Source organism: Macadamia integrifolia, chromosome 14 (assembly GCF_013358625.1).
Source record: "Macadamia integrifolia cultivar HAES 741 chromosome 14, SCU_Mint_v3, whole genome shotgun sequence".
Classification (NCBI taxonomy): Eukaryota; Viridiplantae; Streptophyta; class Magnoliopsida; order Proteales; family Proteaceae; genus Macadamia; species Macadamia integrifolia.
Window position 1 is genome coordinate 18,445,430 of NC_056570.1, and position 72,089 is coordinate 18,517,518.

Sequence of the window (72,089 nt, forward strand, 5' to 3'; positions counted from 1 at the left end):
CCGGCTTCTTCATTGGGCTAACATTCAGATGATGTTCTATCACCTCTCGATCTATCCCGGGCATGTCCGACGCCGACCAGGCGAATACATCAGCGTTGTTCCGTAGGAATGAGACGAGTCTTTCTCGCTGCAACCTTGGCATGGTAGCCCCAATCTGGAATTGTCGGGTGCCATCCCCTTCTTCAGCTTCAACTTGCACCAAATCTTCGGCCGGCTCCCCCCGTTGATAACTGACATCATCACGTAGATCCTCTATCGGGAGAGCCTCGCCCGCCTTTTCTTTTCCCCATAGAGTAGTGGCGTAACACCTCCGGGATGTCTCCTGATCGCCCCGACACTCCCTGACACCATTCTTGGTAGGGAACTTCATTTTGAGATGGGGGGTGGAGACGACGGCCTTTAACAGGTTCAACCCGACCCTTCCTAGTATGACATTATACGCCGATGTAATGCTCACCACCAGGAAGTTGATCATGATCGTCGCCTGGCGATCTCTGGTGCCAGCTCTAACCGGCAACTCAATCGACCCTTCCACCTTCACCGGGACGCTGGAGAATCCCTGCAGCAGGTGTTCGACCTTCTTTAATTTTCCCTCGTCGAGGCCCATCTTCCGGAAAGCTTCGAGGAACAGGATATTAGCTGAACTGCCGTTATCCACTAAGATCCTCTTCACTTTGCAATCCGCTATGGTCATGGTGATGACCAAGGCATCGTCATGCGTGGTTTGTACCCCTTCCAGATCATCATCTAAGAAGGAGATAACCGTCCCCGTCTTCGCCTTCTTGTTCGGCCATTCTACCATATGTACGCTCCTCGTGTAGGCCTTCGCCTTCCTGGCAGAGACCGAACTCTCTCCAGCGGCCGGGCCTCCACAGATGGTCGCTATAATTCTAGTCAGGCTCTTATTCTCCTCTCGAGGGCGACGGTCAGCTTCCTCGGGTGTCTGGTTCCTTCGCTGTTCTTGATTGCCTCTGCGGGCGAGCCCCCTTCTCTCATAACGACCTCCGCCATCTCTCCGACGGTTATCCCTCCGGCCGTTACCATCTGGGGCCGCCTCCTTCTCCTGGTCTACAAATCTTCCCAGGTATCCCCTTCTGATCATTCCTTCTATCTCCCCCTTGAGATGTCAACAGTCCTCGGTATCGTGGCCATGGTCTCTGTGGAAGTGGCAATATCTGTCCACATTGCGTCTTTCGGGGTGTCGCCCCATCTTTCCTGGCCACTTCATGGCTCTGGCATCTAGGGAATCTTTTATCTGCATTAATACCTCTGTTCGCCTTCGGTTCAGGGGTGCGTACCTCTCAAACTTCCTTGGTGGACTGGGGGCCCGACTGCGCTCGAACTTTCGTCTTTTTCCTTCTTCGACGGGTTTATCATCAACCCTTGAGGGCCTCTTCCTCGTCGCCTTCCTTTCGGCTTCTTCATCGGCCTGGAGGGTTTCTTCCATCTGGATGTACTTATCGCATCGTGCCCTCAGCTCGGTCAGGTCCCTAGGTGTATGCTTCGCTAGGGACCTCTTCAACTCCTTGTCCTTGACGCCTCCTAGCAGGGCCGTGAACTCCTCCTTTGGGTCTAGGCCCCTGATTGTGATCTTTTCTTATTGGAATCTCTTCATGTAGTTCCACAGCGATTCCCCTTCTTGCTGTTTGATGTTGGTTAGGTTCAACGTAGTCTGCTGGAGGGGCTGGCTACTAGAGAATCCCTTCATGAAGAAGTAACTCAGGTCGCTGAAGCTGTGGATCGACTTCGTCGGCAGTCGGTTGTACCACAACCTCGCCGCCCCCTTGAACGTAAATGGAAGGGCACGACACATAATATTTTTCGAGACTCGATGGAATTGCATGGCAACCTTAAAGCCTTCCAGGTGATCGACGGGGTCCCCTGACCCGTCATAAGTGTCATACTTGGGCAGACGAAAACCGACCGGGAGAGGGTCCCTCATGACTTCGTCAGCTAAGGCCGTGTCATTGGTGAGGTCGGGCTCTCGGTTTCCCATCTGGTTTTCTGCCACCTTTCTGATCTCGTCCTTCAGGTCTAGGATCATCCTCTTTAATCCCGAGTCCTCGGACCTCTATCTGTCTCCTTGGTGCGGATCCCCATGTGGGTCTCTGGCGGCGCGTCACGTCCTACTTCGGGGCGCGGGACTCTCCCTTGCTCGGCTTCGAGGGTCATGAACGGCCCTTGTCGATCCCGTACTGCTTCGGTCTTCATCTCGAGCTCTCTCAAACTGGACGTGGGGACCTGGGGGTGCTTCGTCGGTCCTGTGGGAGACAGCTTTGGAGACCTCCCTCATAGTCTCGGCCATCCGGTTATATTTGTCCTGGAGGTCTTCGAACTGCTGCCTCGTCACGTACACCTGGGCTGCAGGAGGCTGATGGTCACTGCCTTCACGTACTGAATATCCAGCCGAACGCTAGTATCTGACGGACACTTCCCGGTCGTCATGGCCCCTTTCTTGTCCTATCTCCACCGAGGGAGGAAGCTCCCCTGAAGGTTCTTCCCCCATGTCTATGTTGGACGTCGCTCTTGTCCTCTTTCAGTTGTAGGTTCTCCCCACCATTACCGTCGTTCCCACAGACGGCGCCAATCTGTTGCTGCCAAAAAACCCCGCTAGTCAAACCTACACAAACACAGACGACGGAGGCCCGGAGCTTTGTCCGGGGTTAGTCCTCCGACGGTCAAGTCAGGGTCGGCCGCACAGTTCAATAAGGGAGCAATGATGAGGGTATCAGAACTTACCTCTCCCTTTCTTCCGTGCCTTCTTATATAGCTCTTAGGGTTTAGGGTTTTTCTCTTTCTCCGGAGGAGTCCTCCTCGAGTCTACCTTCTTCCCTCTTAGAGTCCCACTCGAATACGTCCACCCTTCTGGGGGGAATATTCCCTTCATGTAGTCGACGTGATCCCGCGTGATTTTGCGAGTGTGCCTCAGTGATTGAGCGTGCTTAAGCGTGAGTGGTTTCTTGGAACCTTCGTCTGGCGGAGGACATGTGTCTCAGAGGCGACACGTGTCATTGCCCCCCACCGAGAGGTCAATTTGGCTATATCAAGAATCATCTCCATTTCTCTCCTAAAACCCCAAATCTGGAACTCCAATCCCAAAATCTACCTTTCCTCTCTCAAATCCCTAATGAAAACTGAGAAGAACCTCCCAAATCTCTCCCAAAAAGCTCCGAAAATGTTTTATCTCTTGTTGAAACTTCTTTTCCTCTTCCTGAAATCTCTTTTATATAGAAGCTAGGAGCTTCAAATCTATTGCAACAAACCAAGAGCCTTCTAGTTTTGATTCTCCCACTTGCAAGAGGTTGAAGAAGGATGGTTGCTGTTACACCTTTTTCTTCCTCCCTTCTCAGTCAAAATCCCAAAGATAAATGCCCTAAAAATGAAAAGTTCAAAATGTCCCTCCCTCTTTGGCTTTCTCTCTTTCTTGTGCTTTCTCTCTTTTTCACATTTTTTTTTTTTTTATCTTCTTTTTCTCTCCCCCATTCCAACGTTGAAAGTCCCTTTTTTTTTTATTATTATTATTATTTTTTTATATTTCTTGTTCTTCTCTTTTCTTTTGTTTTCTTTTCTGTTTTTCTTTTCTGTTCTCCTTCTCTCTTCAACGTGAAGCCCCTCTCTATTTTACTATTTCTTTTGGAGAGGGTTGGACATGCTAATAGGTTACTCAGGAATTAAGCATGTTATCAATTGTTGATCGTTAGATTTCGTCAAATTGATTTAAACCATTAGATTTTTCTTTATTTTAATCTAAAATACTTTCAACTAGTATGGTATTTTTGCAAAGAGGGATCTGACTCACGCCTTTCTTCTTCCAAATCTGGTCTGCAATTCTCGGTAACTCATCTCCTGCTCAGGCCTTTCTCTCCCTCTTACTCATTTCTTCTTTTCTGGATAGAGTCAAGGAAGTCTCATTAATTTATCCAAGCCATGGCTGCTTGTTCCTAAAAGCAACACCGGAGATATCAAGCAAACTAAAAATATCATGACAAGATAAGCCCCCGGTAGTTATCAGAGCGCAATCAGAAATGCTTGATTTAACCATCTGAAGAGGTCAACTAATCTTCTTCTCTTTCAGGGGGAAGACCACATGGCAACAACACTTTCTGCATAAAATTGTAACGTTCTTTTCCTATGGATTCATTTTCTGCAATGGCAAAGTATGCTAGTATGGGGTAGTGGCCAACATAGGAAGCATAGCTGTCACGCTGGATATTCACCGCCCATTCAAATTGATTAAAGTCAGCATGTCCAGTGCCAACATATTTAGCTTGGAGATGCTCAAGCTAGGAATTAATGTTAAACCAATCACTCTGACTGCATATCTACCAATCATATAATAATCTGCTACCTGTTTTCCGTGAAATTCCTAATTCATCGCTGCTGCTCTCCTACCAGAGTTCTTGCAAAAGAAGGATGTAGTGGGCAACCACTACCTCCCTCATTTCTTCTTTTTTCTTCTTCTTCTTCCCCCTTTTCCAAACCTGGTCTCCAACTCTGGGTGACCAATCCTCTGCTCACGCCTTTCTCTCCCTCTTCCTCATTTCTTCTTTCTTCTTCTTCTTCTTCTTCTTCTTCTTCTTCTTCTTCTTCTTCTTCTTCTTCTTCTTCTTCTTCTTCTTCAAACCTGGTATGCAATTACCTAATACCTTGGCTCAGTGAATTATCATCAAGCTAGAGACCAGCACACAAGCAAGCAGTAAACTCATTAATTCAAGGCAGAAATTCAAATACTGCATATTCTGCACATCATATGGCTCATAAGGCTGAAAACAAGTGACCGCATGCAATAGCAGTGGGAGAGACGAAAGAGAGAGAGAGAACCTAAAACGATCTCCAACGAAAATTAAAAAAGGGAGAGACGTTAGCAGTAGTAGAGAGAGACGTAGCTTCTCCCACCGGATCAATATATAGCAGCAGCAGAGAGAGATGTTAACTTTAGAAGCAGAAATAACAAAAAAGGGAAAGTGAAGGAGAGAGAGAGAGAGAGAAAATGAGTTTTATCAGGTAAAGTTGTATTTTGTCAAGTCAGATGTCAGGTATTTAGGTTGTATGTACTTCTTGAAAAAAATGGTTTTTCATATATGTTATAAAATGATGATTACATATTTATACCTATACACAATTGCTGACTGGACTCTTAACTCTCTATCCTAACCATGTGATAACAGGTAGTTGATTATGAATTTGTTACATGGGTCTTGATATAGTGTATCACAGTGTTAAGTAGTATGCTACGGTGGCTTGTCCCTAATAAATAGTATATTTTATCAATGGTGTAGATTTAAACCTTCTAATCTAATGGTCAATAAATGTTAGCACACCTTCTTCCTAGGTGACCCGCTAGCATTCCCAGCCGTTTCCCTATTTTTTTTTTTTTTTGTTTTGCTTAGTTTTCTCATTTTTCTTCTCTCTCTCTCTCACACACACACACATGTGAGGGATTGAGAGTGGGTCTCCCCTTTTTTTTGTTCACTATGGGTGGGCCTCCCTCTCTCTTTCTTATGTGAGATTGAGAGTGGGTCCCACTTTTTTATTTATATATTTTATTATTTTTATGTGAAGGGTTGAGATGTATTTTTTATCAATTAATTTTTGGTGCACAGTCGGGTCAAAATTTGGTGCCTACATCAAGCATTTAGAAACAACAAAGGGTTATCAAGGTCTCTTTTCTTGCAATCGATCTTTTATAAGAAAGGGATTGAAAAAAAAAAAAAAAATGGACAAAATGTTATCGTATCCATTAATGCTTCTTTGGTAGGAACTCTGTTCCTTGCATATGCAATGATCGGTATCCTACTCCTCTAGTGAGAAAAATTGTAAAATTGAAAAAAAAATAAAAAAAAAAAAAAAAAAAAAAAAAAAAAAGAAGCAACAAGAAGAAATTATGGAAATATATTTTCAATATGGAATGTACATTATTCAAGCAATAGAGAATTTGAATCCAAATATATATTACATTGGAATTAGAACTTATGGGAGTGTTTCCAAAGCAGTGCTACCTACCGGCCATATCATAGACTTGAAAAAGTTCCATCCATTGGAAGGCGAGGAAAAAGTTAATTAAGAAAGCTTTAGGAATGAGACATGCATACTAACATAAATAAGGCATTGAAACATTGTCAAACTGTACGAGTTCTGCTCCCATCCACAATGTATGTTTCTTGTTTATGAGTATATGGAAAAAGGAATCTTAGCATGTATCTTGACCAATCAAGTAAAGGCGGTAGAGTTGGATTGGCTGAAAGGAGTAAATGTCATCAAAAGTGTGGCCAATGCTTTGTCTTACTTGCGTCATGATTGTATTCCACCAATAACTCATCAGGATATTTCAAGCAAAAATATATTGCTAGATTTGGAACTTGAGGCTCGGGTATCCAATTTTGAATTACAAGACTATTAAAGCCAGACTCACTAATTGGACGTCACTTGAAGGAACTCATGGGTATATTGCTCCAGGTAAGTAAATTTTTTCCCTGCTATATACTGTTTTTTATTGTTGTTTAAGATTTCTTTATTTTCACTTCAATATTTAAGACCTAGGACTTTTTTTGCTCGATTGTGCTATTGAATTATTATATTTTGAAAGAAAAAAAAAAATCTTATCCGAACTTTAAGAGATTTAGCACACAATCATAAAAAATTTGATAAAAAAAAATGTTTTAGTTTCTTTTAATTTCAATCAGTTTAAGTAATAGGATGGATATTTACATGTCCTATTGTTATGATATTTATATGTTGCATAATAAATTCTTAAATTTTCCATCAGTAAATGCCCTTTAGATTATTTTTTTTTTTAATTTAAGCTAATGCATATATAAATTAGGATGTATATAAAAATATTTTATTTAAATTGAGTAATTCAATAATGAATTTAAATAATATTGTAAATTTCTTATATCCCCTTTGATTTCTTGGTTGCCATAAAGAATCTAGGCAAAACATTATTGTAAATAAACAAAAGGAATTTCAAAATCCCAAAGGCAACTGAATTGGAAAGGGACCTTCGCCTCAAGAAGCATATGGTTGTGAGTTTGACTCCTCTTACCTCCTTGGGGCCACTTACATGGGGGTGTTTAGTATTCTTTACTGCTTTCAGTGAAAGTTGAATGGTTCTCATTTAATCCCGGTATGGCCTGGTCCATGCGGTTGCGGGATCAATATGGGCCTACCAGACTAGTCAGGTTGAAGGCCTGGATATCCATCATCAGAAAAAAAAAATAATAATAATAAAATAAAATAAAGGAATATCAGAAGTATAAAAGGGGAAAAAATAAAAATAGGAGATTGAAATTACTCGTTTGGAGTGAAAAAATAAGCACAACTATATTCGTAAGTTACCCTTTTATGTTGTGGTAAATTATTTGCTTTTTCCAAATTCGTATATAGAAGTAAGAATCCCTAGCACTTCTGCGCTTTCCTATGGAATTAGAAACAAGTTACAATAGCTACAATTCTTTTTCAATGCCCAATGTTGTAGGACTCTAGGCCAACCCTACAGAATTTTATTAATTAAGTCAAGTACATATGGTTGTTGCACCACACCTTACCCTCCTTTCAATCCCAAAATAACCTTAGGCCACCCTTAATTTTGAATTTATTTAAACAAAGTGCAAAAATGAAAATATATTTGGTTAGTTGGTAGAGGGCACATGCAGCCTATCCACAGACCTAAAAACAGCCCCTCAGATTTTATTTTTTATTTTTATTTTGGGGGGTGAGGGGGTTTATGTAGAGTTCTTGATAATCTCTACTCAAAGGATCTCTACCATATTGGCCCAACATGAGTTTAATGTTTATTTTTTATTTTCTACCATTAAACCAAACTTGGCAAAATTGATATATCATTTTGATATGCTTTATAATTGACAAGTTTAACACATGTAAGCTAAAGTTATTATGAGTAGACAGTGATGTAGACAACATGTCCTCAAAATTGTTAGCACCGACTAAAAGGACCAGAACTAGGTGGCCCAATCTTGATGATTATTCAAGCAAACCCTATTTCTACCATATGGCATGTTAAATGGGGATGTAATATTTGTGGACAAGAGGAATAGGTTCCCCCTCCCCCCTTCCTATTTGGAATTGTATTTTGACACATGGCCAAATTTATCTACTAATATGAATAGTATATAAACAATTTTTACTTATACAAAATATGTATAGATAGGGTGCTAGTGTCAAAAGCCACAATACTCACTAGTAATGAAGAAATATTGGCCACAAGTTTCCTCTAAAACCATACAGAAATTTAATTATTCACATCAGCCACCATTTTTTATCCAAGTGTCCTATTGGATGGGACACAAATTTGTGGAGAGGTAGCCCAAGGTCTCATGTTCACATGTGAAGTTTAATCTCAAGGAGTCTGCCAGTGGATAAAGGGTAAATTATTGAATTTGAGCTTTAAAATTGACACCTGATGAGTCGAGTCCATACCTTTTTCTATAGTATCCATTGTTTGGAATATATTGTAGTTTCTTGTTTCTATTTTAAAACTATTTAATGTCTTATTTATACACTTTCACTAAGCCTTTTGTTTTCTTCCCTTGTAGAGCTTGCCTACACTATGGCTATAACTAGAAATGTGATGTATATAATTTTAGAGTACTAGCACTAGAAACAACAATGGGAAGGCATCCAAGGGAAGTCATCTCATCTTTAATGTCATTAGTTGGCCAAAAGATGCAATGCATCCTTCTTTTTCGAAAACATTTGTAATTATGATTTCTCTATTTTAAAATGTACACTTAGCAATGATAGTTATCTGATTTTAATTTTACCAAATGAGGTTTTTCTATTGTCAATTCAAGTCACATTGATCCCTTTCTTATTTTGGAACTTAAAAGTGGCTGTTGAAGTTGAACGAAGCCACAAAGGCTGCTCTTTTGTTTCACTCATCTTGCATTGACAATTGATTCCAAGGGGTTCCCTTATCACCTCCTCAATTATGTGGTAACATTCTACAACTTTTTTTTTGTAGTGACATAAAGACTCAAATTCTGGTTTATGTGATATTGTTACAAAGTGAGGAAATTTTCTGCTATCTGATATTCCCTTTGTATCCACAAAATGATGCATCAAATAACCCTGATCCAACATTTTGCATGAAACTAAATTACAATTAAAGACGATAAAATGCCAAATAAGTTGGGATCCATACTGGTTCTTTTACTTCTCAATATATGATTTTTGCAGTAGATATTTCTTGGACAAATGGTGTTCATCATTGTTGTTGCAGAGATTTCTGAGGTATCAGTACTTCCATTGCTACAAAATGTTTTAATTGTCCTTCTCTGTTACATTGATTTTTCTTGTTCATAATATGTTCAAAGTCTATAATTTAAAGGCTTAAAGGTAGTAGTGCTTAAGCGTTGCCAATATATAAACATCCTAGTTAATCTGAACTGTTAATCTTCTCCTACATAATCTAAGCCGTCCATTGCTTTGAACTGATTACTGATTGTTTCGATGGACAAGGTTTTCGCTTTTGACGGTGCAAGTGAAAAAAAAAAAAAGAAAAAAAGAAAAAAAGAAAATAAGGAAGAGGGAAATTGTAGTGTTTAACAATTTCAAGTCTCTCTAAAGCCATCATCCGCCATGAAAAAAGAGAGCTTAAAGAAGCTCTTTAGAGTTCTGGAGTATCTGTTGCTTTGTTCTGTGTTTTTCAAGGGTTTTTTACGTTTTAGGGAATGCCCTTCGTCTACATGTTTTTGGAGTGGAGGTCAAGAAGATATTCTATTAACTTCTGTTGGATTGAAGGAGCAAATATCAAGTTTTGATGGAGGAAATTTTTTTCTTAGCTCAAAGATGGGTCTTCATCTACTTGTTTTTGCACTTTAGGGTTTTTGTTTATTTGTTTTCTATTTGTGGTAGTTATGGATGTCAATTCAGCTGCTAGGGATTGAAATAAGTTGTGTTTAATCGCTTGGCAACGGCACAGTGCAGTCTGTGCCTACTTAACCCCAGGAAATCAGTTTACACTCGCAGGCTAGGAAGTATAACAAGAACCCGTGCCCCTTCCTTCATAGAAAATTTTCACCACCATCGAGCATCGACGGGATCGCTTCGAAGCTTTCTTACAGGCCTGCCAATGACTAGAGTTTCAGTGGTCCTTCTTCCATGCCACGTAGATCTAACCCTAACATGTAGGGGGCCGGGCGTTTAACTCCATGGGCTGGAATCATGGTACTGATGCACCTAGATTAGCTAGGGTTTCTACAAATGAAGGAGAAGAAGAAACCGACTGTGTCTATAACAACCACTAATGAAGGCATTAGATCAATTGAAGGTTTAGATTAATTATAAGATCAACAGTTCATGTTAAATGTGGTGTTCAGAAGTTAACAACAACTACCTAGCGCAGTTGGTGAGCTGTGATGTGCAAAAAAACCCATGCTCACTAGGAGGTCTCGAGTTCGAGTCTCCTAGCTGTTACCTACCTACTTCCCTCCATACCTATCAAAAAAAAAAAAAACCACCTAAGCTCTGTATCAACCGTGTCCTAGGCGTTAAAATTGCTGTTAAGTGACTATTTTGTCATCAAATTCTATTTCCGATTCCACTTTGACACGCATAAACATATTATTGTTGACGTTCATGGCTTAGAAAGAAAAATAATGCCCCTTGCGCTTAGATGGGATATGGGCCTTGGATAAACCTCATCACTCAGAGAGAGTTCCACCGTGAGTCACTTGAATATGTCTCTCTCTCTCTCCACTATCTAAACTCAAAATCCTACACCAATTATTACCCCAAAAAAATAAAAGTATCGCAATTTAAACTCAAAATATATATATAATATCATCCTTTATGCTAAAACTCAAACTCCAGTTCTGTTATTTGTGCTGTCTCTGGTCCTGTTCGTCATCATCTCGCTCTTCTTCAATTGGGTATGATCAACGTTCTTGGGAGGATGAAGCGTTTTGAACAATTGCAGCAAGTGCTCGACGAAATGTCTAAGAGAGATGGTTGAATCACCGAGAGAACGTTTGCCATTATGGTGCACATATGCAGGGGCTCACAAAGTGGGAGAAGAGATCGACAATTTTTGCAGGAGGAAGGAGATTGGCCTCGAACTTGATTTTTCCAGACCCTTCGGATGTCGCTTTGTGGATACAAACATGTGGAAGCTACAGAGTTCCTCTTTCACTCCAAGCAGAAAGAATCCCCCCTCGATAGAAAAACCCTCAAACATAATTCTAAATGGGTTGTGCGCAAAGATTAAAGTATCGGTACCGGTCGTCGTATCAATCGGCCAAGATTAAAATACGTATCGGAAGGTATCGTATCGTATTGGAGATACGCTAAGATACGCTAAAGATACGCACATAAATGGATATGAAACATTTTTTTATACACTTTTGCATAAAAAAATAGTTAAAAAAAGTTATATATAACATTTATTATGCATAAACAGTAAATTGAGAGTATCGCACTAAGAATCCAAGGTTTGTAGTTGTCCCATAAATGTAAATCCTTGTTCCAAACCTTGATCTCCACTTTAGTTAAAGAGAAAAATGGTTGGCAGTAACTTTGGAACAAAAACACCTCAAAAAATTGTGTTTTTCTAAAAAATTACCCATTTTGGCCATTTTATGACTGTATCGGTACGTATCGGTGTGTATCGGTCGATACATATCGATACGCACCGATACATACTGATACATATCGATACATACCGAAACGTACATTTCACTTCAATTTTGAATTTTTCATAGAGTATCGGTACGTATCGGTGAGTATCGGTGTGTATCGGTGGTGTATCGTAAGATACGTATCGATACAAAAGGGTTTTAAAAATTTCACGTATCGTATCGGTCAGTATCGTTTCAGTAAGGATCGATATGGATATGTATCGGCCGATACAGTACGATACGGACCTATACTTTAAACCATGGTTGTGCGTTTTGGGGAGGTTATGTGAAACCTAGAGCTGAACGGTGCCGCAGAGGCTAAGTTGAAGACGGATACAATAGTGAGAGGGAGCTTGGGTTGGAACGAGTGTGAGATGAGAGAGAACAAAAGGGGTTGTCTAAAGGGATGGGGGTATTTTGGAATTGAAAAAAAAAAGAGTCACTTAACAGCAATTTTAACGCCTAGGACACGGTTGATAGAATCTTGTGCTATGGGGGGAGGAGAGTGAATTATTTCAAAAACCATGGGAAAACTTGATATTTTCCCAAAGTTCAGGGAGGGGAGTGATAATTCCTAAAAACAAAAAAAAAACACTTAAGGGTTGCTACCACTCACCCATAATTTAATCTCATAGTCATTTTTCTTTTTCCTCTTTACACTTTGTCATCACAGTGTTTCCCTTGATTTCCTTCAGAGTGAAATTATAGCAAAGATTGAAGCCAAGGCATCTCTGTTGAGACACATAAATGAAAAACCGAATATAATAGTTTATTTGGTTCAAATTGCAACAAATTATGACTGTTGCTTATTCCGATATATGTTAAAATTTAGTATTATCCTGATGAATAGTCATTTGGTTCTTTGCAATGATGAAATTCATGCAATGTCATTCCTTGGCACTAGGGCAGTCCTTGGTATTTATTTCACTTGGTTGAACCATCTCATGCTCAAATAGTCCAGAAATTGGAATAGCATGCCATGGGTGGATTCATTAGCCATAGTTTTGCTTTGCTGTTTGGAGGGATTTTTGTTGGTTCAATGTATTTTATCGTGTTTTACTCGAAATTGATTTCTTGGAAGAATGATTTAGTACATTTTTGTGGTGTACCAGAAGTTTGTTGCTTCTATACACAGCAGGTCTATTCCATGGGATTTTCAGCAACTATGGAGTCATTTTTTCTCAGTTAGATGAGATCACGTGCAGGATAACTCAATGCGGAAGAGGAGGAATTCAGGTCATATTTCTCTGTTGATTAAATATGACATGCAGAATGCAAAACTGAATGACTGGTGTGGTGAGATTGGTTGGAGACCTGAATTGTTGTAGAAGTTTGGGGCTGGAAGCTAGACCGAGCATTTCGAGGTTCATTTTTGAGATTTTTTGGTGTAGGCTTTCTATGGGGTGGTGAAAACTTAACGTGGACGACTGTTCACTGAGGAATCCAGATCGAGAAGGTGTTGGTGATGTGTTGAGAAATTGTAGGGGTGAAAGTAGTTAGTTTCATTTTGGGTATATGTACTAATTATTTGGCTGAGTTTGCTGGCTGTTTGATGGGATTGATCAAGCCAAGACCAAGAGGTGGAGGCCCAGTGGATTGAAATTGATTCAACAGCAGTGGTGGTGGCGATCCAAACAAAAGCAGTTCCTTGGTGTGCCTTGCAACATTGGAATGCTGTCCAACCGTACCTTACAAGCATAAACTAGAAGATTTCTCATTGTTTTAGGGAAGCAAGCTTGATTGCTGACTATTTAGCAAAGAATGCAGCAAAGACAGGGACGTCAAGCCATAGTTGCAACTTTCCCAGCCATATATGGGAGGAGATTCGCCATGATGCGGGATCTCGACCCCATTATAGATTTTTCTGAAGGCTTTTCTTAGTATCCTACTGATGGCAATGCCGAAGGTGGGATCTCTTGATCTTGCCAATTTTTTGAGTTCTCTGTTTGTATATTCTTTTTCATTATTCTTTTAATAAAATTGGATATCTAGAAAAAAAAAAAAAAAAAGAATTGCACAGCGGAAGTTTTGGCTTAGAGGGGAGCAATGTCACTAGTGTCTGTTTTTCAACCTAACTCTCCATATTTTCTTTCTTTTGAAGTTAATTGGGATGCCCAATAGAGGACTAGATACAGGTTCATGTAGGCCAATTTTATTTATGTTGGTTTAGAGAGTCTACTGAAACTATGCTGAAGGTGAATTTCAATCCAAATTTAATTTCTCCTTCACCCTATTGATGGCTATGTTGAAAGTCAGGTGGTAGGAAGCTTATGTATCTTTGCTTAGTTTGGTTATGCATGGACTATAATCTGGTACATTTTCACTTTTATTTTTCTTTAATATACTTTGCTGAACTTTGCAGCTCACAGGTTCAAAACTTGGAAACAACCTCTTCTGTGAAGCAAGGGATAAGCCTGCATACACACTTGCCCCTCCCAGACCTTGCAGTAGCAGGAGCCTCGTGCATCGGGTTGCTCTAAATACTTTGCTAAACTTTAGCAAAAAAAAGTAAAGTCATGTGCTCATCTCAGTGTGTCAAGTTGATAAGAGCTATGGCCTGAAGGTAAACCAGATGTTATAGAAGCCTGCTTCTTTGCTCTAGAAAGCGGAAATGGTATTTTGTACTCTTTAATGTTTTTCTTTTTGGTCCTTCTTACTCATTTCAATTTACTTGGACAGAGAACTGTAAGAATTAGGATAGTCATTTGTCATATAGAGGCGATTACTATCACTCTCTTATACTCACCCTTGTCCATGTCCTCGTCCTCCCTACCCCACACCCTCTCCTCCCATTCAAACCCCTACCTGATAGAAATGAAAAAATTATAACTAGTAAAATTTTGTGACTATTTTCGGGATCGAGTGACTGAAGTGGTGGACCTCACTGTCTGAATTTGCAATAGAAGATCGCAAAGCTTGACAAAGTTCTATTAAAAAACAGTGCAGGAGGCATTGTTTGGTTTTGGGTTGGAGTGCACGACCACCTGTTCAAAACAAAGTAGAGGAGGGTTGTTAATCCTCTCTCTCTCTCTTTTTTTTGTAAATTTTTTTACTGTAAACACGATCTATATCTCAACCTAAAGAAACTAGGATGTTCTACGATTAGCTATATACAACGGCTAACATGCCAGAGCAAGGTGGGAAAAAGGCTTGCCTTCACCCTTGGCGAGAGTAAGCATGCGTCAGAATCAAGCTGAAAAATTACAGCACTCACGTTAGTGCAACGGTGCTCTATGATCTGCTTTACTCCGCCTAAGTGCTTGCTGTAGTTGCTAAAGGTGAGAAGCCATGTATTAAAGAATGCATCTTTAGGGCAAACTAATAATACAAAGCTTTCTCAAGATTATAAACCTAATTCTCTCTCTAACGCATTATTTACTCTTCCATATTGTCTCTAGTGTTTAACATTTGCGATTTCTGGCTGATCCATATCCTCCATGACTTGTGAGCTGTGCAGAGTAGTCTCTATTCATGTTTGAAACCAAAAAATGGGAAACCCCAATAAAGTACAATACAGAGAAGTGAGGCATGCCCTTTTAATGGACTAGGTAGGATTGCCGTTCCTCTGCTGATTCTAATCACTGCTTGTAAGAGTAGACATGGTCATTGTTGGCCAAAATGTGAAGTTTTTGTAAGCTTCATTGTTCAAAGCTTCTTTGAGGCCATTTGTTGGCATAATATTAACAACAAATGTAACCCTGAGTTGGGAAAAGAATTAGGGCTGGGCTGACCTTAGTCAAGTTTATGGACCTTATTTCTATTTAAAATGAGGGAGAATGATGCTACTCACTTTTGTTCTCATGCTCAAACACATGGGGAAGTGGAAGTGGAGGTGGGGCAGGTCATCATGACCATCTTTTGACAGCCGACTTCCACTTCCCTATGTGTTTGTGCGTGGGGTACACAAATAGTTAGCGTTTTTCTCTAGATTAAAATGAATAGAAAATATGAACTTAAAATAGTAAAAACACATTCCAATTCATAAAACAATTAAAAAAATTATTTTGGTATATAAAACACGTAAAACTTTCCTCTTCTCTTGGGAGAGAAAATAAGAAATCTTTGCAACTTCAATCATATCCATTCATTATACTTGTGCCTATTAAACAGGCTAAACAACAAGTTACAACCGTACACTGCACAATCCCACTCCACACTCCACACTCCACGTAATTCTAGCTCCTATAACTTCTATCCACTTCCCATAACCTTAGATATTTAGTTATATAACTACCAAACACTCCACCGTGGCAATAACTCCTACCCCCATACAAATGCAATAACAATAATAAACAATCCAATAATAATAATAATAATAATAATAATAATAAGGGTAATTTACAACACCACCCCTAGCGAATGCCACTATTAGAGAGACATCCCCTACATAATACCAAATTATGCTTGTACCCCCTACTGTCAGTCTCTTTTAAGTGAGGATATGAATTGATATTTTTAGCCTTTTGTCTAAAACACATAAAGGGTATTTCCAAAAAAAATCTGAGAGTTATCCTTCTAAGATCATTCTTCAAATCAGGAACCCTTGATGGAGATGAAGATTCTGTAGGGATTTGCTCGACCATTTCTTCTCGGCATTGGATGGTATGAATAAACCAGAAAATAAACAGGGTAAGAAATTTGGCTTATATGGTTTAAATGGTCCTTTTGTCTTCTCTTATCCATGGAAGGAGCAAAAAAGGGGGGGGGGGGGGAAGGTGAAAAGGCTTTAACAATGATGAAACCTTGGATTTTGGGACTCCCTCTTCACGCTGGATGAAAAATACTCGATCAGAGAGAGAGAGAGAGAGAGAGATGGATTTGTTGCTTTATACTCATTTCCTAATTCCCTCCACTCGACCGATTAACAGATGATTAGGCTTTTACTTCCGGTTTCAGTGGAAGAGCTCTATTATGAATTGCTGGAATTGGGTTTCTACCAAGCCGTATCAATGCCTGCAATATCAATCTGATCTTATGCTCACAAAACCATCTCTATAAAACCCAGTAATTTTCGTTATGGAGTCTCTTTTAACCACTTTAGTTGCAGAAACAGTGTTTGTTGTCGTATCAAGACAGAAACCAAACTTTCAGCTCAAAGATTTTCCAGACTTGAGTAAAAAACGCTTAAAAAGCCAAATCTTCACAACATCAATCTCCCAAGTCGGAAACCAAAATTTCTACATATCTTCTCCTTCTACGTTAGTAGGTAAGTTGCACTTCCCTCCTTCAACTGTTTTAGACCCTTCCAAATTCTTGAAGAAACCTGTTGTAGAAGACGCCGGCGATGGCATGTCCTTGGCCTTACAAATGTTCTTTGATTTGGGGAAGAAGAAGAAGAACGATAAGGGTATACTTGGTAGCTTACATATTATGAGGGTATTTTGGTATTTTAAAAAAAAAAGTAGTCCATATGATGTTAGCATTTAAGGTATATTCCCTAACAGATACTGTCGGTAGGGGGTACGAGCGTAATTTGGTATTATGCAGGGTGTGTCTCTCTAATAGTGGAATTCTCTAGGGAAGAAGAAGAAGAAGAAGGAAGTTAGGTACGTAACAGCAGGTAGAACAGTCCTGATTCAATCCTCCCTTTCTTCCATTCCTTCTTATTTAAAGTCTTATTTTGCTTTTCCAAAAGTGATTTGCAGGAAACTTGACTCCAACTATTTACGATTCTGGAATGGAGACACGGGTAAGACGAAGAAATTGCATCTTATTGGATGGCACAAGATTTGCTTGCCTAAACATTTGGGGGGCCTCGGCCTTAGAGATTTCGAATCTCAAAATAACGCCCTCCTTAAACTGGGGTGGAGGTTGCTCACTAATGATGAGAGCTTGTGAGCTAAAACTCTACAGGCAAAATATTTTAATAAGTGCTCTATTTTTCATGAAAAAACTTTAAAGAAGGGGTCAATGTGTTGGAATAGCATTGTAAGTATCCTACGAATTTTGAAGAATATGGTTGTGTGTAAAATTGGAAATGGTAAGAATACTTTCTTTTGGACTAATCCCTAGATTCATAATCTTCATGCCCCTATCTCTGATTTTAACTTAACAATTCCCCCACAACTAGCTCTTCAAAATTAGTGATTTTCTTGAAGACAATTGTTGGAATTTTAGACTCATAAATTTTCTATCTTCCTACTTTCATAGCTACTAGTATTTTCCAAATCCCCATATCCCTCGATGAAGATAGATGGTGGTGCCATCTCTCTAAGGAGGGGTCTCTCCTAACTAATATAGCTGCCAATTTCTTAAGGAATGTTTTGCTAACAAGTTTTAATGGATGCTCAAACAGGTGTGTTTGCTCATCTCCATGCTCTTAATGGTGGTGCTTTTTTTGGAAAATCAATATCCATCCCAAGTTTAAGCTCTTCCTATGGAGATTAATCCACGATGGGATTGCTACCAAAGATAACCTGTTAAAAATGGATGGTTTTAGACCCTCAGTGTGGTTTCTGCAAAAGTAGTCATGAATCTTTGTGGCATGTTCTCTTGGACTATGAGTTTACCAAAAGGATCTGGGATGCCAGCCGTTTGGGCCTTAGAACAGACCGATTATCTGTCTCATCTTTTAAGTCTTTACTTATGTACTTTTTTAATTCTAATAAATTCCTAGAAATAAACTTATTTTCTTCTTTTCCACTTTCATGATTGTTTGTTGCTGCATTTGGAATCATAGAAACAAGGTTATCTTTAACTCTGAAAAACCAAACCCAAATGTCATTCTTAAAGATTATTTTTTGGATGACTAATGGTTTGGTTGATAAAAGGGATTAACAACAGGTATGCAATTCTACATCACCCTCTTCTCTCTCCCTCTCCTATCAGCATAGAACACTTGTTGTCATAAGCTTTGCTGATAGAACTAGTAATGTCTCTGGTTGCGTGGTAGCTTTTTTTAATAGGAACAAATGTGTCTTATTCAAGGCTAATTATTTGATGACAGGAGAAAGTGGTAAGGCCACAGCAAAAATGTTGCTTTTCAGGTTAGCTACATCACAGGAGAAGCAATGGCGAGTGGGAGAAATTTAGAGTAATGAGGATCTGTCCCATTTTTTGAATCTCTCATCTATTGCTTCCCTTATTTGTTGGACTTGGATAACTATACCTCTTAGACTAGGGGTAAGGGTGTCAATCGGTTAGGTTCCAAATGATGATATGGTGGACCATAACCGAACCGAGAATTGGTTCCATATTTAGATACTCAAACCGAATCAATTCGGTTCTATTCGGTTTCGGTTCAATTCAGTTCTGATATTTGGTTTTAATTCGGTTCTATACCTCAGTTTTAATTCGGTTATGAAAAACGATGCCACTTTTGAACCATGACTGTGATGGACCAAAGGCCATAATGGGCTCAAGTTACCGACTCAGTTCTCCAATGTTTGTCTTACACATTCCATCAATCATAAAGTCTCTTCAGCTAATCATTCAAAATCACCAATTAAATATAATAAAACCCATCAAAATCTGACCATAGCATAGTCAAATCATGTATCAGTTTACAATCTACCGAATAAAATTGCAAATGTCATTCTCAAGTAAGATCTAAGCTAGAATAAAAAAAAAATGCATAATAACATGTCCAACGCGCCCAGCATCCTCTAAGGGTCAAAAAATCCCTCCTAAGTCTTAGCGATAGTAGGGTTTTTTTTTTTTTCTTTTCATTTTTTGGTTTTAACTTTTAAGAGAAATTTGATTCGGTTTCGATTCCGGTTCCGAACCAATGGTTTTAACATCCTAAACCAAAACTAAACTGAACCGAATAGCAATACTCACATACCCAAACCAAATATGAACCAAATTTATTCGATCCAGTTCGGTCCAGTAAATTGGGCTCGGTTTTGGTTTTGGTATTCGATTTCGGTTTGAAACTGACACCCTTAATTAGGGGTGGAATGATTAAGAGATTTCATTTTTTGTCTCAAAGCACAAAATACTATGGTTTTGACTACTAAAGGGTTATCTAGAGAGGGTATGTGTAGGAAATGCTCTCTCATTACTTTTGACTTTTTGTATCTCCTAAATCATTGTAATATTGTTTTGGCAAAAGTTTTTCTGGTCGGCACTACAGCAAACAATATAGTTGGTCGGGACTAATCTCATCATTTTAAATGGAATCCAAATATTTCAACTGTCTGTTATAATACTTATCCAAGACTCAGGACATTGTTAGCAACATCTTCAAGACTCAAGACACCCAACCCTAGGTCAAGCATACCGTCTCCCGGCTTTCCATCATCTCAGCCATTGAGCGAAGACCAACTCCGGCTGTTAGACAGCTCTAGTAAGGCCCTGCATTATCTCTCTCCTTCTCGCATGGTACTCTTGGTCTCGCTCTTTGGTCTCTCGAATATCACCCCCGTTCTCTCTCTATCGGCATGTACCTGTTCCCTCTCTCTTGGTCCACCCTTTCTGATTCTCAGATAGATACAAAAGATATATTTTCCTTTTCCCTTGGAACCCACTCGTTCACATACTCAATCGAGACTATCAGAGCTTAGGTTCTTCTCCTCATTTTCCACCTTTTTCTTTTCCCTATGATAGTTTGCCCAAGGGTCTTTGTTCAAATCATATCAAACCTTCAAGTTTTTTGACCAAAGGGATAGATTTTTTATTTTTTATTTTTTCTGTACAAACAGAAGGGATAGATTGAAGGTTGTTTCAGAGGACAATTAAATTCTTTTAACAGTTTTAGTCATGTGACTAACAATGCTGGTGCTTCGAATTTCAAATAATGATCATCGAAACCGGAACAGAGAGTACCTTACCCATCCGTCAATCCAAATTATTCTAAATTTTACGTCTTCCGAACAATTCCTGATATTGAATTTGTCAACTAAATTTCAGACAAGTCCACAGGGGGTAGACGAAGATTTACACGATGGAGTCGCTGAAGGTTTGGACTTTATCTTCCCACTCCATTAAGCACTTAATCAACTTTGCTTCTGCAACAACCAGAAGAACCATATCACCCATGGCGGTCATCAGGTGTTGCTCTTCTACCTCTTCATCCACTGCTCGTAATAGGAGAAGGTCATCCTCTTCTTTTTTCTTCTTATTCTTTGTAGAACCATATCACCCATGGTGGTCATCAGGTGTTGCTCTTCTACCTGTTTATCCTCTGCTCGTAATAGGAGAAGGTCATCCTCTTCTTTTTTCTTCTTATTCTTTGTAGAACCATATCACCCATGGTGGTCATCAAGTGTTGCTCTTCTACCTCTTCATCCTCTGCTTGTAATAGGAGAAGGTCATCCTCTTCTTTTTTCTTCTTATTCTTCTACCTCTTCATCCTCTGCTCGCATTAAGAGGGCAAACCCTTCTGACAGAGACTCCACTCCCGCTTCCTTCACTAACAAAAATGATGGTGAGCAGGTTGGGGAAGAGACGAGGGGACAGAAGATGAAAAACGGAAATGGCCGTCAATCAATGAAACATTCCAAGAAGAAAAGAGTATTCATGATCCTTGTTCATACATATACACCATATATATTTCTAATATAAATAATATTCCACATCAACGTACTAAAATCTTGTACTTCTAATCAACGACTCAAAAACGTACCCCTAACAAGATTACTAAATGGGTTGAGAGGCCAGAAAACCTCGACCTGTTTGTTTTTTTCTTAAAAAAAAACCTCCCTGAAAACCGAAATAGAAATGGGGTAAAAGCTTCTAAAAAATCAATTCTATCATTTTTTCAGTTTTTTGAAATAGAAATGGGGTAAAAGCTGTATGATAAGTGTAGTTCAATTTTTTATTTTATTGAAATGAATCGGCACTTTTTAGGTCTTAGAATCCATTTTTTGAAGCATGAAAAGCAAGGTTCTCACACTTAGAATCGGTTTTAAGAAAAAGGCGCAGAATGGAGGATCACTTAAGTACGAAAGGGTAAAACCGAAATTTGGGGTCAAAACATAAGAAAATGGTAAGCAGTAAATCCTATTTCTTCTTTCTTGGAAATCCTGAAGAGACAATCAGAGCCAAACCAAATCGGGAAGTGGATGCTCCAGCCGTCGACGAGAATCGAGAGAAAGGAGCTTCTTCGCCTGCCGTGGACGAGAAACTGTATTGTAAGATCTCTCTCTCTCTCTTTCTCGTTCTCTTTCTCTTTCTCTTTCTCTCACTCTCGTTCTCTTTCTTTCTTGATGTCTTCTCCCTCTGCCCCCTGAATTTGTTCTTGTTCTACGGTTTAGCAGGTCGAGGGTTTTGGACTCCTCTGTGCACGAAGACGCACAAGATCTGCGAGGTTTCTTCTGTCACTTCAGTGGGGTTTGAACTTTGCTCAGAGGTACGCCCCTTCCCTTCTCTAATCTCGGTTCATCCTTTTCTTGGTGGTATGAGAGAATTATGAGGACTAATGTTATATTTGATATGGCTATGAACATTGATTAAGAAGCTTTGATGTTGCACCTTTCATACATGAGAGGAGATTCTAATCTGATTCTCATTTTAGTGGTTGCTCCTCTTTGTCTAACTGATACATATGCAAAATGCTTGCTTTGAATTGTAAGTTGAAATTAGGTGATTTAAAAGGAGTATTGTTGGATACAGAATTTGCAATGCATGATGGGGAGAATAACGTGAAAGTTTGTTTCACCATGATCTGATTGTTAGCTTACATCAATAGTTTGCTTTCGAGTTGCATTTGGATGCCTTTATATTTAACATATCTTATAACTGAGATTGTGGTTGTCATCCTTACTAGTATTTTTTATATATACTGATGCACTGTATTTTTCTTGTTTTTAATTTGGAAAGATTTTGGCAATGGAGCCATATTGGAATCCTCCTTGGGATAGTCAGTGTAAGCTGTTACACTGGAACCCTTTGTATAAGGAATTATTTAGATTTTTTGAGTTTCTTCAGCTGAGATTGCTGTCCTTGTGCATTGAGATAATAGATTCAATTCAACCACTGTCATCTATTGCTGAACCTGCTCTATCTGAAGCTTTTGTCTATGGGATTGAATTTGGTAGTGATGCAACTTAGATATATTTTTTGCTAGGAATGGTGAAAACTGAATCACAAATGGCTTGATTAATCATTACTTTTGGGTTGTTAATTTGGAACATTGACAATGATTACCAATGTGCTTTGTAATTTGTGTTTGAGATTTTGGTCCTAGAAGTGATGTTCCTTAAAGCTAAGTAATCATATATGGTAGTATGCAAAAATTATGTAGAGCTCTAGCCTTGAGTTGCCTCAACAGATTTCCCATGTTAGTGATTAGTTTTATCTTTGTTACAATGAATGGCTAACATCCAGTACAGTAATAGGACTATAGTCAGCTCCTCTGAGCTTAATTATTGTGATGCAGTCCATAAAATTTTGTTAGAAAATCAACTCAAAAGAAGTTTTAGATAGAGGATTCAGGACTTTTAGGTTATTTCCTTTTTCCCCCTTTTTCTAGCCTCATGATTTTGTTTAATGTAAGAGGTAGCAGACTTGGATATGTGGCTTGCTTCAAATTCTTAGCATGCATAGTGTCCGGCTCTTGTGTAACTCAAATGCTGGAGTCACCCAAGGTTTCCACTTAGTTAATCTATTAGAGTGAGCCAGCATTTTTCTTACTAGAAATTCAGTCCCTCCTCACTCTTTTTATTATTGTCCTATGAACTTTGCAACTCTTTTTATTATTTTGTCATTTGTCATCTTGTTTGTAAGTTTTATCATATTCCCAATTCATCCAGTGCTTTTGGATTTTCAAATATGGAACAGATTTTGGAGTATGAAACTTCTACAGCTCAACTATTTATGTTCCAAACGACTTGGCTTGGTTGCACAAGATTTTCTTTATGATAATAAAATCCCCCGCCTGGGGGTTGAGGGTTTGGTTGTCAACAAAATGTTGTGCTTTTGCATTTTGTTAAATTTGTTGCTCTTTGTTTCTTTTCCCATATGAGAATTGACTCTCCCAATTGGTTTCCTTTTTTATATATAAGAATGACACCCCCTTGGTGATTAGATCACCTCCAAGGTGAAGGACCCTCTTTGGTGGTCCCATTAATACCCCAAAAGATGGGAGGGATCTGCTGGATATATGCCTCTTTGTATGGAATCTCATTTCTGACAAAAGGTGCTCTAAAACAGGGTAGCCACCAGGTCTATTATAGATGATTCTTGCTGTCATTTAATTCCCAGTATGAACAGTACGTAACCACCAATAATTAGGTGATAATCCTACCCAAAACTCAGATTAAATAGATAACAGCAAGCCTGAATAGAAACAGATGAAACAACACTTAAATGAAGGAGGAAAACAGATTATATGATGGAAGAATGTAACTTTTGGCTTCCCACCATCAAACCTGGATCAGAATCACACTGATCCCAAGTATTTCCCACCCTTTAACTGAATCTCACGGTAGCTCCATTGAAGCAAACATCAATTTCTTTCATCATAAAACACGGGGAGCTCATGGATTTTATAACTTATAAGTAAAACTGAATAATACTGAGTTTTCCTATCAGGAAGCTGAAATACAGTTTACAAGCTATTAGGAAACTGAAAAGAAAGTAAAAATGGAACTCTCCATGTGGGGAGAGTCCTAATGTGTCTTAGCTATCTGGGTAATAATGGTTTTCATAACTTAGAATTTATTAAAAAACCATTGACTATCCTTAGATTTTATTTAAAAATCACAACTTTGACACCCATGGTGAAGATGACATTTTATGTAAATATTGGTTTCTAATAGAAACGATTCTGTTAAGTACGAACCATACATGTTTCTGTTTCTTTCAGGTCACAAAATCAATTTTTTTTGGGATTACCATACAACATTTAAGATACAGAATCACTCCAAAAAAAAAGAAATGCAAAAAAATGTGCTAGACCCAAAACCATGTTTAAAAAATAGAATCGTTACAATACATAGCCGAAATTGCCCTCTGTTTCATGACTGCAGTGAACGATCACGGTTCTTCTTCTCCAATTAGAAGTCTGAAGTTGATTCCATAGCTGATTGGAGGAACTAAGAGGGTGAGTGAGCAATTGGGTTCTTGGCAATCCAGATTGTTATCTTCTGCGGGTAGGCTGGTTCGAATCCAATCCATCCTTGCCATAATCCCTAGCTCCTTGATGTTTGTCAGATGGTGGACATAATCAGTCCGTAATAAATTGAACTCCCTACAGTCTTCATTCAGAAAAGTAAGTTGAGCTTCCACGAAACATTAAAAAAAAAAATCTAATCTCTAGTTTCAAAATTTTTCTTTTTCCCCTATCAATTCTTATCAGTTCATACTTGATTGTCTTCCAGGTAAGGATGATGAGTTTCATTCATTTTTATGTTCTGGGAAGTTTTTCCTCAAATGTTTCGTTTTTCTGGTTTCTGGTATCTAATGCAAAGCTAGTCCAATAAATGAATATTCACTGGGTTTCCATTGTGCCATTAAATTATTATACAGATTTGTATTTCAATTTACTTGGCTCATTGAAGCCTGGCTGTGGGTGGGCGACGCACTTGTACTTCCTAGTATCATTGACATATTTTTCTCAGAAATATCTCAAGTCTATTGAGTTCTGGCAAGATGACCTTGCCAAGATCTGGCCCGTCTTCCCGTCTCAACTCTGCACGCTTCATTGCGACCCCAAACCACCCCCGCTGCTGCGACCCCTTCTTCCCTTAAGCAACCAAGCCTCTGCAACCTACAAGTCTCCTTGGCAATCGACTTTCCCTCTACTCTCTGGTGAACATTATTAATCTCTTACCTCTCTCTCTCTCTCTCTCTCTCTCTATATATATATATATATCTGGACTCACTCTCTCTTCTTATTATTTGTAACTACAATTAGGTGATTCATCCTTTAATTTATTTTTGATTTCACAATTAGGTGATCGAAACAATTAGCCTTGACTACTTACTGAATGGTATTGAGGTGGATAATAACAGCCCCTAATTATCTCTCATGGTAAAAAAATGTTTGATTTCATTGTTTTGATGAGTGATGTTCTAGTTTGGGTTGATTAAGGATGTCTTAGAAATTACAATGTACAAGCCCAAAAGAAAACAACCATATCTTCTCTGGGAAAAATAACAGTGGGTTTGGGAGAAACAAGTTCAGTATCATCATATCTCTAGTTATTAGATGTTAATTTTCAAATCTAGATGATTTTTTCTAGTTTGAGTTGGAATGTGTTTAATGCTTTTCTAGGTTTCTAGCTGAAAGTTTTGTTTGATTATTTTGGCATTTGTTGATTGCTTTCCTTGATTTTTTTGCTGCATTTTTCCTTTTTTACCATTGTGATTTTGAGTGAATGGATGAAGATTATGGCATTTGGTAGCATAAATTTCTATCACTCGGTTCTCATAATGGAGATTAGCTTAGCAGTTTTAGAAGATACGATGTCGTTTATCACTTTATCAGAATTTTTTCCGTCACAAGTGAAATTAACCAATTGTGGATGTTTGGATATTTAATTGAAGAAGACAAAAATGAGATTGAAGTTGAACAGGGGAAAAGGGAGAATAATAGAGACTATTGATCCATTCCATTAGGGAGAGGCTAACTTCAATTAAGACTAGTATTCAGCTATTATATTGTGTTTATTTCAGTTGTGTGGCTTCCTTTTGGTAAAATCATACTCTACATGATATACTTATTTATTCTTTTCTTTTCCTTTTTTTATTTTATTTTTTTATTTTTTTATTTTTTAATCATAGTTTTCAAGGTGTCTTCAAACTTTGGTATGCGAGAGATCAATGTAATGGAAGCGGAGTGGGCATTATAGTTGATAAAAAATTGAAGGATGATGTAGTGGATGTCAATAGCGAGATGGGAGAGCATAATGGATCTGAATTTGCGAAGAGGGGAGATAAGGTGGAGTAGGTCTGGTGGTGGATTGTCTTGGTGGTGGACTATCTTAGTGGTGGACGTAACGCACGTGAGTTGTAATTGGTTTGCTTGTGGTGTTGGGCTTTATGCTGGTGCGTTGAACCACTCGCTATTCACTGATACCTTTGGTTTGAATTGTGGGTTGCTTATCTAGTTTTTAATGCGGAATTGTGTGTTGATTACATAGTTTTCAATGCGGAGTTATGTGTTCGAGTTGTTACTTTCATGCTTAGCAGGGTTGTCAAGAATTCGCTATCTTATTCCTCCTTTCATAAAGTAGGTTAAGCGATGGATTGCCTTGGTGGTAGACGTAATGCATATAGGACGCTTTGGCTTGACCAATCTATATGGTACGTCAAGTAGACGGCCGGTACCTTAATATGGTATGTTGTTACTAGCATACGGTTGATTTGTAGTGGTGCGTCAAGTTGATAGTCGACACTTGTTATAATTAGCCATAACCCGTCAATCTTTTTTCATGGATCCTCGCACTTGTCCTTGCTTGAAATCTCCATGTAGCCGACCCCATTAAGTTGGGATAAGGTTTTGGGTGTTGTTGTATATTGCATATAAGTCTCAGATCCCCTTTTCTATAGTATTGCCTTGTTCAATAAGGCATCTCATAGGCGAGGGCTTCGGCGATGCGACAAGGCAACCAGCCATCGCTTTGGTTCGCCTAGGCTCCATGACAGTTATCATTGTAGCCCCATTGAATAGAGTGTTTGTGAATATTGTTTTTGAAAAGATTGTGCATGAGTGGACTCTCCCTTTCTCCTCTTCGCCGCCCCCCCTCCCAATTGATTGGTTCGCTCTCCCTCCCCTTCGGTTCTCTCTCTCTCTCACTAACTCTTTTGAAACTTATTTTTCTTTCTTCTATTATGTCTTCTATCACAGGCTAATATATTCTGCAGGAGCAGTAAAGTATATCAACTAGTAACCTGGTCCGCCTGTTTTTTTTGTTCTTTGCTCTTCTTCTTGTTGCATGGTCTGTTTCCTAAAGTTTCTTCTGTTACTTAATCTGTTACCTGGCTGACTTTTATCTCTATCCTTCCTGACTATCTTGCTCCTTAGTCTTCTATTGTGTCTCTTACTCTGTGACCAAGTTCTTCCATATATGTTGCATCCTGCTGCTGGATCCAATAATCCAGAAATTGTAACATTGCATATTTGCATGGCTGGTAAACTGCACTGCTCAATCTACTACATTGATGTTCATTTCTGACCCTTAGTTTTTCAAATATTAATTTGCACAAAAGACCCTGATATGAATCTGATATCATTTTCTTGTTTCTGTTTTAATTCTGTTTCCTTCTTACTCTTAGTAAGTCCTCACCTGTTCCATATATGTAGGAATAAACTCATTTTAGAGGCCCGCTTTAATAATCTTATTAAGTGGTCCATCCTCATTCTGCCACATCCGGCCCACATGGAAAATGATCAAGCGATTTGAGTTTCTTACTATTAAATGCATGGTACATTTAGCCACACCAAATCAGAGCTAATTCAATCAATCTGGGCCTGTCTAGTAGGCAATCAAAACCTTAATCCCTAATGTCAGATTGGGATTAGCAAGCTGTACTCCGTGTAGCAATTCTTGGTCGATGTTTTTAGCTATTAGAATATGGTGTTTCTTGCCATGCATAAGTATTTGAATGAAGTATGGCTAGATAGACCACTCTTGTGCTTAAATTTTTATGACTAGCTAATCTGGTTTTGGATAACCACAATCTTGGAGTTCTATTTATTTTATTTTATTTTGTGAACCAATCTGAAGTAATTTGATAAACTACCAAGTTCATGCAGTGTGTTCTCATGTCCTTAACCTTTTCTCATCATCGTGTTCAAATTTTTTACGTCATTTCTAGGTATCAGTAGTGTTCTGAGATACCTGCAATTCTGCATGGATCATGAAATATTATCCTACTTTTTTGTTTTCTAATTAATTGAATATCAACACTTGAGGGAGATGATAAAATTGCATTGCATTGGTTGTTGATTATCAGTTCTATCAGTGATTGGTGCAATGGAGGTTGAAGTTTGGGAAACATCTTCTGATGGAACAGCTGATTCAGATATCTACTTACAAGATACAGATGATGAAGAGATTCAGTATAACTCTGGTTCTTTCCCCAAGTTGCAAATTAGGTACAGTGGTTGAGTTGAAAAATAAAAGAGTTTACTCAGCTTTTCCTCCTAGGAAAGTTTATAAAACTTGATGGTGTTATATTATTTTCCACAGGAAAAATAAATCCAAGGCTCGCTGGGATGCGGAGATGGGAATGGCAGAGGTTATAGAAATGAAGGGTAGTATATGGAGAACATTGGGAGTAGTTCGAAGAAGCAAAATCTACTGCTTCATTGAAGAGATCTTGTAGGTATCTGTTAGAGATATCAGTTATGTTAGTCTAAGGGCAGTATTGTAATTTATCTCATTATGTTTTATTTTCCTTTTCCTCCTTAGGGAGGTTTGTGTAATACCTTATAAATATATTAGTAAAGGATATATTGGTGTAGGTGAGGTTCTCTCTCACAATACACTATTCCAACATCCATCGATTCTCTCTCTTCTCCCTCTTCTACTTCTCCATCTTCTTCCTCATCTCATATCTCATTGTTCCTCTCCATGCACATATTTCAACTTGGTATCGGAGCTTCTTATTGTAGGTTGGTTTGAGAGTCGAACTACTTGTCTTCTTCCTTCTTCTCTTCTCTTTGGAACCCTAGGTTACAAAGGGGTTCCAAGAAAAGGGTTTTTCATGTAAGAAGATTGAAGAAACCTTAAGGGAGGCATGCAAGGAGACCATGGAGACACCAATGAGAGTTTTTCTTTGAAGGAAGGGACACTTGCAGGTTGCAAGAACCGAAACCAGGCCTAGGTAAAGTTATTGCCAGCCTTGGATTGTTTTCTCCATTCCTCTTTTATCTGGTCAGCTTTGGAGTTGAAACCAAGCCCATTTGGATCGCCCTAGGGTGTATTTTCAGCCCTAGTGTTCTCGCTACAAGCCTCCTTGAGTTGGGCAGCCACAACTCAAAGTTATCAGTCCAAATAGGGTATCACCTGCCCTGTTTTTTGGTGTTTTAACTCCTAAAAATTATTTGTGATGCTTCCGATTGCTGTTTGCTTGTGAGGTATGATGTTTAGGGGTATTTAGCTCCTATGATCCTACACCTTGAAAGAGGTAAATGTTGTGAATTCCTTTGAAGTGTATGCTTGGATTGATGGCTGGATTTTTTTTTTTTTTTTGTTCAGGGAAGGTAATTTTTTAGGTCGAGTTTGTACTCCCCACCTTGTGTGTGACCCTTTATCTGCAATATGTCTGAAGATAGTGGCCTTGTAGCCCTCTTTGGTGATGTTTCAGCCACTACATTGAGTAGTGTCCCTCCTACTCCTATGTTTTTTGACAACCCCTATATTCAGATTTCTATTGTGAAGTTGGATGCCACCAACTATTTGGATTGAGCTCATTCTGTGAAGCTTTCCTTGCGGAGTAGGGGAAAGCTAGGGTATATTATAGGTTCCATTAAGGCTCCTCAACCGGATGACCCGACATATCTAAAGTCGGAGATTGAAAACTTCACTATTATGACATGGCTGATTTTCTCCATGAAACCTGAAATTAGAAGCAGGTTTATGAGGAAAGAAACTACAAGGATATTTGGGATAGTGTTACTAAGACCTTTGACTGTGTGAGTGATTCGGCTAAGGTTTATCAATTACTTCAGAAGGTTATTGGCATGAAGCAGGGAGATAAAACCATTTCTGAGTATTAGAACACTGTCATTAGTCTCTGAGAGAAGTATGATCACTATAGAGATCGCCAACTATCCAATCCTGAGGATGAAGCTAAGGGTTACCAGACACTTGAAAAGAAGAGGGTTCTTCTGTTGCTTGGTGGGTTGAATCTCGAGTATGAACCGTTCTAGATACAAATATTAGGCCGGTCTTCACTTCCATCCCTTGATGAAGTGTGTAGCTATTTCCAGAGTGAGGAGACTAGGCGGGTGGCCATGGCACATGCTCCTCTTGAGCGGTCCGCTCTTACTACTAGCTTTCAGAAAGATTGGCATGGTGGTGGCTGAGGCTAAGGCCCACCTCGTGGAGAGGATAGACATTGTAATCATTGTGGGAAGTCTAGGCACACCAAAGATAGATGTTGGGCTCTTCATGGTCGACCTCCTCGTGGCGGTTCTAGTGGTGCTCGTGGTGGCCATAGTGGGGGAGCTAGAGCCCATAGTGTTGAGACTGAGCATGCTACTACAAGGTCTGCTCCTAGCCCATAGCCAGAGCACAGTTCCCTTATTAGGGAGGATATTACAGCATTCCGCAAGGTTATATCTCAACTGGGAGGCTCATCATCTTCTTCCCTTACAGTGCCATTGTCCTCAACTTCTGCTTTGCAGGTTTCCTCATCTTTTCATTCCACAGCTCCATCTTGGGTTATTGATTTGGGTGCTACGGATCATATGACTGGTACGTCTCATTATTATGATACATACTGTATTTGTTCTGATAGAGATAAGGTCAGGGTTGCCGATGGCTCCCTTTCCTCCATTTCTGGTAAAGGTAGCATTCCTGTTACTTCTTCCATTTCTCTTTATTCTATTCTTCACGTTCCTGACCTTACCCGTAATCTCTTATCTGTGAGCCATCTGACAAAACCCTTAAACTGTTGTCACTTTTTTTCCTTCTCATTTTCTCTTTCAGGACTTAGTGACGAAGAAGATTATTGGCAGTGGGCGTGAGGAGAAAGGACTTTACCTACTTGAACCTCAATCACCTTTGTTTGCTACAGCTCAGTCCTATGTGTGTGGACGTACTGATAGCAGTTCTGTGGATTCTGTGATACTGTGGCACCAACATTTGGGGCATCCATCTTTTGTTATGAGGAAACAATTACCTCATTTATTTACTTCTTTTCCTAGTTCCCGTGTCTTTTATTGTGAACTGTGTATTTTTGCTAAACATTGTCATTTTTCTTGTCCTTATCATGGTAATAGATCGACTGTTCCTTTTCATATTGTGCACTTTGATGTTTGGGGCCCTTCTGCTACTACTTCTTTACTTGGCTTTCGGTACTTTGTTTCTTTTGTTGATGATTTTTCCCGTGCTACTTGGACTGTTCTGATGAAGCACAAGAGTGATGTGTATGATGCCTTTAAAATTTTTTATCATATGGTATGTACACAATTTGATACAAAAATTAAAATTGTTCGTTCTGACAAAGGGGGGGGGGGAGTATATGTATGGTGGTCTTTTTAGACTTTTTTACTGACCATGGCATTATCCATCAGCTAGCTTGTGTTGACACACCCCAACAAAATGGGGTAGCTGAGAGAAAAAACCGCCATCTGTTGGAGGTCAGTAGGAGTCTTCTCTTTGGCATGCATGTTCCTAAAACCTTTTGGTCTGATGCTTTTCTTACTGTTGCTTTTTTGATCAACCGTATGCCAACACCACTCCTTAGATCCAAAACTCCCCTGGACATCTTGTTTCCTCAGTCTTCTTCTTTCTCTCTTCCACCTAAAGTATTTGGGTGTATCTGTTATGTCCATGTTAATAAGTCTTCTCGGACTAAACTGGACCCCAAGGCACTTAAATGTATCTTTCTTGGCTACTCCTTCACTACCAAGGGATACAAGTGCTATCATCCTTCTTCTAGATGAAGGTTTCTCTCTAAAGATGTCACCTTCCTTGAGTCTGCTCCTTTTTTTGCTTCTCCTCAGCATCCTTTTCAGGGGGAGCATAATGGAGGTGAAAAGGCAACTGATGAGATTTCTTTTCTATCCCCATTGCCTATCTCTCCTTTTATGCTTGACATTGGGAAACATAAAGAGGTGGATATTATTGATGTTGGTGATCATTCAAGAGGTAGTTCAGGTTCAGGTGATGATAAGGAGACCATTGTGTACACAAGGAGGAACAAGAAGACTTGCCAAGAGTCTTCTTTGAATCCAACTCCTGAGATCCACCCTCCTCAGTCAGGTAATATCCTTCCTTCCACATTAGAGTTAGATCTTCCGATTGCTATTAGGAAGGAAAAGAGAGTTTGTACTAATCCTATAGCCCAGTTTGTTTCCTATGATTCTCTATCCTCTGCAGGTGTTGCATTTACTATTGCTCTCTCTTCTGCTTCTATTCCCAAGAATGTTTCTGAAGCTATGTCTAACCCAAAATAGAAGCAAGCTATGACTGAGGAAATGATGGCCCTTGAAAAAAATTGTACCTAGAAGTTGGTTGACCTTCGAAGGAGGAGAACTCCAGTTGGATGCAAGTGGGTCTACACAATCAAGTACCAGTCAGATGGTACTATTGAGAGGTACAAAGCAAGGCTGGTGGCAAAAGGATACAACCAAGTGTATGGGATTGACTATCAGGAGACATTTGCTCCTGTGGCTAAGCATAACACCATAAGGGTCCTTTTATCTCTGACAGCAGATAAGGATTGATCATTGTATCAATTAGATGTGAAGAATGCCTTCCTACATGGTCACTTAGAAGAGGAAGTGTATATGCAAACTCCTGGATTCAAGTTCCCTTCAGTTGTAGGAAATGTGTCTTCTCAAGAAAGCTTTGTATGGTCTTAAACAATCTTTGAAGGCCTGGTTTGAAAGGTTCAGACAGGACATCTTGAAGAATGGCTATTCCCAAAGGGAGGCTGACCACACTCTGTTCATTAAGTGTGGTAATGGCACTATCACAACTTTGATTGTCTATGTTGATGACATTATGGTAACTGGAGATGAAAAAACTGAGATAGTCAATCTGAAGAACTACTTAGCCCAACAGTTTGAGATTAAGGATCTAAGGTCTTTAAAGTATTTTTTGGGGATTTAAGTGTCTAGATCCAAGAAGGGGATACATATATGCCAAAGGAAGTTTATTCTAGACCTCTTGAAAGAAACAGGAATGTTGGGTTGTAAGCCTACAAGTTCTCCTAGTGAGCAGAATCATATGCTGGGGGGAAGATGTGGCCCTTCTCTTGTTGATGAGGGGAAATATCAAAGGCTAGTTGGGAAGCTTATTTATGTCATTGACTTGTCCAGACATTAATTATGCAGTGGGGGTGATAAGTCAGTTTATGCATGCTCCCAAGAGTGGGCACTTGGAGGCGGTTTACCACATCATCCGGTACTTGAAGTCCTCTCTAGGAAAAGGACTACTTTTTGCCAAGCATAACCATATGAGGATAGAAGGCTTCAATGATGCAGATTGGGCTGGCTCAGTTTTTGATAGGAGATCTACATCAGGCTATTGCACATTTGTAGGTGAAACCTAGTTACGTGGCGGAGCAAGAAGCAATATGTGGTGGCTCGGTCTAGTGCAGAGGTAGAATTTAGAGCCATGGCTCATGGAGTGTGAGCTTCTCTGGTTGAGAAGGCTTGTCCAAGAATTGGGTATTGATACTGAGGCACCTATGAGGCTTTATTGTGACAACAAGGCTACCATAAGTATAACCCACAACCCTGTGTAGCTTGACAGGACGAAGCACATAGAGGTGGACAGACACTTTATTAAGGAGAAGATTGACACCGGTTACATATGCATACCTTTTGTGAGGACTGGAAATCAGCTGGCTGATATCTTCACAAAGGGTCTTATTCATCATCAGTTCAGTTCTCTGCTATCTAAGCTGGGAATGCATGATATACTTATTCTTCAGCTTGAGGGGGAGTGTTAGAGATATCAGTTATGTTAGTCTAAGGGCAGTATTATAATTTATTTCATTATGTTTTATTTTCCTTTTCCTCCTTAGGGAGGTATATGTAATTTCTCTCCTTAGGGAGTGATGTAGATAAGTCACTTGGGCTTATTTTATTGCAAATAAGCCTTGGGTTGTGTTATATATGTGTTGAGCCTTTGATCCCATGGGTTTTCTTTGAAATGAGCCACTTTAATGGGCCAAAATATAAGCAAAAGGTAGAAAAACGGGATTTAATTCATTAGTTTAGTTAGTTGGTATTTAATTCAATAGAGGCCCATTAGGCCATTGGTCGGTTGTAAAGTCCTATATGGACTATTATTTAGTCTGTCCTACTCCATGTTGGAGTCATAAAGTCAAGTACTAGTCCTATTTTGAATTCCTAGTTGTAGTAGGAGTGTCTAGTCCTATTGGGAAACTAGCTCCTAGTAGTAGTTTGATTGTTATTCTGCCCTCTATAAATAGAGGAGCCCATGTACTTATAATTTTATATTTAAATGAATGAATTATTGAGTGATTACTCTTTAGCTAAAAAAACTATTATTGAGAGGTGAGATGCCTACCTTTGAGGGGTGTGATACCCAAAACCTGAGGGGTGAGATACCCATTCCTTTATTCTCTTTCATCCTTCTCAACCCTCCATCGATTCTTCTTTTTCTATTTTTATTTTCTGTTTATGTTATTAGAAGTTCAAACCTGTTAAAACATACAAAATCAGAATCAGCCAGCTAAAGAGTTCTTGTTTTTGAAGCCAATCGACCCTCATTGCTGCCCAAGTTTGAGATCTGATTTATAGATCCTTAGTTCTATACTCTAAGAAGATCAATCGATCCTCTCTTGAAGGCTATCTGAAGAAGACAAGTTATTGTTCCTGCAGAATTCTTCACATTCTCTCTCCTAGGTTTGGAAATCAAGAAAGTGCATAACCAGCTGTCAGAAGCCCTTCATATTTGGGGGGTTTTTGTACCCTCCCTAGGGACAATCTACACCCAAAAGTGCAGCTCAATCTGACTCCCACAGACTTGGCCACACCTTTCTCTCTCCAGCGCTATAGAAGGTCTTTCTCTCTCCTATCAGGTTGGGTTTTGGGATGATTTTGCTCCTATATGGGTATTGTATCCTTTGGGGTTTATTTGATGGTATTATTTCTTTGTTTCTTGCTCCTATGTATTGTTTGGGGTTATAGACTGAGGAATTAGTTACTTGTAATCTACTCCTGCATTAAGTGGTATTAGAGCTAGGTTGAAAACTCCAAAAAATCTATCAGTGCCTAACCGAAGATGGTTCCATCAGTTTGTTACTTCGCTGGACAAAAGGATACATTCTACATCCTTGATTGGTTAGATTCTCTGGAGGAATATTTTGACTACTATAACTTGACAGAGACAAACTTTAAGTTGTTTGCTTCCGGTTGATTGGTCATGCTAGAGATTGGTGGAAAGTCCATGAAAAGCGACTCCGAGTTCGAGGACATGAGCCTAGGACTTGGGAAGAGATGAAATACGAGTTAGTGATACAATACCTTCTATATATTTTCAAAGAAGGCTCTTCCCTCCACAAGATGCCCATCAGAATACATCTACTGCTTCCCAATTTAATGACCGGCCACATTATTTTTATGGGGAATTCCTTGAATGGATGTGTGAATTGGATATGTATTTTGATAACTACAACGTAACAGAGACACAAAAACGCCAATATGCATGTTCCCAGATGAGTGATTGTGTTCGAATGCAATGGAGAGTCCGTGAAAGGCAACTTCAAGCTCAAGAATGTAAACCTAGAATGTTGGACGATATGCAATATGAGTTGGCAGGCATGTACCTATCTGAGCATGAACGAAACATGTACTTCTTTCCACCAGATGTCCAAAAGCCACCCACATTTGACAATAGCATGAAGGAATCATCGGCCTCTATTGCGAAGGAGCAACAAGAGAAGACACCTTTGACTAGTGAACTAGAGTCAAAAGTTGAGGCTAGTGTTAAAATTTTTCCAGCCATTCCTATTGTTGAGGAAGAACTAGTCATTGATGTTCCCATCAACGAGACTCATGTGGGAGAAGTCGAAAGCAACAAGGTTGCCATAATGGATAGTGTGGTTGAGACTAGGGAACTTGACACTACAACAACTGTGATGATTGTGAACAGCCAAGAGGAAGATCCTAAGGAGTTCAAGAATGAAGTTGTGTTTGAACCATCAATGGAACTGATTAGGAACCACTAGGTAGATGAACCAAAAGAGCTTTATGTTGCATTGAAGTTAGAAGACATCAAATGTGCATATGTAGATAACCCTATAGATACGTCCGAAGATGTTGAAGTTGAGCATGTGGAGTTTGTCATCCCAATAAAGTATCTTGAAGATCGAACTCCCATTCTATACTACATCTTTATTATCAAAGAGTTACCTGAATTTTTCTACGGTTTGTAGAGGGATGTGCACCATGATATAATCACCCTCACTCTACAAAATTCAAGGATGAATTTTTTCCAAGAGAGGGCGAGTTGATGTAGATAAGTCACTTGAGCTTATTTTATTGCAAATAAGCCTTGGGTTGTGTTATATATGTGTTGGGCCTTTGATCCCATGTGTTTTCTTTGAAATGAACCACTTTACTGGGCCAAAATATGGGTAGAAGGTAGAAAAACGGGATTTAATTCATTAGTTTAGTTAGTTGCTATTTAATTCAATAAAGGCCCATTAGGCCATTGGTCGGTTGTAAAGTCCTATATGAACTATTAGTTAGTCTTGCTCCATGTTGGAGTCATAAAGTCAAGTCCTAGTCCTATTTTGAATTCCTAGTTGTAGTAGGAGTGTCTAGTCCTATTGGAAAACTAGCTCTTAGTAGTATTTTGATTGTTATTCTGCCCTCTATAAATAGAGGAACCTATGTACTTATAATTTTAGATTTGAATAAATGAATTATTGAGTGATTACTCTTTAGATAAAAAAACCGTTATTGAGATGTGAGATGCCTAAACCTTTGAGAGGTGTGATACCCAAAACCTGAGGGGTGAGATACCCATTCCTTTATTTTCTTTCATCCTTCTCAACCCTCCATCGATTCTTCTTTTTCTATTTTTATTTTCTGTTTATTCTTATTAGAAGTTCAGACATGTTAAAGCATATAAAATCAGAATCAACCAGCCAAAAAGTTTTTGTTCTTGAAACCAATTGACCCTCATTGTTGCCCAAGTTTGAGATCTGATTTGCAGATCCTTGGTTCTATACTATAAGAAGATCAATCGATCCTCTCTTAAAGGTTATCTGAAGAAGACAAGTTGCTATTCCTGCAGAATTCTTCACATTCTCTCTCCTAGGTCTGAAAATTAAGAAAGCGCATAACTCCATAACCAGCCGTCAGAAGCCCTTCATATTTGAGGGTTTTTGTATCCTCCCTAGGGATTATCTACACCCACAAGTGCAGCTCAATCAAACTCCCACAGACTTGGCCGCACCTTTCTCTCTCCAGCTCTATAGAAGGTCTTTCTCTCTCCTATCGTGTTGGGTTTTGGGCTGATTTTGTTCCTATATGGGTATTGTATCCTTGAGGGTTTATTTGATGATATTATTTCTTTGTTTCTTGCTCCTATTTGTATTGTTTGGGGTTATAAACTGCGGAGTTAATTACTTGTAATCTACTCCTGCATTAGGGAGGTTTGTGTAATACCTTGTAAATATATTAGTAAAGGATATATTGGTGTAGGTGAGGTTATCTCTTACAATACACTATTTCAACATCCATCGATTCTTTCTCTTCTCCCTCTTCTACTTCTCCATCTTCTTCCTCATCTCACATCTCATTGTTCCTCTCCATTCACATATGTCAACTGTATCATGGTTTCTTTGTTTTTATTTTTTATTTTTTTGATGAAAAAACCTTCGTTCTTTTTACTGTCATCTAGTTATTTTACAAGCCTTTTTTTTCTTGGTTGTTTTCAAATGACAATTCAGATGTTTCTTAATTTTCTCGCATGTGTACCTTTGCATTTTATATTTGTTTGTATTCTCTTTAAATGAATGAATATAGGTTCTGCCATCTACCGAGGATGCAAGCTGAGCAATAAATGCTAGATTTTGGTAGATTCCAGGTCATGCCAATGTGTAATTTAGCCATTCATGAAGCATGCTAATTTGGTGTATGCTGTTCTTTTTCAAGAGTCATTTTCCCCTTGCTTTTGTTTTGCCATAATTAAAAAATATTTCAGGTATGACTTTTAGCAATCTGGAGTTAAATTGCAATATTTGAACATACATTTGTACCAGGGACGAGCAGTTTCAACAAGGTTTAATAATCTTTGATTCTGAAAGGATTCCATGATGTATTGCATTTTATTTTCAAACAAGAAATCTAAAATCATGAATATATTTATTGCTCTGTTATGAATCCATAACCAGGACTTCCCCGTCTGTACTGGCAGAACAGAAGTCTGCAGGTAGCAGGACAATAGTCTGCAGGTAGGATTGGAGGAAGAGAAAAAAAGAAAAGGATACCTCATTTTTGGTGAAGTTCTTTTCTGCAGTGTGGTTGATGTAGATTCTTCACCAAATTAGGCTTGCTTTATTAGGAATAAGTCTAGGGTTGGGTTCCATACATGTTGGGCCTTTGATTCCATGTGTTTTGAGTGTTATAGGCTACTTTTATGGGCCTAAAAAAGGGGCTTTAAGGTAGCATACGGGATTACTAGTTTGTTTCATTTTTCATTAGTTTCCTTTTTCAGTTGGGTTTAATTTAAGTTATATTTGTTTCCTTAGGAGTCAAGTTATTAGTTGAGTCAAGTCATTAGTAGTTAGTTTCCTTTTTCAGCTAGTTTCTAATTTCAGTTTTAGTAAGTATCGTATTAGGAGACTAAATTAAGGTTTCCTTTTGAAGAACCTTCTATTTTGTAATTCTCTCCCCCATCAACATTATAAATAAAGAAGAGGAGGCTCCTAAAGCTAGAATGATTTTGATAAACAAATTAATGGCTGCTGTTATTGTTTTCTCCATGAAGAGTTGTCTTATGTTTGATCAAGGCTGATGGAATTGGTGTTTGATCCAATTGACTCTCTGCAGTGAGAAGCCCGAGAGGTCCACTTTTACTTTATTATCTTTTCTCTTACTGTTTTAAAGCACTCCAAGGTATCAAATTCCATCTTAGTTCATCCCAGGTAAACCACACTACTGATCTACAATACTTTCTATTTTCCAGTTCTGAAACTCTCCTTCTTTTTCCCAAATTCATCTCTGATTCAAGGGCTTTCAACCACCTGATTATCTGCATCTTTTGGTCCAGTGTTAGGCCCCATCTGATGGTGGTTAGATCGCAGTTTGGGCCCCATCAGACCACTGGTTGGTCTGTTACACAAATCACTCACAGTTCTGCCTACTGGATATTTTGACCTAATCTATTCTGTTTTCTGAGATCGATATATACTTCTGGTTGTTTCTGATTTCTATGGACGTTTGTTCACAATTTATGATCTGTTATAACCCTATTCCTGTATCTGATTTAGTCCTTTAATCTGGGTTATATTCTGACCTCATAAATTCCAATTTCTGGATTCGAAACTCTGATTTACAGATCTGTTTTCTTCCTTAGTTCTGATCTGTTTCTTTTGCTATTCTACTGTGGTTATTCTTGGTTGTTCTTCTGATTAAAAAATCCTGCAGTTGAAGGCTTGGTAGTCTATCTATCCTAGTCTACATTAGTGGTGATACCTCGTTTTCCACATACATCAGCTATAACCAAGGATTAAAGTATCGGTATCGGTCACCGTATCGGTCGACCAAAATTAAGATACGTATCGGAGGGTATCGTATCGTATCGGAGATACGCTAAGATACGCTAAAGATACGCACATAAATGGATATGAAACACCTTTTTAAACACTTTTGCATAAAAAATTTGTTAAAAAAAACTATTGATAACATGTATTATGCATAAACACTAAATTGAGGGTATCGCACTAAGAATTCAAAGTTTGTAGTTGTCCCATAAATGTAAAATCCTTGTTCCCAACCTTGATTTCCACTTTAGTTAAAGAGAAATATGACTGGCAGCAACTTTGGAACAAAAACCCCTCAAAAATTCGTGTTTTCTGAAAAAAATACTCATCTTGGCCACTATATGACCGTAGCGTACTGTATCGGTACATACCGATACTCACCGATACGTATTGATCGATACATATCAATACTCATCGATACGTACTGATACTCATCGATACGTACCGATCGATACATACAAATACTCACCGATACGTACTGATACATACCGAAACATATATTTCACATTGATTTTATATTTTTCATAGAGTATCCGTACGTATCGATAGTGTATTGGTGCATATCGATATGTATCATAGGATATATATCGATACGAAAGGATTTTAAAAATTTCATGTATCGTATCGGTGTGTATCGTATCGGTCGGCTAAATTTAAGATACGTATCAGAGGGTATCGTATCGGTATCGGAGATACTTTAAACCATGGCTATAACATTCGGTACCACCTGGTCATCCTTTGTTTGCGGTGTGTTGTTAAGATTCTCTGTAGATCACTTATTGTCAGGGGGTGGAACTTACAAAAAATAACTGTTGTATGTGATGATAGGAAGGAGATGGTCCTCCTCTCCCGAGGTTTCAAATGTTGGGGTACCTGTCCCATCACCTGTTGCTCGCTGCCACAGAGTAGTGACTTAAAATGTGAATAATACGTTTTTTATTCATGCAGATTGCTTGGGGCATTTGAGGTGAATCATGCCTAAATGTGAATACTTGATGGATTCATTCAGAGGTGAAGCAATTAATAATGCAGCTGCTTAAGAATTGTTTGAAACGATGCCTTTGGTGTAGTTGGGTAGTATGGTGGTCTTGGAACATGAGAATTTTTGGGCGTGAAGTCATGAAGATTCAAATCAAATGACCAGTACCTGATTCTGTAATGGATTTATTACGAAAGTGGGAACTCATTTTAGTTTTGTGCAGAAGACAATGCCCTTTGCTGTATTTTAGGTAGCATGATGGACTTGGAGCTTTAGAAGTTTTGTAAGGGTGAAGTCAGTTGATTTCCGGTACATAGTGGCAACTACTTAATAATGTTATATGGATTTATTACAGATGTGGGAAGCAATTAATATTGTGGAGTCACTTGAGATATGTTTAGAGGCCTGTACCTTTGCTGTATTTTGGGCAGTATGATGGGCAACGGAACTTTTTTTTTTTTTTTTTGACAGAAGGTATTCTGTGTACTTTTTTGGGAAAACTAAAGTGGAGGGATTAAGAAAAAATGATCTTCAGATGTGGTGTTTAATGTAAGGATAATGCTCCCCAAAGCTCCAATAAAACAAAGCACAAAGAGGGGACAAATCTGAAAATCAGATTCAAATCAAAGTCTCAAACCAGGGCAGAATTAGGATTCCTATGGTTGGATGTAGGGAGCTCTGATGGAGCTCAAATTCAAGTCGAGTGTAGGGCTGATGATGCTTAAGAAAACCTCCAAACAGTGGCTCAAGATCCCTTCAGGTTGGGAAGATATGTGGCTGGACAGAATTAGGGCAAACCTAGGTCAAATCTGGAGATTTTGGATAACTCACAGATTAAACCAAGGAATCAGCTCCAGACCTGATCGAGTTCCTCCCTTGGTATCCCGAACAAACCCCTAAAAGGGCTCCGGAAAGTGGCTTCTAGGTTGAGAGTCCTTGGGGAAGTTGATTAGGATCCAAAACCTTAATTCTGACAGAGGTCAATTGACTGATTTGGGCTTATTTTGATCTCAGATGGTTGCTGGTCTTCAAGATGATCTTCAAACACTATAACAAATCAGAATGAGAGGAAAACAAAAGGCGAAAGAATCGAACGGAGGGTTGGGGGGGGGGGAGAAGTGGTTGGGTTGTATATCTCGCCCCTCTTTTTTAGGCATCTCACTCTTTCAAAATTATAGGTATCTCACTCTCTCAAATAGCAGCTCTCTCAGCCAAGAGTTATCGCTCAATTTTCATCTATTCAACTTGTGTCTCAAAGTTACAGCTATGCGCCTATGCCCCTTTTATAGAGGTTTATGACTCCAATGTTAAATAGGAAACCTACTTGACTTAGGACAACACATAATAGAAATCCTACTTAGCTTAGGACTGAAACTACAAACTAATTAATGACTTTGTCCAACCAAAACGACTTAAAAACATAGTCGTACTCTAACTAAGACTTTCCAAATATATACCTAAGACTCCAACATGGAGTAGGACTAGATAAAGCAATTAAGACAAATCCTTGTTGTAGTAGTACTCGAAATTAAAACAAATCCTACTCTACTTGGCCAATTCGGTGGCTTCTGGACTCCTTGATGTAGATAAGTCACTTAATGAGCTTATTTTATTGTAAATAAGCCTTGGGTTGACTTATGTATGTGTTGGGCCTTTGATCCTATGGGTTTTTGCTGTAATGGGCCACTTTAATGGGCCTAAAATATGGGTAGAAAGTAGGAAAACGGGATTTAATTCATTAGTTTAGTTAGAGTCTTGTTTTGAGTCCATTTCCTTTGTTATTTCAGTTTCCTAGTCAGTTTAGGTTTCCCAATTAGTTAAAGACTGGGTTAGGCTTTTCCTTTTTAGGGTTTGAGTCAGTTTTGTGTCTTTTATATAAGTTTGTAAGTGGCTATAATATTATGAATGAATATATTATTAAAGAAAATAAAGATGGCCTATGCTGTTGTGCTATGGGATGCAGTTGGGTGAGACGCCTTAGGTGAGATGCCTAAATTAGAGGGTGAGATGCAGATTCACTAGTTTTTCTTCCCTCTTCTTAACCCCCATCGAATTCTTTCTTTTCTTTATTCTCTTTTTTTTTTTTTATTCATTCTTTTTGTCCCTGAATTTGGTTTATATTGAATTTAGTAAAGATCATACCTGAGATTGGATCACTTGTGACCTAGTTCTACATTATTTGGTATCAGAACTGTGGCTGAAGACAACTCCAACCATATTTCACTGGATGATGTGTGGAAATCCCTTCAAACCTTGACTACAAGGATGGATGGTCTTAACCAACAGTTGGCAAAAATGAGAGAGTCTACTGCTGCTCACTCCAATACTCAGGCTACTGCTGCCCCATCTAATGCTCAACCACGTTATTTTCGTGGAGAATTCCTTGAATGTGTGTATGAATTAGATGTGTACTTTGACAACTACAACTTGACAGAGAGATGCAACGACTTCAATACGTTTGCTCCCAAATGAGTGATCGTGTTTGAATAAAATGGAGAGTCAGTGAAAGCAACTTCAAGCTTAATGGCATAAGAGTAGAACTTGGGACGAGATGCAGTATGAGTTGGCAGGCATGCACTTATCTAAACGTGAACAAAGCATGTACTTCCTTCCACCAGAGTTCCCTCTAATTACACCCCAAAAGCCACCCATAATTGACAAGAGCATGAAGGAATCATCGGCCTCTATTGTAAAAGGGCAATATGAGAGGACACCTCTAACCAGTGAACCAGAGTCAAAATTTGAGGTTAGTGTTGAAGAAATTCCAGCAATTACTATTGTTAAGGAGGAGCTAGTCATTGATGTTCCCATCAGTGAGACTTATGTGGAAGAATTCGAAAGCAACAAGGTTGCCATAATGGACAATGAGGTTGAGACTAAGGAACATGACACTAGAAAAACTATGATGATTGTGAACAGCCAAAAGGAAGATCCTAAGGAGTTTGAAATTGAAATTGTGGAGGCCAAGAACATAGTGGTAGAAGATGTACTAGAAGACGACACTATGGATACATCCAATGATGTTGAGGTTGTGCATGTGGAGTTCATCTTCTCATTAAAGTATCTTGAAGATTGAGCTCCTCACATTCTAGACTACATCTTTATTATCAAAGAGCTACCTGAATTTTCCTACGGCTTGAAGAGGGACGTGCACCATGATATATCACCCTCACACTACAAAATTTGAGGACGAATTTTTTCTAAGAGGAGGAGAATTGATGTAGATAAGTCACTTAATGGGCTTATTTTATTGCAAATAAGCCTTGGGTTGGGTTATGTATGTGTTGGGCCTTTGATCCTATGGGTTTTTGCTGTAATGGGCCACTTTAATAGGCCTAAAATATGGGTAGAAAGTAGGAAAACGGGATTTAATTTATTAGTTTAGTTAGAGTCTAGTTTTGAGTCCATTTCCTTTGTTATTTTAATTTCCTAGTTGGTTTAGGTTTCCTAATTAGTTAAGGATTGGGTTAGGCCTTTTCTTTTTAGGGTTTGAGTCAGTTTTAAGTCTTCTATATAAGTTTGTAAGTGGCTACAATATCATGAACGAATTTATTGTTGAAGAAAAAAAGATGGCTTATACTGTCATGCGATGCAGTTGGGTGAGACACCTTAGGTGAGATGGCTAAACCAAAGGGTGAGATGCTTATTCACTAGTTCTTCCCTCTTCTTAACCCCCATCAAATTCTTTCTTTTCTTTATTCTCTTATTTTTTTTTATTCATTCTTTCTGTCCCTGAATTTGGCTTATATTGAATTTAGTAAAGATTTTGCCTGGGATTGGATCACTTGTGACCTAGTTCTACATTATTTGGTATCAAAGCTATGGTTGAAGAAAAATCCAAACAAATTTCACTGGAGGATGTGTGGAAATCCCTTTAAACCTTGACTGCAAGGATAGATGGTCTTGACCAACAGCTGGCAGAACTGAGAGAGTCTACTGTTGCTCGCTTCAATACTCAGGCTACTGTTGCCCCATCTAATGCTCAGTCACGTTATTTTCGTGGGGAATTCCTTGAATGGGTGTGTGAATTAGATGTGTACTTTAACAACTCGACAGAGATGAAACGACTTCAATACGTTTGCTCCCAAATGAGTGATCGTGTTCGAATACAATGGAGAGTCCGTGAAAGGTAACTTCAAACTCAAGGGCATGAGTCTAGAACTTGGGACGAGATGCAGTATGAGTTGGCAGGCATGCACTTATCTAAACGTGAACAAAGCATGTACTTCTTTCTACCAGAGTTCTCTCCAATTACACCCCAAAAGCCACCCACAATTGACAAGAGCATGAAGGAATCATCGGCCTCTATTGTAAAGGAGCAACATGAGAGGACACCTCCAACCAGTGAACCAGAGTCAGAATTTGAGGTTAGTGTTGAAGAAATTTCAGCAATTACTATTGTCAAGGAGGAGCTAGTCATTGATGTTCCAATCAGTGAGACTTATGTGGAAGAATTCAAAAGCAACAAGGTTGCCACAATGGACAGTGAGGTTGAGACTAAGGAACTTGATACTACAAAAATTGTGATGACTGTGAACAACCAAGAGGAAGATCCTAAGGAGCTTGAGATTGAAATTATGGAGGCCAAGAACACAGTGGTAGAAGATATACTAGAAGACGACCCTATGGATATATCCGATGATATTGAGGTTGTGCATGTGGAGTTCGTCATCCCATTATAGTATATTGAAGATTGAGCTTCTCACATTCTAGATTACATCCTTATTATCAAAGATCTACCTGAATTTTTTTACGGCTTGAAGAGGGATGTGCACCATGATATAATCACCCTCACACTACAAAATTCGAGGACGAATTTTTTCTAAGAGGGGGAGAATTGATGTAGATAAGTCACTTAATGGGCTTATTTTATTGCAAATAAGCTTTGTTATGTATGTGTTGGGCCTTTGATCCTATGGGTTTTTGTTGTAATGGGCCACTTTAATGGGCCTCAAATATGGGTAGAAAGTAGGAAAACGGGATTTAATTCATTAGTTTCGTTAAGAGTCTTATTTTGAGTCAATTTCCTTTGTTATTTCAATTTCCTAGTTGGTTTAGGTTTCTTAATTAGTTAAGGATTGGGTTAGGCCTTTTCTTTTTCGGGTTTGAGTCAGCTTTAAGTCTTTTATATAAGTTTGTAAGTGGCTACAATATTATGAATGAATTTATTATTGAAGAAAAAAAGATGGCTTATGCTGTCATGCTGTGGGATGCAGTTGGGTGAGACGCCCTAGGTGAGATGCCTAAACCAGAGGGTGAGATGCTCATTCACTAGTTCTTCCCTCTTCTTAACCCCCATCGAATTCTTTCTTTTCTTTATTCTCTTTTTTTTTTTTTTATTCATTCTTTCTGTCCCTGAATTTGGCTTATATTGAATTTAGTAAAGATCCTGCCTGGGATTGGATCACTTGTGACCTAGTTCTACATTTTTTGTTATCAGAGCTATGGTTGAAGAAAAATCCAAACAAATTTCACTGGAGGATGTGTGGAAATCCCTTCAAACCTTGACTGCAAGGATGGATGGTCTTGATCAACAGCTGGCAGAACTGAGAGTCTACTGCTGCTCGCTCTAATACTCAGGCTACTGTTGCCCCATCTAATACTTAGCCACGTTATTTTCGTGGGGAATTCCTTGAATGGATGTATGAATTAGATGTGTACTTTGACAACTACAACTTGACAGAGATGTTATTAAGGCGGTGAGGCGACCGAGGCGTTTGAGGGTCTTTTGGAGTGCTTTGGCGATAGGGCTAACATAAGGCGTCGCCTTATCAGATAAAGCATTCTAGTGTTTTTTTTTAATATAACCATTTTATTTGGCACAAATAACATACTTAAAAATTATTTAATTATACTTATAAGCTAAATAAGATTAGAGATTCATATCAATGCAAGATTCATACCATTACAATAATAGCAATTTCAATCAATAGACAATAATAGATTATTATAGCAATAGCAATCTCATTCAATATATAGAAGAATTCAAACATTTTCACTTATCATGCAATTGGAAGAAAGAATAAATAATATAGAAGTATCAACGTGGAAGCAAAACTGCAAAGCAGAGTGGATATTAGTTCCTAATCAACTAGAAGAGCCATTGGATTTGGCTTGTCCAAGTGCTTGCTTTTGATACGAGGAGTACATAGTCATGTAATCACAAAACTACAACTTATATCAACAAATGTATAATTTACTTAAATCATAGACTTGCAACAGAAGCAACAGCGGCAATAGCAGCCAAAGCCACTAGCCACCACTAGTAGAAGCCAGCCTAGCCATGGTAACCAAAAAAATGTTGTCAGAGCCAGAATCGATTGAGATAATTGCCGCTGCCAAGCGTTTTATTTTCAACCCTAAGCCAAGGCGTGTGAGATACTATGAGGGTTCCTTTCAATTATTATTTCCTTTTATGTGATTCGGTGTGATGCAGTGTACAAGTCTTTTGTACGCAAGCCAATAGAAAACTTAGAAATGGAATATAAAATAAAATAATTTAAAAATAAATAAAACACTGCATTTCCAATAAGGCGACAAACCTTAACCCCCATAAAACGCATTAGTGCTTAGGCGCTACTAAGGTGACGCCTTAATAACTATGTGCAACGACTTCAATACATTTGCTCCCAAATGAGTAATCGTGTTCGAATACAATGGAGAGTCCGTGAAAGACAACTTCAAGCTCAAGGGTGTGAGCCTAGAACTTGGGACGAGATGCAGTATGAGTTGGCAGGCATGCACTTATCTAAGCGTGAACGAAGCATATACTTGCTTCCACTAGCGTTTCAGCAATTGCAAAGGAGCAACATGAGAGGACACCTCCAACCAGCGAACCAGAGTCAGAATTTGAGGTTAGTGTTGAAGAAATTCCAGTAATTACTATTGTCAAGGAGGAGCTAGTCATTGATGTTCCCATCAGTGAGACTCATGTGGAAGAATTCGAAAGCAACAAGGTTGCCATAATGGACAATGAGGTTGAAACTGAGGAACTTGACACTACAAAAAACACTACAAAAACGGTGATGACTGTGAACAGCCAACAGGAAGATCCTAAGGAGCTTGAGATTGAAATTGTGGAGGCCAAGGGCACAGTGGTAGAAGATGTACTAGAAGACGACCCTATGGATACATCCGATGATATTAAGGTCGTGCATGTGGAGTTCGTCATCCCATTAAAGTATCTTGAAGATCGAGCTTCTCACATTCTAGACTACATCCTTATTATGAAAGAGCTACTTGAATTTTTCTACAGCTTGAAGAGGGACGTGCACCATGATATAATCACCCTCACACTATGAAATTTGAGGACCAATTTTTTCTAAGAGGGAGAATTGATGTAGATAAGTCACTTAATGGGTTTCTTTTATTGCAAATAAGCCTTGAGTTGGGTTATATATGTGTTGGGTCTTTGATCGTATAGGTTTTTGCTTTAATGGGCCACTTTAATGGGCATAAAATATGGGTAGAAAGTAGAAAAACGGGATTTAATTCATTAGTTTAGTTAGAGTCTTGTTTTGAGTCCATTTCATTTGTTATTTCAGTTTCCTAGTCAGTTTAGGTTCTTAATTAGTTAAGGATTGGGTTAGGCCTTTCCTTTTTAGGGTTTGAGTCAATTTTGAGTCTTCTATATAAGTTTATAAGTGGCTACAATATTATGAACGAATTTATTATTGAAGAAAAAAAGATGGCTTATGCTGTTGTGCTGTGGGATGCAGTTGGGTGAGATGTCCTAGGTGAGATGCCCAAACTAGAGGGTGAGATGCCCATTCACTAGTTCTTCTTCTCTCTTCTTAACCCCCATTGAATTCTTTCTTTCTCTTTTTTTATTCATTCTTTCTATCCCTGAATTTCGTTTATATTGAATTTAATAACGATCCTGCCTGGGATTAGATCACTTGTGACCTAGTTCTACATTATTTGGTATTAGAGCTATGGTTGAAGAAAACTCTAAACAAATTTCACTGGAGGATGTGTGGAAATCCCTTCAAACCTTGACTGCAAGGATGGAAGGTCTTGACCAACAGCTAGCAGAACTGAGAGAGTCTACTCTTGCTCACTCCAATACTCAGGCTACTGTTGCCCCATCTAATGCTCAGCCACATTATTTTCGAGGGGAATTCCTTGAATGGATGTATGAATTAGATGTGTACTTTGACAACTACAACTTGACAGAGACGCAATGATTTAAATACGTTTGCTCCCAAATGAGTGATCTTGTTCGAATACAATGGAGAGCCCGTGAAAGGCAACTTCACGCTCAAGGGCTTAAGCCTAGGACTTGGGACGAGATGCAGTATGAGTTGGCAGGCATGCACTTATCTAAATGTGAACGAAGCATGAACTTCCTTCCACCAGAGTTCCCTCCAATTACACCCCAAAAGCCACCCACAATTGACAAGAGCATGAAGCAATCATCGACCTCAATTGAAAAGGAGCAACATAGGATTACACCTCCAACCAGTGAACTAGAGTCAGTATTTGAGGTTAGTGTTTAAGAAATTCCAACGATTACTATTTTCAAGGAGCAGCTAGTCATTGATGTTCCTATCAGTGAGACTCATGTGGAAGAATTTGAAAGCAAAAAGGTTGCCACAGTGGACAATAAGGTTGAGATTGAGGAACTTGACACTACAAAAACTGTGATGACTGTGAAGAGCCAAGAGGAAGATCCTAAGGAGCTTGAGAGCCAAGAACATAGTGGTAGATGTACTAGAAGACGACCCTATGGATACATCCGATGATGTTGAGGTTATGCATGTGGAGTTCGTTATCCGATTAAAGTATCTTGAAGATCGAGCTTCTCACATTCTAGATTATATCCTTATTATCAAAGAGCTACCTGAATTTTTCTACAGCTTGAAGATGGACGTGCACCATGATATAATCATCCTCACACTACAAATTTCGAGGACGAATTTTTTCTAAGAGGGAGAATTGATGTAGATAAGTCACTTAATGGGCTTATTACAAATAAGCCTTGGGTTGGGTTATGTTTGTGTTAGGCCTTTGATCCTATGGGTTTTTGCTGTAATGGGCTTGATGCAGCAGCGTTCCGATGGATCGACCCAAACCTGTTCCAGAACCCGGACCAAGACCCATATCCAGTTTGGGTTCCAAGTTACTAATTTGGATTCAAAATTAATAGAATATTCTAGGATTTTATTTTATTTTGAGAATATTTGTTATCTTTTATTTTAGGATATTTTGGGGTAACTATTAGTTAAGTAGAAATTTTCAATCTTAGTTTTATTGTGTTTCCATTTTATTAGACTTTAATTTAGAAAGCAATTAGGATTTTATATTTTAGTTTTAAGAGTTTTTATTTTGATTTAGTATAACTATGGCATGTAAGCTAAGAAATTGTTTAGTTGATTAACAAAGAAAAAAAAAAAGTGATTGTGAAAACCCCCCCTATGTGGCTGTCTTCTTCCCCCTCTTGTTCTTCTTCTCCCACCCTTCTCCTTCTTCTCTTCCCTGCAATCTCTCTTTTCTCTTCTCTTCTTCTTCCTAATCCTTTTAGTTCTTTCTGTTTATACTCTGATTGGGCCACGTTAGCAGCACCACACAAGTGGGTCGATCTCCATCATACCCTAAGCTATTGGTACAAAACTTGGAGCAACAGTAGCCAGCCCTAAGGCAATTCAGATATCTGAATCTGAAGCCGAAAACACTTCTGGTTTGTGAACTATAACTCTGCGACCTGATCTGGAATAGTATCCATCACCAGACCTGAGTTGCAGGTTCAGATCTCCTCCTTTCCTTTACTGTTTGGGTGATTCGTGACTGCATCCAAGAGGCCTTTGACCTGGGGACCTTAGCCTAAAGTGTGAGATCAAACAGAGCTCTAATGAAGAAGTTTTCTTTGATGAAGCTGCAATTGGTACTTTCGCCTTGGGTTTGAGAAGCAGGGAAGAAGACTACTCTTCTCTCCCACGATTTTCTTAAGTCTTTAAAGCCTTCCTTTTTCTTTGAAGTACTTTATTTGTTGTTTTCCCCTATTGCCCATCTCCATTATTCTTAATCCCACTTGTGCCCCCTTTACTTAACTGACCCCTCTATCACGTGGGAATTCCAGATTATTTACAATAGTGCCACTCCTTAGAAATTTCACATTATTTACAAAACCGCCATTGATTTTGATATTTGTGCTTTTCATTTAAGTGGGCCCTCAACCAACCAGTTTTTTTTTTTGGGCCCACCAACCCCCCCATTATTTGGTATCGGGGCAAATTTCCTATCCACTCGTTTACCCCAATGGTTGTTTACACCACCCCCTCATTTGAACAGTGGACTTGGTTGCTTCAACAGAGCGAAGAAATCTTAAGAATCCTCCAAGCTAACCAGGCTATACAGGAAGCAGAAGCTGTTATCCTCCAGAACATTGCCACAAGACTTGATGCCATAGAGACACTCATTCTGAACCCAGATAACCAGCAAAGCCACATTATTCATGATACTGCGACGCTACCTCATGAACCAAACTCTCTCTAATGGAATGAAGAAACCTTGAAAGCTCTCCAAACTAATCTAGAAGTACTTAAAGCTTCCTATCTAGAGGCCATTACAGTAAGCGTTGCTGCTGATATTAAAGATGAACTGAATGATCAAATGAAGGATGCTTCTGAAGAATTGGTCGATGACCCGATCTCATTTGTGAAGCCTTACCATTTGATTCCGATCAAAGTCATATCAGTTGTTGACGACCATCAGAAATTCGTGACTGTTGATCGCAAGGTGCACTAGATCTTTACCCCTTTGGAGCGCTGATCGAGTGGTGTTGATTCTTTCCTTCTATAAAATTCATGGACGAGTTTTATCTAAACAACAGGGGAGTTGATGCAACAACGTTCCGATGGATCAACCCAAACCTACTCCAGAACCCAGACCAAGACTCATATCCAATTTGGGTTCCAAGTTACTAATTTGGATTCAAGATTAATAGAATATTCTAGGATTTTATTTTATTTTGAGAATATTTGTTATCTTTTATTTTAGGATATTTTGGGGTAGCTATTAAGTAAGTAGAAATTTTCAATCTTAGTTTTATTGTGTTTCCATTTTATTAGACTTTAATTTAGAAAGCAATTAGGATTTTATATTTCAGTTTTAAGAGTTTTTATTTTGATTTAGTATAAGTAAGGCATGTAAGCTAAGAAATTGTTTAGTTGATTAACAAAGAAATAAAAAAAAAAAAAAAAAAAAGTGATTGTGAAACCCCGCCCACTCCCTACGTGGCTGTCTTCTCCCCCCTCTTCTTCTTCTTCTTCTCTTCCCTGCAATCTCTTTTTTCTCTTCTTCTTCCTAATCCTTTGGTTTCTTTCTGTTTATACTCTGATCAGATATACATACTGTCTCTAGGCGACGTTAGTAGCACCACCCAAGTGGGTCGATCTCCATCATACCCTAAGCTATTGGTACGAAACTTGGAGCAACAGTAGCCAGCCCTAAGGCAAGTCAGATATCTGAATCTGAAGTCGAAAACACTTCTGGTCTGTGAACTATAACTCTGCGACCAGATCTGGAACATTATCCATCGCCAGACTTGAGTTGCAGGTTCATCTCCTCCTTTCCTTTACTGTTTGGGTGATTCGTGACTGCATCCAAGAGGCCTCTCCTTAGCCTAAAGTGTGAGATCAAACAAAGCCCTAATGAAGAAGTTTTCTTCGATGAAGCTGTGACTGGTATTTCCGCCTTGGGTTTGAGAAGCAGCGAAGAAGACTACTCTTCTCTCCCACGATTCTCTTAAGTCTTTAAAGCCTTCCTTTTTCTTTTAAGTACTTTATTTGTTGTTTTCCCCTATTGCCCATCTCCATTATTCTTAATCCCACTTGTGCCCCCTTTACTTGCCCGACCCCTCTTATCACTTGGGAATTCCAGATTATTTACAATAGTGCCACTCCTTAGAAATTTCACATTATTTACAAAATTTCCATTGATTCTAATATTTGTGCTTTTCATTCAAGTGGGGCCTCAGCCAACCAGGTTCGGATTTTTTTTTTGGGGCCCACCGGCCCCCCATTAGGGCCACTTTAATGGGCCTAAAATATGGGTAGAAAGTAGGAAAATGAGATTTAATTCATTAGTTTAGTTAGAGTCTTGTTTTGAGTCCATTTCCCTTGTTATTTTAGTTTCCTAGTCAGTTTAGGTTTCCCAATTAGTTAAGGATTGGTTAGGCCTTTTCTTTTTAGGGTTTGAGTTAGTTTTGAGTCTTTTATATAAGTTTGTAAGTGGCTACAATATTATGAACGAATTTGTTATTGAAGAAAAAAAAGATTGCTTATGTTGTTGTGTTGTGGGATGTAGTTGGGTGAGATGCCTAAACCAGAGGGTGAGATGCTCATTCACTAGTTCTTCTTCCCCCTTCTCAACCCCAATCGAATTCTCTTTCTTTTCTTTATTCTCTTATTTGTTTGTTTTATTCATTTTTTCTATCCCTGAATTTGGTTTATATTGAATTTAGTAAAGATCTGACCTGGGATTGGATCACTTGTGACCTAGTTCTACATTACTCTTCATTTGAAGCTTCAATGTTTCAACATTAAGGGACAGTTAAGGATCTTCTAGAAGCTTCCTTTGAGGACAAAAGTGCAGGGGTTACTGTTCACGTGAACAATGTTTTCCAGCTCCCTTTTTGGGCTGGTTTGATGGGGCCAAGGCGGAAGCTGGCTGGTACAACATTGGACCTGGTTCAAAGGAATCAGCAGATCCCCTTCTCTTGCATGCCCGATCTACATCAGTGTTGTGCGTCGATATACATATTGTAGCCCTTACTTATTAGCTCATGCTTTTAGGGTGAGCGGTTGTAACATGGTATCAGACCGAGGATGTCAGGTGTTGGTTTGTGTTGTTGTCCCCCCCTTGATGCCACGTGCAGAGCCGTGTGTGTGTGTGTGTGTGTGTCTGCACGTGCGGGGGTTTTTTTTGTTGATATACATTATTGTAGCTCTTAATAGCTCGAGTTTTTTTTCTGGGATAAGCGGTTGTAACAGAGATGGAAGTCAGTGCCTTCACAATTTAGAGCAACAATTGTTTTAAAATATGGGGGGATTTAAGCTTCTTGTAGGAATGTGGCCTTTGAGGGTTGGGAAGGGTGATGTATAGATCATGACATCATGTCAATTGTTATGTGATTATGTGTCTATGATGTATATGTTTTGGGCTATATGCTAAACTTTACTTTTTTTTATAATAAAGCTCAATACCGTGCTTGTCGTATGGCCGTTAAATTATCTTCAGATGATTGAGATTGATCATTTGTAACTAGGGGAAACAGTGAATCATATGACTTAGATTTATTTTTAATTTACGGTACTTTTTAGAATTTATGTTTTAACCTGAGTTCTTGTTGATGCCTTGATGTATCTGCATGATTGATGAAAATGTGACTCTTCGTACATTTGCTAGCTAATGCGCATTCAATGGCTGATTTTGATAGTATTTGTAATCCTACTGCAGATATCTGGCTCAAATTGGAGCATTAGTTCTCTTGGATGCAAATGATGCAGTCCTCTCCTTGAAAGATATATGTGAGAAGGTTGCAGAAGGCAAGAATGGATGTCATTGGGAGGCATTTGAAGCTTACAGACACTTAAGGTCCCTGGGATACATAGTCAGTCGACATGGGGTCCCTTGGACTATGAAGAGTGTTAAGAGCGTCCCTGGTTCTGCTCATCTTGAAGGCACTATGGAAAGCAATGAGGTAGCGGATAGGAAATCAGAAGATGAACTTACCATCATTAGCCTGTTTAAAGATTTGAATATTAATGAAGTGGGGCTGGATTTTGATGTGTATCTTCCCAACAGCAAGTTTAGAAAGTCTTGTCCGGGTGATCCAAGTTTTATCCTCTGTTTAGCCAGGTACGCGGTACACATGGCAGATTCAGACAATCTGTTCCGTCTTTACCCTGTACCTGTTTTGAAGTATTGATGGTTCTACTATTTATCCCTAGTAATATATCTTGCATGTAAACCTTGGAATCTGTGTATCTTCTCTCTTTATTTTTCAAGTATGACTTGGTTTTAGGCATTACAGTTTATCAAGATATTTGAATGTATTCTACTTTATGGACGGGACTGTGGCCATCCTGAATATTTAGTGCTGTAGATGCACTTAAATAAACTACAGTTGAATCATGATGTCTGTGATTTTTATTATTGCTGAATCTATTATCTATAAAGGCCTGCCTGGAATGATCTTCGGGTGTCATTTTTGTTGATTTTTCTGCATTTAGAACTCTTTAAGTATGAAGAAAATATGAAATGAAATTGTTGGCATATAGAATGAATTTTTTGTATGTTGAGAAATCCATCATATAATACATATTTTCAGTGCACTATTTGCAAAAATGTGCTTTGGTCTTTAGTTCAACACATCTTTTTCCCTTGATTAGTTTCTCTTGCTTACCTTTTCCTTTTTTAAAGAGATCAACCTGTATGTCTTGCACTATTGTAAAACCATCTTAATGTTCAGTTTTAGTTTTGTCTTTTTTTTTTTTTTTAGGGGTCAACCACCACTGAGAGCAGAGATTGAAAACCTCGAGGAAAAGTGCAATGGCATTCCTTTGAAGTTTTGTCATGTAGATCATGGGCGTGTCAGTTTCTTTTCCTTCGACAAATTGGAGCTTCCAGTCCTACCCTGATAATCTCTAGAAGGTGGAATTTTGTTTAAGTGAAGGTTCAAAGATGATGTTAGAAAAGTAATTATTTTATGATCTGATGTGTAAAGGAGATACAGGAGCAGCTCTTTGGGTTAGTAGGATATTTGTATATTTGGTTTATCTTGTAATATTTTACGAGTTCCATCCCATTTTGAATTGTAGAGTTTTGATTACATTATAGATTTAAATTGGGTTGGATAATTAGGAGATACATTAGGTTTTACAAGTAGGAAAATTTTAATTTCGTTTTAATAAATATGCTTGTAACCAATTCATTGGACTGATTTAATGGAACGGAAATTGATCTTATGTCGCTGCTTGTGTGTTTTCATCTCCTCTTATCAGTGAGACTCTCTTTCTTCCTTCCATTAAATATTTGTAGTAAGAAACTACTGCCGGTTTTCCTAGTCTGTCAGACCCTGTTTCAGATTGATTCTGTTCTTTTGCAACTAAACCTTCTTTTTTTCTTTTTTTTACTTGTCACATTTGAAAGGCCTAGGGACTAGGAGAGTGGTTTTTATCTATAGAATTTCAAGTTGAATGGCCTTCAAACAGGAGAGATCACACTTATTTGAAACTGAAGCAGTTCTAGTGCTTTATGGGTTGGACAACCCTCTAATTTACTGTACTTTTTAGCATTTATGTTCAAACCTGAGTTCTTGTTGATGCCTTGATGTATTTGCATGATTTGATGAAATTGTAAACTCTTCCTACATTTGGTTGCATTCAATGGCTGATTTGATAGTATTTGTAATCCTACTGTAGATATCTGGCACAAGTAGGAGGATTAATTAGTCTCTTGGATGCAAATGAGAGAGTCTTCTCCTTGAAAGAGATATGTGAGAAGGCTGCATGAGGCAAGAATGGATGTCATTGGAAGGCAAGATCTATTGGTGATTCTATTTTTTCAATGCATAGATACAAAAGGTAAAAATAGGATCAATCAGGTTAGCCCGATCCTGGCAAAAATCAGGGTCAATTAGAGTGGAGTTGGGTTGGCATGAATCCGATAGGGTTGCAGGCATGAGTTCGATCGGGTAGGGTTGGGCCAGGTTAAGTTTTTGGGACCTAGGGTTGAGCTGGGATCCACCCTGTTTCACCCCTAGTTACCAACTGTCTCTGCACTGTTGACACTAACGTACAGACCTTCAGTGCAAAGCAAACACTGCCACCGCTGACAATAGACCTGTGCACTCTCACATCACCAGAATTGGTCTTCTCATCACTGACACATCATCACTGACACATGACCATGCTTGCCAACAATGACAACCCATATACAACAGAAATTTTCCTCCCAAGTTGTACAAAAATGGTAGTTATGTCTTTATTGATAAAGTGATAACTCATTGTTATGTGCATTAATTGGGTCACTAAAGAATTTTTTTTTTTCCTGGTAGAAGGTTACTAAAGCATTAAACAGAGCTATAACTTTTGATGCCTTGTACCAAAATCATTTCTTAGAATTTCAATTTTGCAGTTGGAGAACTGTAAAAGTTAAGCCTTTGCCACGCTCTGAATCAGGAAAATATGACTTCTGAAAAGAAAAACGGAACACCAGCTATTAGAGGATCAAAATCCTCTGTTTTTCTCATCCATGTTTTTCCTTGTTTTGCTACCTACAGAACGCGACACGTGGACAACAAGTAGACCAACGGTCAAGATTGGGTGAGGATTATTACATCCGGTGCGTTGGTCTTAAAGTTTTCCACGTGTCGCGTTCTGCGGGTAGCAAAACAAGGAAAAACAGGGATGAGAAAAACAGAGGATTATTTTCCGCTATTAGAAGGTAGCTACTAGCTACTAGCTACTGCCTAAAAAATAGTTAGGACTTAGGAGTGTTGACCACTTGCTCTTCTTTATTGTAAGTTGTGGCCACTTTCAGCTGTGGCACAACAATATACTAAAAAAGGAACCTTTTAGTTCTTACATTGGTTGTCATTGATTGCAGGATGTCAAGGGGCATCATTGTTAAGGGGTGCCCTTGGTCCAATGGTAAAAGTACGAGTTGCAACCTGGTGGTCAAGCAGTCAAAATAGTTTCTCGACACACTCAAGGTAATGCTGCTTAGTTCTTCCCCCCCCCCCCCCCACCTTGCACATGCGGGAACCTCACGCAGCAGGTACGCCCTTTTTTGAGGGGCACCATTGTCGCCATGAACTTTGTAATGGTTAATATGGGCTTCAAAATATCATGCCACATCTTCTGAAGATCTCTTTTACGGTGGTTTCTTGCTTAGCTTCCACTTTTTCAGGTCTTTACTCCTCTCCACCATCTAAATGGACATATGCATGAATCCCTAATATGAAATAGACCTAACAAGAAGGGGTCAACAGCTTGGTTTTGGATTCATCAATGGTGAGACTGGGTTCTACTTGGTTTAGGTTTGTGAGAATCCTGATTTTTCCGGGCTTGGGCCCCCCCTTAAAATTTTGATGGTTTAGGTCCAAGCTAGTCTCAGCTTGGCTTGGCTCACAAAACCCATCAAACATATTAAGTTGATTCAAGCCCAATACTAAAAGCACATGAAAAAAAAATATTTGTTTTGGTAATTCTGGCCCACAAGATCCAAACAACAAAGCCCACACTCCACGTTAAAAAAAAAATTCTTCCCCTATTTAAGTGTGTTATTCAATCTAAGATTTAATCAGTGAACATAGAATTTTGAGTGTCCTTCATAGGGAAATTTTGGGGGGTGTTTGGTTCGGTAAATCAAATGGTGTATATATCAGATATGAATGTTAATTTTTTGATAGACATTCTTCTGAATTATGTTTCTTTCTGAAAAAATCGTTTGGTTGCCTTGAGGTAGGGGTGTCAATTAGTCAGTCTAGCTCGGTTTTGGCTCGGGTTGAGTCGGTTTCGGTGTGGGAAAGCTGAAACCAAAACAGAACCAATAAGGAAATTCTGATTTCGGTTTGGTTTTGGTTTCAGTGCGGTTTGGTTTCGGTTTGTCTTCGGTTTCTTAAATCGATTTGTAACCGGGTTGGTTTTGGTTTTTGGTCCAGTTTGGATTCGACTTTCCATACAAATGTATACAAAACTATGCAAATTTTGATTTTTTTAATGAATTTTGGAGTGTTTCGGTTTCTTACCGGTTTGGTTTCAATTTCGGTCTGAGTTTTGAGCCAGTTTCGATTTGGTTTCGGGTTCATTTGGTTTTCGGTGCGGTTCAGTTTGGTTTTGGGGTTGCAATACTCCAAACCGAACCGAACCAATAAGGCTTCGGTTCGGTTCGGTTCGATCCAGTCCGTGTTGTTATCGGTTTGATCCAGTCGGTTTTACCGGTTCGGTTTAAGAATTGACACCCCTACCTTGAGGTTAGTACATGTTTCTCGCGGGTTGAGATATTGGCTTCTGTAGAGAACTTCTTTTCGCTTTCTCCTTTTATATTAGGTGGTAAAAAGGTTGCTCAAATCTGAGTTTAAGTGCTGAGGTAAACTCAGATTTGGAACACATCTTTTGTAATATGGTCATTCATGGGAAGTAGGGTGTTCACTTATGAGGGTCAATCTAGTAGAACCAAACACCTCCAAAAATTAAGAATTATCATTCTAAAGAATGTTATCCCAAAGATTTACCGAACCAAACACCCCCTTAAGTTTCCCAATATATATGGGTCCTAGTGGGCCCCTTTGCTTACAAAAGAAAAAAAAGTTTACAAGTATGCCTATTTTTTTTGGTAAGAAACAAGTATGCCTATTTACATATGTGCAATGACTGAAAATTCAATTATTTCAAATATTTCCAATAGTACCTTTAGGAACAATCAATAATGAATTGGAATATATTGTTGGACCTGGAAATATTAGAAGAAATATAATCCAACCTCTGAGATCATGGGCCCCCTATTTGCTTTGTTATTGGTAGCATGGTTCAATGAAACTAGCCCCACTTTAAATTACTTGACCTATGTGCTCATTCCAGTCCAACTTTCACTATTAATAGACTGTTTTGCTTAAAGCTGATCTCCCTGAATGAGTTCCCTAATTTATGCAAGTGGATGCTAAGAAGTCAGCAAGTAATGTACTTTTCTTCAGAAATAATATGGTTTCTTTCTCCACAATCATTCATCCATGTAGTCATTCTTACCTACTTATTTCAAGCATTATGATGTACCAAGTGCTAGCATCCTCATCTTGGTGGATAGATTACTTTAATAGATTTTATTATTATGCTTTAAATACTAGAAAGTAAAATTCAATTTAAATTTTGAAAAGGGGGGGGGGGGTGGATTTCTTTTCCATCACTATGTTAGTGAAATATAATGTTTTACTATTTATCTCATAGTAGTACATAGGTTAGTCCATATGATAAAGGACGAGGCAAGCATTTCATTGGTACAATTTCAACTCAAAATGTCAAACAACTAATATTACAAAATATATTATTTTGTATTTTATATTCATCTTCATCTGATGGTATTTTGATAATTTTACTAAAACTTTAAATCAGAATTTGAGTAACTTTCGACTAAAATTTTGCCATTGAAATGTATGTGAATTTCTCCATCACATTGACTAACTCATGTACTATCAAGTAGCAAATAGTGAAGCATTAGTGACAACTACAATAACCTAAAATAATAAAAAAAAATTACAAGTTTGGAATAATATTATTTCTTCAGAGGATTAGAAACTTAAAACTGTCATCACATATAATACTATATTATATATATATATATATATATTTATATATATATAGAGAGAGAGAGAGAGAGAGAGAGAGAGAGAGAGGAAAAGTGGGCGTTTAACCTCAAGAATGATACAAGTCATGAGTCATGAAGGGGGAGGATGTGATCACAGATGAATTGAAAAATGGGCACTTGATTCATGGGGGATGTAAGGATAACTTAAGAGGTGAAGAGTGAGAAGAATGAAAACGTCAGAGATACTAAGGTCAATGCAGTTCACCTGGTCTAGTCTTCAGATAACCAAACAAGAAGACAAGTCCCCATGGGGCATGGAGTACTGGAGGGAAGGCCTCATGCAATGAAGCGTCCACCCATCCCCTCTTGACTCTTGAGGGTTACCAGACAAATAAACAATAAATGGACCGAATATTAAACAAAACTAACTAATAAATGGATGAAAAGGAACTTAAGGTGTGTTTCTGTCATCTGTGGGGGTCCAGTACTACTGCCTATTCCGTCAATACATACATAAGAGAGAGACACGTTACATGCATAAGAGAGGTGTTAATTGTGACATAATCATATCTTTCCTTCTCTCTCTCTCTCTCTCTCTCTCTCTCTCTCTAATTCTTTTAGTTTTCTTTGAAGAACCTTGACCTACCACTGTAATTAAGGTTATTTATTTATTTTTTATATTTTAAATTATTATTTATGAAACCCTGTTACTAAGGTTTAAAGAGAAGGCATGTGTAGAATTTAAGATATTTAGACAGCCTTAGTGTCAGTAAAAAAAAAAAAAAGATAAATAAATGAAAATATGTGCCACGTTGGTATCGATCCCTTTTTATCTTTCTCACAAAATAAACAATGGTGTCCACGATGGCATTCTCTCTTTTCCAATAAGAAAAATTATACGTTAATTATGTAGAGGCGATTTTCTTTACCATTGTAAATCACCTCCAGGTCTCTTGCATTGCCCTTGCAAGAAACCTTCTTAAAAGGAAGTATGATTGATTACAAGTAGTGAATTTGCAAGGGGCGCATTTGGTCCAACGGTAAGTTACAACTATTGTGACCTAGTGGTCAAGTGATTGAAACAACCTTTTGACATTCTCCGGGAAAGGCTGTATAGTTCTTTTCCCCCTGTCCAGACCTTTTACATGCTGGAGCCTTGTGCACCGAGTATGCCCGATGAATTTGTTGTTGTGACCTAAAAAGTAAAAATATAATGACCCTTTATATTTCACTAGTCTCTTACTTTTTTTAGGCCTGTTTGTTTTCTTGTACTTATGCAAATAATATTTTATATGAAAATATTTTTACTTTTTTTTTTATATATTTTATTTTAGAACAGATAAAAATCATGTTTTATGGATAAATTTTGTTTCCACCTTGTGACGATAAAACAAACGGACGAAAAGAGAACATGAAAGTATAACCTAGATGGCAAATCACAAATGACGAGGGACCTTTAGTTACCCACATGGGGGTGAGGAAGTCATTTTTTGTAACTTTGACCTATAATTCCAAATCAATTTCATATTTTGTTCAACAAATTTTTAAGTAACCGATCAATCAATATTCCTGTAATTTTATGAAGGACAATTAACCTTATTAGCTTAGAACAATGTTGTATATGGATTTTAATAAGATATTATCAAATTTGAATTTGCTTAACCAAACAGAGCTTGGATCTTCAGGGAATACACTTTCCTTCATTCAAAGGTGGGAAAAAGCATGATATTTAGTGCTTTGATTAGTCAATTCACTATTTGCTATTTCATTGACCAAATGACTTTCCAAACCTTTTTCTTCCCCCGACACAACATGCAAGTTTTTTATTTCTTTATTTCTTTATTTATTTACATTTATATCTAATAAAGATTTTTCTTTATTTTTTTGATAGAAATCTAAATGTAATTTCATTAGAAAAAGAAAAGTAACTATATAAACCACAGCCTTTCTAAGATTTTTACGATCCCATTGTAGTTCAAATAAAGAATATTTATTAGCACAATAAAAAAAAGTAATTATTGATGTCTAAATGGAAATATTTTTTGGAGATAGAACCTAAATGGAACTTTCATTAGAAAAAGAAAAGTAACTACATAAATCACAGCCTTTGTAAGATTTTACGATCCCATATCGTATTAGATAAAGAACTTTCAATAGCATAAAAGAAAGTAACTATTTCATATCTAAGTGGAATTTTTTTTTTTTTGGGGGGTAAAAATCTAAGTGGAACTTTCATTAGAATAAGAAAAATTACTACATAAACGATAAGCTTTGTAAGATTTTTATGATCTCATTTCAGTCATATAGGGACTGATCCCACATCAACTACAAGAAAGGGATTTAATGTGGACTGATATAGTCTTGGCTTCCCTCATCTTATGAACTAGTTTATGGGATTGAGTTCCCAATGTTTGTATCAAACATCTACATTAATCATGGTTTTCGAAGAATTGACATAATCTTAGGTTCCCTCATCTTATAAGCTAGCTGGTTGATACATATGATCAATCCCTTATAGGTGGATATGAATGATCAAAGGTAAAAAACCGTTAAAAATAAATCCAATTAAAAAAAAATGATAAATTCATATGATCCGAATTAATATCAAATACAAGATATATACTCTCAAGAGAAGGTTTTGTGGACATGTACACATGAATTATAGGTTCAAATGTAACTTTTTTTTTTAGAGAGAAATTCAATCTACTGGGCTGGAAGGAGGCAAACAAATGAAGGGAGACATTACAGACCGACTATAAGAAGCAAAACCCCAACTAACTTGAATGGGACTCGACAAGTCACTTATAGAAGGCCAACGAGGACAAAAAATCAAAGAATCATAAATCCCATAATTTTTAGGTGGGATATTCTTGTGATGTTGCTTTGTTTCTTATTTATTTATTTCTTCTTCTTCTTCTTTTTTTTATCCTCTTGAATTCATGTAACTAACCCCATTTACTTTGTAAGAGTTAAATTATTATAAATTAACCCACTTAAATAGTTGATCACTAATTTTTTTTAAGAACAAAGAAGACAAATTACAGCAATTGCTAGCAAGTTTACAAAATAAATAAATAACATTTTCCAAATTCCATTACCCAAAATCTACACACTTCAAAGGAACTAGGAACCAACTACAACTACACCCCACCCAACCCCCAAAAGAAAAGGAAAAATAGAAACAATGGAAGAAATGAATAGATTAAACTGAACAAATTGGGTAACTCCTCATGAGCCAAAACCTCCATGCAGTCACCAATTAAGATCCCCAATTGCAGCAGGTACTGTTAAGGAGGTTGGATAATGAATAGTGTTCCTCTTATAAAAAAAAAATGAATAGTTTTCCAATCCAATTCTCTCTCCTCCACTCTTCAAAACAGTGGGCAGCAGCAGAGAGGGAAGATTAAAGAGAATAAAGAACAGAGAGAGAGAGAGAGAGAAATAAAGAGTTGCCTTTTTATGATTCATTCACCTTCTTCCCCTTTACTCTGACCCACCCATGGTGGAGTATAACTTTTCCCTTAATTCTGAGCAGTTAATGTTTTGGAGTCTACGATGTGGGTGGGTGTGTTATTTCCCTGATTTTGACTCTCTCCCTCTCCTCTTCTCTCTCTCTCTCCTCTCGCTCTCTCTCTCTCTCTCTCTCTCTCTCTCTCTCTCTCTCTCTCTCTTGTATTTGATTTGAAAAAACATCAATACCCAGTCGGTGGACCCTCTAGCAGTAGATTGTAAATGTCGCAGAAGTCATGGGATCGACCCTCCTGCTTGGATTCACCTCCGCCGCCGCCGTTCTCGTCTCCGGTCTCCTCCTTCATTTCCTCCACCACCACCACCACCACTCTTAACCCACCCCCAAATGGATTCTTTTCTTTACTCTGTATTTGCTTAAGAACAAGAGAGGGAAAATGTAATAATAGTTTAATGAAACAAGAAATAAAGAAAGAATAAATCAATGCAAATATTGGGGATCTCTCTGTAATCCTCCATTACCCTTTCCTTCTTTAAAAATATGAAATTGATTACAAGAAATGAAAGACCAGAGAGAATCATCAATGATAGATAAACCCTCTGAAACAGAGACCGTGAAGAAGATGATTAAACAGAGGAGACAATAGCGTTGGAGACATCGTAAGGAGGTAAGAAGGCAAGCGACATAAGGAAGACGAAGATGATGACCGGCGTGAGAAGAAGCAGAAACGGTGGCGGAGGCAGCGGCGGCAACATGAGTGGCAACAATAAGAGCGACACCGTTAAGACCAAGAGGATCAGAACCGAACCGAAACTGAAGTACCTGTTCATCAACTCTCCCTTTTTTCTTCTCCTTCTTCAATGATTCTGTAATTTTAATAGCAATAGAGATCCTGCATTCCCCTTTTAACATGTTCTTCCACCTCCCTCTTCATCATAATCATCCATGGCTGACCTCGTTTGATTCAAAGAATTTCTCACTTCCTAGTTTGGGCGTCTGGGTCTCCCTTACAAATTCTTCAACCTTTAGCCAAGTATGGATGCCTCTCTCTCTCTCTCTCTCTCTCTCTCTCTCTCTTTTGTGTGTGTGTGTGTTTATGATATATGATGCCACGGAGCAACCGAGGTTTGGAGGATTTTGGTTGTTTATATAATAAAACGGAAACTTTACCCAAAAAAAATATATATATAATAAAACGACCCCTTCTCTCTCTAGTCTCTCTCTAGAGAGAGAGAATTGGGTTGGGCTAGAGAGAGAGTGGGTTTAAGGGACAATTAAGTGTTGATGAAGACGGATAACGGCAAACTTGTGTCGGTCACGTCAGTTTAATTCCTCATATTAAGCCTCATCCTAGGGTACCCTATTTAGGCTAGGCCTGTTGTGATTATTAAGGTTGTTCTGGACTAGAGTGGAGGGTCTGGAGACCCCTAGTTTTTATAAGTAGGAGAAGGGCGGTTTTGACCCAAAATCTTACCAAACTTTGTTTACCTAATTTGAATTTCTAGATTAATTTGTTTGATGGTTTATATGAGGCTGCTAAAGTTGAAAACACAAAATTGACCCGGAATTATTAGATCTCTTGCCCTTGTTGTAAATTAACTAAGTACTTTCCTATCTAAGGATGGACCTTTGCCGCCTGATGGGTTCATTGCATTTGGAAGACCCTTTCTTTGCTTTGATCATTTTGAATTTGGCTACATATCTTAATTGGTTAGGAGTGAAGTCAAGAAAAAAAATGAATTTGAATTTTGGTTGATGAAGTAAAGTGGAAACTAGGAAGAAAGCTTCCAATGGGGGATTTGCACTTTACTGTTAAAAAGTAAAATACTAAAAAAAAGGGGGAAGGGGGGAACAATTTATGCTCTCTTGTAAAAAGATTCCTTAAATGGTATGTCATTAGGGTCTAAAGGAAACGTGGATGAAAGCACCAATAGGGTAGAATAATTAAAACCTTATGATGCGATCTAGATAAGAGTCCTAAGATAAAGAATAATTAATATAAGGGATAGAGATCGTTGTAAGGCCGTGTGGCCTTTACACTAGCATACAAACCAATGAGAACGTACCTAAATGTATTCGAAAGGGTGGAATTTTTCATTTCATCAAAGGTGGGATCATCATTTTGCCTCTCCTATTTTTCCCTAAATGCTAATAAATTTTGGGAAAAAGAAAACTATCCGATGCATATGCGTAGACAAATGGAAAAGTTTATGGAATGAAACTATAAAAAGATGCTCATGTCCCATCTTCACTTCCCCATGTATCTGAACATGCGCAACACTATTGGTTAACGTTGTTTAACCTAAATTATTAGTCAAGATGTGCAATACCATCTCCACACCCCTTGAAAAAAAAAAAAATGACATGGGCAAATGCAGATTTTTCCATTTGATCCCAATCTCATTGTAACCAATCGTGGCCACACAAAGCTAAGTACTCCACTTTGAGGTGTTTCATTCAGTTTTCACTTGGAATCAAACAGAACTTTAGTCAAGTCAGGTTGGTGCTTTCACTTGTGAATCCTAACCCTTTTCCCTTTAAATTGGGGTCCGAAACGGTTCTTCGCATCCTTGGCTTTGTGATGATACAAGGTTGGCGTGACCCATTCATTGGTCCTTGGGGGTGATTGATAAGCAATCAAAGTCAGCAATGAATGGGATCAAGAAAATTAGTCAATGGATGGATCATCATTCATCATATGCATTTTCCTTGTGAGCCACACTGGGAAATGAGATGAGAAATACAAGAGTCAAATTAACCAGTCTTTCCAAGAAAATGCTAGCCCAAAAATTGTTCAAGCCTGGTGGTCTGAGGATCTAAATAATTCTGTATCTATTATGACTTGAAAAATTAGAAACCCAACCCTGTTAGACAGCCATGGACACAATACTATGAAGTTTCGGCTAGGTTGAATTTTTTTTTTTTTGAAAAATCTCTCAGTTTGACTAGTGCTGTGGATCTATATTGACCTCACAACCATATGGACCAGATCATATGAGGGTTGATGAGAACCATTCAGGGAAAATATTGAAGAAATTAGGTTGGAACTTGATTCAATCTCAGATCCCACCGTACATGCCCTTTCAATCCCAATCCAATTGATTATATTGTTGATGCATCTATTAATATTCTTATTAAATCATGGCTCTACAGCACCATTGACAATACATATTGATAAATAGAACTGCCATTTGTTTGGTAGAAAAACAGATCGACTAAAAAAATTACAATTTGAATAAACAATAAAACAGTAGGAAAGGTCCTTCAGATGTTATCTATACAAGAGCCTTCAAGAGATCGCACCTTGCTCTGAACATCCACAACAAGAAATTTTGTTTACGACAGTGATTAATTTTAGGTCCAAAAATCACGGTTGTAGATCTATGGCCATGGTTTTTTTATCCACCGTAGATCCATCATCATATCAATCACCGTATTTGAAATCTGGTTTACAATCAATGTTTTCAAGTCTACTTGTGTATTGTATTTTTAGCACCATATATTTTTTGAAAATCCACTTATATTTCTCTTTAGGCGGTTTACAATTTCTTTCATCTAAAAGATACATTTTTTTTTAGTTGCGGCTTAAAATAACCACAACTAAAGTAAATTTCTTATTTTTTTAATTAATAAAAATATATTTTTTAATATAAAAAAATTAAAAGACAGCATGATCTTATGCCAGACATATAGGAAGGCCAAATAACAGCCCCACCCCAATGAAAAATAGAAATCTGGTCACTATTTCCACAAACTCTCTTGGCCCTACATGCTCATGTAAGAGCCACACTGGCTTTTAGAAAACCTTCTCCCTGTTTTTAAATTATGAAAATAGTCTTTATAGCAACTGGTCCACAAACCACATGTAAATGTTTTGATACTGTTCAATTAGACGAGTTCTTATCCCCTGCTTGGTCCCTTGTTCTAATCATACCAATCACTTTTCTGGCTGGACTGGGACAGACAAAAGCTTCTCTTGGACTGCCTTACTCAATTAGGGCGAAATGGGGTCTCTGTTTATTAGGGAAACTCCATTACTAGGTCCACCTAGATATAGGCTTGTATAAAGACAGGACACAGTCCCAATTCAAAGTTTTAAGGCTATATCATAGTGCTGTACTGCATCTTTACCTATTTGTATTTCAAATTCATTGAATCCTACTTGGCCTAGTTGACTCCGGGTTTTTGGGTCCAACCCTAAATCCTTGGTTTGGTCAGACCAGGAACCAATAGAGCCCCTTTCCAATTTTCAATTTCCACATCAAAAGGTCAAAACTCTCAAACTCCAATTTTCAATCTGTGACAGATTCTAATGGAAATTGGAAAACAGCAGACTATGACCCCCAATTCAAACCATACATTACTCTTGTCCTCCCAAAAGTTTTCTTTCTTTCGTGGATTTTTAGCAGAAATGCTTTATGGTGTGTTTGTAATTGGAGATTTGTCAAAGGAGAGGCTTAAAATGTAAAATAGTAAATGTCAAGGGAAATGAGTAAGGTTTGTATAAGAACATATGGGATAATGATAGATATATCGTTAGTGTACAGTAAGTTAGTGGACAACACCAATGAAAGTATATAATGGAATATCATTGAAAAAGGAAATGGAGGTCATTTCGAGAAGGAGAAGAGAGAGATAGACACAGTGAATGCTAATATATGGTATACCAGCGGCATACTCAATCTTTTCCCAAAACGGTTATGAAGTAAACCTTTTTTTTTTTTTTTTTTGTAAAATTATGAAGTAAAGTTGTAGTAATGGAAAAGTAGGTGAAACATAATGTTTTGATTACATGGTTAGCTCTCTTATTTTGAAAAAAAAAAAAAAAAAATGGTTCAATGATTCATTGTATAATCTGACGACTTCACTATTTTTCTCTATTCCATTCCTTATCAAAAAACAGATTTTGTTCCATTATCAAACTAGTCTATGAAACACATGTTGGTTGGTTCATCAAAAAATAAAAAGCAAAATAAAACACATGTTGGCGGCTTTGAAAGAATTAGATCATGTTTTTTGAATGTTGGTTGGGAAGTTTGCATCTCAAAATTGAGAAAACTCTCAGCAATGAGAGATCTAAGTCATTTGATTAATCATGCTTTCATCAAATGTAGTGGTTAATTTTTACTAATATTTTTTCTTTAATATAGAGTAGGTCAGTCAGAATTTTTATTTATTTTTACTTTGGATGGTGGTAAACTCTTCCTGTACTGCTTGTTTCAGATTCGGCTTATGAGTGAGCTTCCTCCAATGCTCTAATATGGATCTTTCAATTTGATCACATTACTCGTTTTACAAGATACATTGGGGTATTTTTCAAGAGATAACACCTTCAACGGATTCCACATAGTAGGTGAACAAATTCAATTAGAAAGATCCTTTATGATCAATACCATTGTGGTAGATAACCAAGGGTAATTTTTCCTTGTTTTGGGTTTGAGGTTATGAGAGTCGGTTGTTGAAGGTCAATTACTTACTATGTTTCTATTGGGGAAAAAAAAAACTTGCCAAGTCTTTCATGCTTAATAATGACCATCAAGTGGAAGGTTCCAATGAAAGATTGCAGATATATTCAAGAGAAATAGTTAGGTATTCCGTCGATATACCCAAATCTGTGTCTATCTCTCTCCTCTTCCTCTTGAAAAAATCCCTAATTTCCCACCCTATCCAACCCTTCCATTGGTTGAGCTACTAGCTCTAAGAAAACCGATGACATACCTGACCTCCTCCCTATATATAATTAGTATGATTTGATAATTTTAACCACCTCATTTACATAATACTTCTTGGTTTAGTTAGAGGTTTTGAATTCGTATTACTGTTCAACTAAATTGAAAGAGGATATGTCTAAGGAATTATAGACTCAAGTCAATTTTTTGTTTAACTAATAAATTAGTTTGGAAGAATTAGAGCTCCCAATAATATTCATATTATGAGACAGTACCCAAACCATAGATATGGTCTTTTTGATAACGATTTTCCCACACTGTCATTGTTAGAGTTTATGTACTCGTGACTAGGGGTGTTAATCAGTTAGGTCAGGCCAGTCTTGGTCGGGCTTAACTGGGCCTGGCGGTGTGAAATCCTTGCATAGTGAACCCCCGTTTACTTAAACGGGCCTGGGTTTGGAGGGCATGGTACGGTTTGTAATTGGGTCGATCGGTGTCAGGCTTTAAATGGGCTACCTTAAACGGGCTATGGGCCTATTTAATTCTAAACGGGCTCTAAACGAGCCTACCCTAAAATCATTTTTTAAACGGATTAAATTATTGGCTTTACAATTTAAGCATTTTTCTTAGAATTTAAGAAGATAAGATTCTTAGAAAAGGTATTTACAATTTAAGCATTACTCTATTTTGTAGTATTAGTGGTAGAATAGGTATTTACAATTTAAGCATTTTTCTAAAGGGGGTCGGGTTGGTCGGGCTAAGTGAGTCGGTTCTAACGGGCTACTTAAGTGAGTCGGGCCGATCGGGCACCCGATGGGCTACTACTCTGCACCGTAAGCCCGGCCCGTTTATTAAACGGGCCGGTTCAGGTCAGGCCTTAAAGAGAGTCGTGCTGGGTCAAGCCTATCGGTGCCGGCTCAGGATTGACAACCTTACTCGTGACCACCTTCAATGTGACAAATCTAAGCAAAACTTGGTGTCATCATCTTTGAAATTGTGTTTTTAATTATTATTAACTAGATTTAGATAGAGATCCACAAGGATCAACAAGGGGTCAACTGAGCCACACTTATTACTAATTACTACAATTTTTCAAGAATGTGGGGTAGAAGGGTTTAACCAGTGACGGATCTTTCTTGGACTTACGCTAAAGCCCAATTGCCTAATTACCTGCCATTGAATTTTATTTTATTTGTTATGTTTCAATTTCAATTGATGTAAACTGATAGTTTGAACATATTAACATCAATATATGCGCTATAAGTTAGTAGCAAAACAATGAAAAGAAATGAAAGATACACATAATTAGTAATTCTTGTTAGTTTAAGACCAAAATCATGGAAATACAAAATCAGCTAGCTGATGCAATTGGTTTATGAAGCTTTCATTTTAAAGAACCAATTTGGCCTAGATATTTTTTATCTTTATCTTTTATCTTAATTAATACTGAGAAAATTACACAGAACTGCCTGATAACAAAAGGTGTGGACCTATGCCTCAAAGTTTAGATAACGATATGCAACCACATCAATACCTTATTAGGGATGCATGATAGTTTGTTCAATAATTATTTGCAACCACATCAATACCTTATTAGGGATGCATGGTAGTTTGTTGAATAATTGAATTGTGCAATTCTCTCTCTCTCTCTCTCTCTCTCTCTCTCTCATTAAATATAGCATTTCATTGTTCACTATTAACTTCACGTTTATAACCTAAAATAAAGGGGCAAGCCTACAGATCCCTCTCAATTTTTTTAAAATTCTTTGATGTTATAAGTAACACTAACAATGTTAAGGCTCATCTCAGTCCTTCATCGAAGCACCATTAATATATGTACGGTTGATAACCTTTTAATTTTTTAAAAGGACTAGGATAGAACTCTTCTTCAAAAGCTAGCTATTAAGGAAAGGGTGTCCAAATACCTATAAACTTTCACATGAAATTACCCATTTTTAATATGAAATTATTACTTCTACCATCCAATGGAAACCCAACAAATTTTCTTTACATCACTAGGCAACCTTTATTCTCTGTTTTTTTTGGGTAAGTGGCAACCTTTATTCTTTGCAACAGCTTTAATGAATTTGGAGTATGACAAAATAGTAACTTTTTAACCCTCTTTTTCTTTTTCTTTCTTCTTCTACTTCCTTCCTTCTTAACCTGATAGATCCCTATATATCCTTCTTTGCATCTATACCATGGTTTCAAGTATCGGTCGGTATCATATCAATATCGACTGAGATCGATCCTCAATCTTTGACCGATCTGGATCGATTATCTATATCATTTCAGGGTAAGAAAGTAAAAAAATCATACTTTTTCTGAAAATCAAAGGGCAAAAGTGACTAATTCTCTTCGATACCAATCTGGATCGGCAGAGACCGATATGAATACCAGTACCAGGAACTAAATCCTTTATCTATACGGATAATCTCTTTGCAACTCTCTTTTGATCTCTTGTGCAACCATTTTGGTGAAGAAATAGATGATGAAGACATGAAACACTTGAGAAATGGAGATGAATCAAATCTATCATTAAACAAAATATCACCAAAGGACTGTATCAATTATCATGATCCCCTAAATCCCACCCACCCCCGGCCCCACCCCCTTCTCCCCTAAAGAAAAAGCAGCAATTTAGATCCAATAATGTAAGCACTAAGGAAGCAAAAATGTATATGATTTCTCATTACTAAACATTCTTTTTAGATGCA

General features: G+C 38.1%; 1 protein-coding gene and 1 pseudogene across 7 annotated transcripts; one reads left to right on the forward strand and one right to left on the reverse strand.

Moving 5' to 3' along the window:
* Positions 1-4,040: 4,040 nt before the first annotated feature.
* LOC122060687 lies at positions 4,041-20,615 on the reverse strand (annotated as a pseudogene).
* Positions 20,616-21,525: 910 nt separating this feature from the next.
* LOC122060525 lies at positions 21,526-55,895 on the forward strand. 7 transcript variants are annotated; one of them, XM_042623637.1, is made up of 7 exons: positions 21,526-21,709; positions 21,833-21,927; positions 22,398-22,443; positions 28,479-28,620; positions 28,715-28,846; positions 54,385-54,786; positions 55,430-55,895. In XM_042623637.1, the coding sequence occupies exons 1-7, from the start codon at positions 21,562-21,564 to the stop codon at positions 55,566-55,568; spliced, it is 1,104 nt and encodes a 367-aa protein (XP_042479571.1). In that variant the 5' UTR covers positions 21,526-21,561; the 3' UTR covers positions 55,569-55,895. The 7 variants fall into 7 exon arrangements, with proteins under 7 accessions (XP_042479571.1, XP_042479572.1, XP_042479575.1 ...); XM_042623638.1 differs by having other exon boundaries at positions 21,836-21,927; XM_042623641.1 differs by lacking the exon at positions 22,398-22,443 and having other exon boundaries at positions 21,666-21,709.
* The last annotated feature ends 16,194 nt before the right edge of the window (positions 55,896-72,089 follow it).

Coding starts and splice junctions, on each gene's coding strand:
- LOC122060525 (XM_042623637.1), top strand. CDS start 21,562: ATGGTAAGCAGTAAATCCTATTTCTTCTTTCTTGGAAATCCTGAAGAG. Junction 28,621..28,714: donor TTCCCCAAGTTGCAAATTAG/GTACAGTGGTTG, acceptor TATTTTCCACAG/GAAAAATAAATCCAAGGCTC. Junction 28,847..54,384: donor TGCTTCATTGAAGAGATCTT/GTAGGTATCTGT, acceptor ATCCTACTGCAG/ATATCTGGCTCAAATTGGAG.